The sequence below is a fragment of the Rhododendron vialii genome, chromosome 10a, assembly GCF_030253575.1.
Source record: "Rhododendron vialii isolate Sample 1 chromosome 10a, ASM3025357v1".
NCBI classification, from domain to species: Eukaryota; Viridiplantae; Streptophyta; class Magnoliopsida; order Ericales; family Ericaceae; genus Rhododendron; species Rhododendron vialii.
This window is the reverse complement of record NC_080566.1, coordinates 3,550,375-3,622,142: the sequence shown is the minus strand read 5'-3', so window position 1 is coordinate 3,622,142 and position 71,768 is coordinate 3,550,375. Positions and strand designations below refer to the sequence as shown.

General features: G+C 42.7%; 4 protein-coding genes across 4 annotated transcripts; 3 read left to right on the top strand and 1 right to left on the bottom strand.

Moving 5' to 3' along the window:
- Positions 1-23,371: 23,371 nt before the first annotated feature.
- Positions 23,372-24,482, bottom strand: LOC131302749 (protein MAINTENANCE OF MERISTEMS-like). The gene is made up of 3 exons (XM_058329558.1): positions 24,413-24,482; positions 23,522-24,165; positions 23,372-23,401 (listed from the first exon to the last, which is right to left on the bottom strand). The coding sequence occupies exons 1-3, from the start codon at positions 24,480-24,482 to the stop codon at positions 23,372-23,374; spliced, it is 744 nt and encodes a 247-aa protein (XP_058185541.1).
- Positions 24,483-40,834: 16,352 nt separating this feature from the next.
- LOC131303874 (MDIS1-interacting receptor like kinase 2-like) lies at positions 40,835-44,151 on the top strand. The gene is made up of 2 exons (XM_058330936.1): positions 40,835-43,488; positions 43,565-44,151. Exons 1-2 carry the CDS (start codon positions 40,986-40,988, stop codon positions 43,966-43,968), a joined length of 2,907 nt encoding a protein of 968 aa, XP_058186919.1. The 5' UTR covers positions 40,835-40,985; the 3' UTR covers positions 43,969-44,151.
- A 2,030-nt stretch (positions 44,152-46,181) lies between these two features.
- Positions 46,182-67,612, top strand: LOC131304699 (uncharacterized). The gene is made up of 6 exons (XM_058332030.1): positions 46,182-46,267; positions 46,353-46,415; positions 49,305-49,362; positions 66,776-67,066; positions 67,218-67,401; positions 67,497-67,612. Exons 4-6 carry the CDS (start codon positions 66,845-66,847, stop codon positions 67,610-67,612), a joined length of 522 nt encoding a protein of 173 aa, XP_058188013.1. The 5' UTR covers positions 46,182-46,267; positions 46,353-46,415; positions 49,305-49,362; positions 66,776-66,844.
- On the top strand, positions 51,976-53,727 carry LOC131304700 (uncharacterized). Its single transcript, XM_058332031.1, has 2 exons — positions 51,976-52,905; positions 53,122-53,727. Exons 1-2 carry the CDS (start codon positions 51,976-51,978, stop codon positions 53,725-53,727), a joined length of 1,536 nt encoding a protein of 511 aa, XP_058188014.1.
- Positions 67,613-71,768: the final 4,156 nt, after the last annotated feature.

The window sequence follows — 71,768 nt, the reverse complement described above, 5'->3', positions numbered from 1 at the left end:
CTCTACCCAAAAATCCGTCACCCAATTTCAAAGCCAATCTCTACTGCGCCTATCACCAAGGGGCTGGTCATCTTACAGATTCCTACTTCCGTCTCTGTCATGCAATTCAGGATCTTATAGATGAAGGGACCCTTCAGGCTCCACCTCCACCATCTCAAAAACCAAACATCCTCTCTAACTCTATGCCAAAGCACAATGCTGCTCCACATATCAACCATATATCCTCTAACTCCACTCAAATCGACCTTTGCTCCAACATATTCAACCCCACTTACCATATAATCCCAGTGAACCAGTCTAAACCGGTTGTACCCATGCCTTTGGAGTCGGAAGCAGAACTCATGTACATTGAAGAACCTTCTCGTTCTAATCCAAGCCTTCAACTTCTCCAGACAAGCTTCAATCTCTTCAACGAAATCATGGGTGATCTCCATGATGGCCTTATTCAGCCTATACGACTTGGTCTGACCTCGACTCATCGTGATCCTATCCCGGTCATAACAGATCCAAGTTCTTCTCGAAATTTTGAAAGCCAATTCAGGGCTGCACTACCGTCATACTTTGAGCAAGAGCCTGAGCTCAACATGTAGGCTGTGGGTTGGTCCATAGCCGACAGTGGTGATTATGCTGCTCCTATAATCCAAGAATGGAACCAGCTCGAGTTAGAAGGCTTCCCGTTACACCCCGAGTATCTTCCACTCCCTCAGCATGACCAGGCTTGGGATGAAGAATGGCAAATCGGACACGACCAGGCGATCCTCGATCCTTTGGACTGTATTTCTCTATACAGACTGTTCCAACAACATGAACCTATGCTTCCCGAAGAGGAATACTATTGGGATCCCAAGCCTGCTTGGCAATTTCCGTTGGATTTCGACACTAATCCTCTTCAAGGCTATGCTTTACCAGATTACATGACTCACTTTGTGGAGGACGATTTCGTTCAAGAAGAACCTCGGGTCTTGGGGGAATGTTTCCGCCCTTCTACCCTCGACAGGCTCAGCAGTTTGATATCTGACGTCGAGCATGACCCTACTTTCTACATTGTTGATGAAGGATTGCCACGTCTTATAGTTCCTTCTCCAGCTAAGGAAGACTGTAGTATCATGGTGACGGGCCTTATCCCGCCAGCCGATCTTTGGGATGTCGATGACATAGTTAACGTTCAAGTTGGGGCAGAAGTTTGGACGGTCAATCGCTCTTTGGCCGATAGTGGACTTTGGGATGTTCCTTTCATCGCCAACGCAGAACCTATTGCAAAAGTTGCAGCAGTCAAGGACCTGGACTTTTGGGATACACTTTTAGTGAAGGACTTGACTGAAGATTTAGGTTTAGACTTGGAAGTTCCTACGATGGCAACACCGCCCAACAAATGGAAGCGCAAGCTAGGTGAAGTCCCTGCTGATCTTTGGGATATTGATCAAGACCCTCAGGTCATGCCCTCTTTGGGAAGCGTTCACAACGTTACGAGGAGTGGACAGATTTTTCAGCCGGCTAATCTGCAGGCTGGAAGCTGGTCCAACCCTTCTAACCAAAGGAACTAGCCCTCTACCTTCCCAAGGTCTGCACCACTCGGGGTACCTGCCGGCACCTTTGATGCAAACATGATTCAGAAACAACTTGAGCGGATTCCCGCTGCTATGTCTATCTGGGCACTGATTTGTTCTTCCCGTGAGCACCGACAGAAACTTTGCCACGCTCTTGCCCGTCTTGAAATCCCGGCTAATATCACTCCCGAAGCAATGATATCTCTCATCCTCCCACCTACCTCCAAGCACACCGTGATCTTCACCGATAAGGACCTGTCAGTTGAAGGGGTCGATTACAATCGCCCTTTACACATCATCGTCAAATGCCGAGGGCTCTGGGTTCCGACTGTCTTTATTGACAATGGTTCAGCAATCAATGTCTGCCTTTTGAGGGTGGCTTACCGTCTGGGTTTGACCAAAAAGGACTTTGTGGCTTCCAATATGGCTGTTAAGGCATACGACAGCACTCGTCGCGTGGTTAAAGGTACATTGATGCTCAAGCTCGATGCTGAGGGTTTTGAAATGGATGTTGAATTCCATGTTGTTGACATCCTTGCCACTTTCAATCTTCTGCTTGGTAGACCATGGCTCCACAGATCTGACATCATGGCTGTGCTGTCTACTCTCCATCAAAAGGTCATGCTGGGACTTTCTACTGGCACGTTAACAATTTGCAGGGACTCAGGCATTCGCCCACTCAAGGAGGATGGTACCCCGATTTTGGGAATCATGCATGGCGAAGAAGATGTGGATCTTGGAGGCTTCTCCTTTGATATGTCCGGCTCCGTTTTGGCCATTAACGTGGACGGGGACTTTATCATAAGCTCTGTTGCTTTAGATATTATGAGGGGGATGTCCTATCTACCTGGTTTGGGCTTAGGGATTCACCAGCAAGGGATCTCGGAGTTCCCTACCTTTCCTTCTTGCGAGGGCCGCTTTGGTTTGGGGTATATCGCCTCAGCCAACGATGCCAAAAGAAGGAAATGTATGGGAAAATCTCAAACTCTCTATGGAGATCTCGGTAGCTACTTCGTCTGCGAGAAGGGAAACATTGTTTACACAGGGCAGACTGAGCCCTTTATTGACTCGAAGATGGGGGAATTGCTCCCAGGTTTGAGATTTTCGCTAACGACACCTAGTCGGATAGTGATGAGAAGCCAGCAAGGGTGGAATTCAAGAAGAAGCTCAATCAGCCTAAGATCAAGACTGACTGGCTGGGATCTTTCAATCAGGGAAGCTTGGAGTAGCTGTTCCACGAGTTCTCCCAAGTGGGTTTGGCCGAGGAAGCTAGAGAAGCTGAAGTGCTCATGCTCGAGCCGGATGCCTTTGAGGATCCCATCTCTCTTATTACAGAAGCCAAGGGTAACCTTAAAATTTGCATTTTCAAGCCACGCTTAACTTGCATTGATAATGTGTCTGAGTCTGAGTTTGACACGGAGTCTTCTGAGTTTAGCTTTGAGTTGGAGTTTGTGCCTCTTGGCCCTCCACATCATAGCTTTTATTTCGAGTTTGATTCTGCTGTACTTGGTTGCCCCGAAAGGCCTTTTGGAATGAAAGAATCCACTTCTGACTACTTTGATGATTTATACATAAACTGTGTCGACCCTGACGATGAAGGGATAGATTTCGATGGGGATATTCCCAAGGAAGTCTGTGCCTTCATTGAAAGGGAAGATCAAAGGCATGCTCAGCCGTTAAAAGAAGAAGTAGTTTCTTTAAATTTGAAAGATGAAAATGATCCCCGAATGGTTCAAGTGGGCTCCACTTTGTCTCCCGAGGAAAATATCATGATTTCAAAGAACTGCTCACAGAGTTCAGTGACATTTTTGCATGGTCTCATCAAGACATGCCCGGCATTGACTCAGAGATAGTGGAGCATCGAATTTCCCTACTACCGAATGCCAAACCTGTAAAGCAGAAACTAAGGCGAATGAGGCCGGATTGGGTACAAAAGTTCAAGGATGAGGTCATTAAGCAGATCGACGCCGGTTTTCTTATGGTTTCTCAATACCCCACCTGGGTTGCTAACATTGTGTCGGTTCTTAAGAAGAATGGGCAAATTCAGGTGTGTGTCGATTTCAGGGATTTGAACAGAGCAAGCCCTAAGGACGATTTTCAGGTGCCGCATATTGATGTACTTGTTGACAATACGGCGGGCCATGCCATGCTCTCATTTATGGATGGTTTTTCGGGTTATAATCAAATTCTCATGGCACCGGAAGATCATGAGAAGACAACACTCATCACTAAATGGGGGACTTACTGCTATTTGGTCATGCCGTTTGGTTTAAAGAATGCCGGTCCTACTTATTAGCGTGCTACTACGACCATTCTGCACGACATGATGCACAAAGAAGTTGAGGTCTACGTGGATGACATGATTGCCAAGTCGAAAACTCGTGAGGGGCACGTCCTTGTTCTTAAAAAGTTCTTCGAACGACTCCGTAAGTACAGAATGCGATTCAATCCGCAGAAGTGCACTTTTGGGGTTACGACAGATAAGATGCTTGGTTTTCTGATTACTACTCGTGGGATTGAAGTTGACCCGTCAAAGATTGAGGCTATACTTGAAATGAAGCCACTAGAATCTGAAAAGGGAGTGCGGAGCTTTTTGGGGAAGGTTCAGTTTATCAGCAGATTCATCGCCAAGTTAACTTCGACTTGCGAGCCGATGTTTCATATTCTAAAGAAGAATACTCCGTTTGTATGGACAGACAGGTGCCAAGCGTCTTTCACATCCATTCAGAAATACTTACAGAATCCTCTGGTCCTTACGCCGCCGATTCCTGGGAAGCCATTGATACTTTATTTATCTGTGAATCTTTCGTCTATGGGGTGTTTACTAGCTCAAGAAGGAGATAAGGGTGTCGAGAAGGCCATTTATTACTTAAGTAAGAAGATGGTAGGGTGTGAAGAACGCTACACAACTTTGGAGAAGACATGTTGGGCTGTTGTTTGGGCTTCTAAGAAGTTAAGACACTACATGCTGGCTTATCCAGTGAAGTTGATTTCTCGAATGGATCCTCTCAAGTATCTGTTTGAGAAACCAGCACTTACTGGTAAGTTAGCACGTTGGTTGCTCTTGTTGGCAGAATTTGATTTTGAGTACATTATGAGGAAATCTGTCAAGGGATGAGCAGTTGCGGAATTCTTAGCCGATCATCCTGTTGATGGACCGGAGGACTCAGATTTTGTGTTCCCAGATGAGGAAGTGCTAACAGTTGTCGAAGACGTGTGGACACTTTACTTTGATGGAGCAGCCAACCAGAAGGGATATGGGGTCGGAGTAATGTTGATTACACCTGATGGTTCTCACATTCCGCTTGCATTCAAACTCAATTTCGATGTCATAAACAACCAAGTTGAGTATGAGGCCTGTATTATTGGCATGGAGGCCGCTCTTACCCTCGGTGTGGAAAAACTCGAGGTCATTGGTGATTCTAACCTCGTCGTATCTCAAGCCAATGGGGACTGGAAGGTTCGCGAAGAAAGGTTGAAACTGTATCATAGGGACTTGGAAGATCTCATTCCTCGTTTCAATAAGGTTACTTTCACTCATATTCCTCGCTTGAAGAATCAATTCGCTGATGCCTTGGCAACCTTGGCTTCCATGGTCGAACTTCCTTTGGGTGTTAAACTCCGCCCTATTCTGATCGAACAATGGGACTATCCTGCCTATCAGTATGTCTATGCCATCGATGATGTAGATGATAGCCTACCCTGGTACCACGACATATGGAATTTTGTTGAAAATAGAGAGTATCCGCCTGAAGCTTTTAAGAAGGATCAACTTGCGTTACGAAGAATAGCGGCCCAATACATCCACGGTGGAGGGAAGTTGTACAAGAGATCCCATTGTGGGATGCACAAACTTTGTGTCAATGGTTTTGAGGCCACAAGAATTATGAAAGAAGTGCATGAAGGAGTCTATGGTCCTCATATGAGTGGTGTCATGCTTGCTAGGAAAATCCTACGGCAGGGTTACTTCTGGTCCACGATGGAGTCTCAGTGTGTAAATTATGTACGACGTTGTCATAAGTGCCAAATCCATGCCAACTTAATGCATGTTCCCCCTTCTAACCTATTTGGCATGACTTTTCCTTGGCCTTTCTCTCTTTGTGTGGGGCATTGATGTCATCGGCATGATCAGACCATTTGCTTCAAATGGTCACCGGTTCATTTTGGTGGCGATAGATTACTTTACCAAGTGGGTGGAAGCCAAGTCTTATAAAACCCTAACTGCAATTCAGGTTGCCCATTTTATAAGGAAGAACATCATCTATTGATACGGTGTACCTCAAGCGTTCGTGTCAGATAATGGGACTCATTTCAAAGGCAAGGTTTTGGAGTTATTCGAAGAATTCAGGATCCAAGTCCATCATTCGACTATTTACCGCCCGTAAACGAATGGAGCTGTTGAAGCGGCAAACAAGAATATTGAGATGATCATTAAAAAGTCTGCTGAGTCCGCCTGGGACTGGCATGAGCAACTACCTCTAGCACTTTGGGGGTATCGGACGTCGATTCGAACATCAACAGGAGCGACACCCTATTCCTTAGTTTACGGGATGGAGGCAGTACTCCCTATTGAACCTGAGGTGCCATCATTGAGAATCATGGCGGAGTGTGGGCTCACGAAATCTGAATGGCTCAGCGGGAGGTTTGTTGAACCCATGCTTTTCGATGAAAGGAGGCTCCGTGCCTTATACCATGTTCAGGGATATCAGTGAAAGATAGCACGAGCTTTCAACAAGAAGGTGAAATCTAGGGACTTGGTTGAAGGAGACATGGTTACAAAGGAGATTCGGGCACCTGTGTTCGATCCCCGTGGCAAGTTCCGTCCGAAGCGTTTAGGGCCTTACATCATCAAGACCATCCTTTCTGGGGGAGCAGCTCAGCTTATAGATCTCGACGGCAATGAATTTTCCACTTTGGTGAACCTGGATCAGCTCAAGCGTTACTACCCCTGAGAGAAGCTCGTTGGGCCGAAAACCACAAGGGTGGGCGGTTCCAAGCAAAAGTTAGAGCAAGCCTACTAGATCGAAAACCTGAGAAGGCGATTCAGGCAAAAATAAATAGGCGATATCCAGAAGCTTGCTAGGCCGAAAACCCGATGTGGCAGTACTAGGCAAAAGTTAGAGCGTAAAAGGAGAGTCAAAAATACTCGAGCGAACCTAAGCTTGAACTACGTTCTGACCTGATTCCTTGAAAGAGGATACGTAGGCAATCTCTTTGTGAGATTCGGTCACATTCCATCAACATGATCCGTGGTTTACCATTTTGGAATCATCTTCAATGTTCAAAGCTGCGTGGTGTTCAACACTTAGATCAAGAGGAGAAAGTTTTAAATCTTTCGACTTTATTCAAACTACTACTTCTATTACACAGCTGAGCAAAGTCTTTAAAACAGTTAAGCATAAAAACAGAATAAAATGCTAGAGGCCTTAACAGGCTCACAGTTTATTCTAGATCATCAGAGTCTGTCAGGAGTCAGTTGTCGCTTTGTCTTCTTGCGATTTCCCTTCTTAGCCACGCTTTGTATCGATGCATGAGCTCTATGCTGAAGTCTGGTTCTGCTCCACCAAGTTGCCGCAGGCCCCAATTGCGCTCGTATCCAGCCAAGTTCTGTGCAGTGAATGCGGGGATATTGAAAGTTTTAATTCCGGCTCGGTGCAATCCTTGACTTATACCTAGCTGACGGAGGATGCAACCCGGAATGTAGAATGTGAAAGTAGTCAGCCCAACTATCACCATCCTTTCAAAACCTACAGAATTAAGGGCCATGTCTGGTATGTCCAGGGCCTCGTGCCTCCAGATGATTTCGTTCAGGAGCATTTCCTTCATGAACGTGTACCACTGGTTTGTGGACATATCTGGGTAGATCATCCCGCGTTGATACATCCGACTAGGCAGATGAGGCCAGTTTGCCTCAGGTGCCGTGAGCTATCCCAATTTGTCAGATAACCATAGCTGTAGGTGAGAGTAAAAGACAAGTAAGGAACCATATAAAGCTTAAGTGAGAAAACAAATGAGGAGGCCCGATATGGCCTAAACCAAGAGATGAGGGAAAAGGAAAGTGTGTGAAACCTCGGAAAAGATGAGCTGAGTGAGAATTTACCTGCAGTAGGAGTGGACTACCGCTGAATATGTTTGTTTGGCCAGTAGAAACCAAATCCAAACCCATGAGCGTCCCTGCTAAAACCAACGGCACCACATTCCTTCAAGTACCCATTTGAGCGGCAACGCTCACCAGCGAAGGGTTCACTTGCCCATTCGGTGATACTAGCAGGTAAGCGGCCAGTACAATGATCGTCAGGGCAAATCGACGTCGGGCCTGCAAGGCGGTGTCCTTTGTGTTTCCTTCAGGCCCGTACCACTCCATCAGACACATGATGTTGATTTGCCCCTCGGTTAACATACTTTCGGCTGTTGTAGACACCCCATTCTGGACTGTCCAGATAACGTTATTTGTCGATCCTTTATTGCCCCAATGATGATTTTAGTCGAGAACAGTCTGAGGATAATGGTGTGTTTGAGCTTTGAGCGTCCCGAACCTCTTTCAAACCCCTTTCAAACCCTTCAAACCAAAGCCAAACAGCCCCAGCAAAACCCAACCGGCTTACGCCAGTACGTTTATGACGTACGCCGGTTATCTGCCACGTGTCGGTCATCGACCGTTGACCCAGTTATAATTGGCGCACGCAGGTCCATATATGGCGCACGCCAGTCTAGCCCAGTCAAATCAACTTTATTCAGCCACTTGGGCGGGACTTTTGTGCCACCCTGACGTGGGCTACAGCTCCCTGATGATTGCATTCGGCCAGGGATGTTCCCCCACTCTCCTACATTTACCCCATCACCCTTCCTTCCCTCTCAAGTTTTCCCTCCAAAAACCAACCAATCCAACCAGCCATTACTTGGCTGGTTACACCCCTCTCTCCTCTATATATACTCCCCTCTCACACTCTTGCAAAGGGTTACCAAGTTCACAAAGGGGTTAGCCTCATTAAGAAGAAAAAGCTCTCTTCTTCCCTCTTTCTTGCTCTCCATCTCTTTTCTTCCATTGAAAGAGAAAAGAAAACAACCCACTTCCACACACCCTACTGATATCCAGTCACCATCTAAGCTTCCATCTCCAAGTTTTAAGTTCAATACCACCTTCAATCCTCAAACAAAAAGGTATACCACCTTTGTGTCCCTTTCTGTTTTTTGCCCCTGAGGGGAACCAGTAAGGCCCAGGCTAGTAAGTAATACTAGTCCTGGCCTCAAACTGGTAAAATACGACAAACGTATGAGATGGACCTTGGCGCACGCCAGTATATATATGCCGTACGCCAGTCATGGCAGTACGAGCACTACTGGCGTGGGGATCATGGATCCTCATTTCTGTTATCTCTCATTTCAGTCGATCACCTTAGCATGCTAAATAACCAGTTTACTGCTTTCTGTATATTTAGAACTGTTTAGATGTGGTAGTTATTGCCTACTCTTTGTCTATTCAAAAGGCCTCTGGGATCCTTCTGGTCATGTTCCAGAGCCCAGATGATGCAAAAGCCAAGCACTGGATTATGGTCAAACGTGCGTACGGCAGTCCATGACTGGCGTACGGCAGTTAAAACTAGGATCCAGTGACTGGCCCTTGCATCTTAGTTTAATCTTGGCCCCTTTTATATCCCCACACTGTTTTTGGGGTATTATGCTACTTTTCTTGGCTTGAAGCCATCTCTCTTGTCTGTAAATGTATATGTTATGTTCTATTAAACTGCATGGTTTGTCCTGGGTGTGCGCTGGTCCTTTTCCAGAGCCCAGAGGGTTGCAAACAAAGATTGTGAAACCAGATAAGTGGAGTACGCCAGTCTTGCTGTGGCGTGCGCAAGTCTAACCAACATGCAATGGCTCGACCAGTGCATGCTGGTAGAACTTGCTCATGCCCCTGCGGGGCAGCGTACTGCAATTTGTCCAGTTTGCTCAGTGCTTGTTCTCAATCTATATTTAGCATTGTAATCAAGTCATCCATAAACATTTTGCCACATAAATCACAACTTGTTATAGTTTTTAACCCTCGTTAACTATTCCCCCGCCCTAACTGGCTAAAAAATGATCAAATGAGAGAAAAATGCAAACGTTTTATAAAATGCCCGAGTAGAGACCGATCTCCGGATTGGGCGAGAGGGGTGCCATAAAACCCTTCCCCTCTTGTAATCTGGCTCCCGAACTTCAGATATTCGAAGGTGACGGCGGACCAGTCTACAAGCATTTTTCAAAATCAAACAAACGTGGCAAACGTTCTCGAGTTCGGTTCCTTGGGTGTTTTTCACCGCTAAAACCCGAGTGGCGACTCTGAATCGAAGCGTTTCGCCGCGCTCTTCCAACGAAAAGGGCCGCACCCAATTTCACTAATCGAGCATTTCCGGGTAGCGTGCCCACAGTGGCGACTCTGCTGGGGACCATTGCGTTGGTTGATATTTGGCGATTAATACATAATTGAACAATTTTCAAAAGCTTGTCAAAACAGTACGCTTCGCGCTGCTGAAGAACGGAATGGTAACGTAACAGGATCTCAGCATCCGACCAATCCGAACTGGGGCTTTTACTATTGTTCTCTTGTGTAGTTTTCTCCAAGTATCAATTAACAAAAGTGAGCCAAACTTCAAAGGGCATTTGTTTTCAAAAAGTTGCATTTCTCTCTCATCAAATCATTCTTCGGCATTCTCCGTTCGCATCGATGGTTGGTCAACCTCATTGAGGTGTTTTGGGTAACCGACACAATTTATTGGAGCCCGGGGTCCTCGAACACCCAACAACCTTGGACGATGATGAGTCGTACTACCGTTCGACCATTGCTTTGCTCCACGCGTTGCAATGGGAGGTATATCGCGGCTGTAGTCAGAGGAACCCCTTAAGCCAAAACCGGCCTCTATAGCGCTTACAAAGCACTAGAACCTTTCAACCTAAGACAGGAACCCACAGGGTAGGATTATTTGCATCTAACCCCTATATCCTGTCTACGTGTTACTGCTTTCCTTATCGCATGCCTGTACATACATTCATAACCGAATTGCGTAGGAGCATGCTAGGGCGGCTTCTAGGATGTCTTTCGCCGAGTCTGTCTTGCGTCCCTTCGATGTTGCCTTGGCCCGATGACGAGTCATGCATCTCGATGGTGCATGTTTTCAATTTTCAAAGTCCTTGGATCAACAAGACTTTGGGAAATCAAGACTTTCTAAGTCCTTGTCTAACGCCCGATCGAGGTTTCAAACAGAAAACTCCGAAGTTGAAACTTCGAGAAGGGAAAAGTCAAAGGCTTAGGCTGTTTTGGCATCTCTTAGTGACAGTCGATTCAATCAAGGATACACCCTTGAAAAGAATATCCGAGGATTCATGGCAACGTCCAAATGTCATAAGATAGACACTCTTTAGTCATAGAGTCTAGGAGGACACCGACGACGATGACATGCGCTTTGCATTCCTTCAAAATTCTTTCAAAAGCTTGCTGCAGGAACACCACTGAGTTCTCATTTACTTTGCTGTCAAAGCTCTAGGCCGTTTCACCGAAAGAAAGAGCCAAGCCTACTCGAGAGGGTCTGCCAGGGCCATTTCACGGTCACTTCCAAAGCCATATCACCCTCCTCAACCATTAATCCAAAATGGCAGCACAAACAGAGCTGGCTGAGCTAAAGAGGGTTGTTCAAGAAATGAACCAGAAAATGGACAAACAAATGGCTATGGTCCAGGGACTGGTTGACCTTTTTACCTCTGTCATTTCAAAGACAGATCTGGGGCTAGTCAAAGAACCTCTTCAGGCCCACCACACTCCTGCGATTGGAACCAAGCTGTGCTCGAAAGACGTGTTCAAAGACCTGGCTGAGTTTCATGAAGCCAGAACTCACCCGAAGGAAGATGCTGGATCCCTGTTCAAAGCCAACGCTAATAGGGAGGATATTCACGGCAAAGAAATCAATCCCAAAGGCAAAAGAGTGCATCATGTTCCTCAATCTGGTCGTCGGAACCCACCAAGGACCTTCTCCCGCTTCTCCACACCTTTGTCATCGATTTATGAGAAGCTCCTCGAAGCTGGCTTCCTCAAGCCACTCCTTCCAACTCCTTCACCTCGAACATTCCCGGCATCCTACAACCCAAACGCCTATTGTGCTTTCCATCAAATGCCTGGCCATCTCACCGATGCCTGCTTCCACCTTAGACATGAAATTCAAAATCTCATTGACAATGGCACCATTCAAGCTCCACTCCCATCAAAGCCCAGCGTCATATCCAACTTCATGCTCCAACACGGTTCCAACCCATGTGTTAACCAGATATCCATCAACTCTACTCAAATCAACTCAAGCTCCACTCAAATCAAACCTAGCTCCACCATATTCAACCCAACCCTTTTCATTAGCCCAGAAAATCAAACCAAGCCAATTTTGTCTCTCCCATCCGAACCCGAGGTTAACCTGATGGCCATAGGTGCAATCGAGGTCCTTACCGCCGATACCTAGGTTGACAGTGATGAGCAGTCTACAAAAGAGGAACTCAAGAGGAAGCTTAATCAATCAAAGGAGAAAATAGACTGGCTTGGATCCTTCAATCATGAGAATTTGGGGCTGCTGTTCAAGGAGTTCTCTCAAGTGGGTTTGGACGAAGAAGCTGAAGAAGCCGAAGTGCTATCGCTTGAGCCTGTTGTCCTCTAGCTCCCACCTCTCTGCGAGGAAGTCAAGGGTAACTATAAAAGCTGCATTTTCAAATCGCGTCTCTTTTGCATTGACACTTTCGAGTCTGAGTCTGACGCAGTGTCTTTCAATTCGTCTAAGTCTAGCTCTGAGTCGGAGCTTGTGCCTCTTGGCCCTCCATGTCGTAGCTTCTATTCTCAATTTGAGTCTTTTTGCTGTACTTGGCAACCCCGAGGGTTCTTATGATATGTATCATCCTGCTTTTAAGTACTTTGCTGGCTTTTGAATAAACCGTGTCGACCCCGACGACGAAGGGATAGATTTCGATGGGATCATCCCCAAGGAAATGTGTTCCCTCGCCGAAAGGGAAGACGAAAGGCATGCTCAGCCCCTAAAAGAAATAATAATTTCAAATAAAATTGAAAGATGGGGCAGACCCCCGGATGGTTCAAATTGGTTCAGCGCTGTCCCCATAAGAGTATTGCGCCCGTTCAGACTTGTTTAAAGAATTCAACAAATATCTTGGCATGGTCTCACAAAGACACGCTTGGCGTTGATCATGGGATAAAGAAGTATCAAATCCCCTGCCGCCGGATGCCAAGCCAGAAAGCAAAAGCTCAGAAGACTCCAGGCCTCGTACCATGTTCGAAATAGTAACAACAGTGTTCCATCAAGCGCACATTACAAGGGTGCAAAAGTGGCCTGGAACGAGGCATTTCCAATTGTAGCAGTCAGGACCCTTTCACTATCAAAGCCGTTCTATCTGGGGCTACAATCAAAGATCATCGACCTCGGCGGCAACAAATTCAACACCTTGGTCAACCCAGATCAACTCAAGCGTTATTATCCCTGAGAGATGCTCGTTGGATCGAAAATCACAAGGGTGGGCGATTCCAAGCAAAAGTTAGAGCAGCCTGCTAGACCGAAACCTATGAAGGTGGTCTAGGCAAAAATGAATTGGCAAAAAGTCGAAAGCTCGCTAGACCGAAAACCTGAAAAGGCGGTACTAGGCAAAAGTTAGAGCATAAAAAGAGAGGTAGAACACACGAGTGAACCTTTGCATGAACTACGTTTTGACCTGATTCCCAGAAAGGGATACGTAGGCAGTCTCTCTTCGAGGCTCGGTCATACTTTATCAATTGGATCCATGATTGACGTTTTGGTGCACATCAAGGGTCAAGAAAGGTCGAGAACAAGACAAGTCGGAGTGTTGACTGGCAGGCTGAAGACCATTAATTCATTGGAGAATCAGAAGGGGGAAACCATTCGTCTTTCAAATTTAATCCAAACTGCTATTTCAATTTTAAAACTGAGCAAAAGCCTTAAAATATTTTGAAGCATCAAAAACAGAACGAAATGCTTATGAGGCCTAACGGCTCACGGTTTATTCTAGGTTCAGCAATGTTTATTTTAAGCGGCTGCAGCAGCTTTGCATTCTCGCGCGTTAGTTTGAGGCTCACACGCACTTGTACATAAATGATGCGCGTTGATCTCAAGCCTGCGCTCGCTTCTTCAATTCCTGCATCAGACAGCAGTAGGCAGCCATCACGCCTAACAGAGATTTTTGGACCCTCGGGGGCACATTTCAAATTCAAAGCACCTCGAATCTTGTCCAAGGAGCTTTTGCCAAGTCTTGTCATGCTATGCAAGTCATATGGTCCAAATGTGACTACATGGGGGTGTCGGTTTCAGTCCGGGCCTATATGAGTCATCATTTGCGTCTTTTATCCATCTTTGCGACACTTTTCAAGTTTTTCAATCCATTGTCATGTCGAGATGCTTTTCCTAATTTTACCGATTTGTACAGGTCAATGTACATTTATTGGACCTTATGCAAGTGTCAGTTTCACCTGTCTAAGGGATATTGTGAATTTTGGCACATTAATGTCCAAAATTTCATTGTTTTCCATATGTCTTGGAGTCTGTGACATATTCGGGGTTCTTCTTCCTTTCTCATTTGAGCTAGGCGAGTCTTTACATATATGTGTATGTTTGTCGATTCAGTTCGCTTGTCAATGCAAATTAGATATTAGTGATTGGTTTATGCATTCTTTTAGACATTCTCAAAAGAGAGTCAAATAAACTGAAAAATGCAATTTACATTGCTACCCTACCATCTGTAATCCGCAAGTAGTGGAATCTTGTGAGCAGCGAGGGCATGTCGGCTCAGGGCCAAGCAAAGCTTATCTATGGGGCTCATCCGCCCAAGCATCAAAGGAAAAGGGCACGTCGACCCAATGCCACTCCTAAATGTCAACTGGGGCAGGCCAGCCCGCTCAATGTCTATCCATCTGGGAGTGCATCTAAGAAGCGAAGGACAGTAAAGTAAAGAGGCTCAGTGGTAGTCCTCAGTGGTAGAGCTCAGCCTCGTTCTCGTCGTTGTTGTCACTCTTGATCTCTTTAAAGTACCTGGGGCTCCTATCCCATCCGCCTCTTCTGAGGACGCTTTCGCTGATGGACTCTTTCTCTCTCACTCTCTCTTAATCTCTCAGACTACTATCTCTGAACCTCTGAAAACTCTTTGGTGCGAGCCACCCTTTCTATGGGCCTTTCTTTCAACTGCGCACCTCTAGCCGCTGGTTGTCTATTACTCTCGTATCTCTGAGCTGTGGCTAAAATGACAGTACCGCTTTGTGTAACTCTTGTTTATGTGGCCATCCTAGGCCATCATCCTCTGGAAGCCGCCCTAGTCTACCCTTGCATTTTCAATTTATGCATTCAATTTAGTACATATCATTGCATACTGTATATCAATTGTTGAAAACAGGAAAAGCCAATCAAGTGCCAAAACATGCTTATCCAGTATCGAAAATAGCAAGTAGTTTGGATTTTGGGGGTTCGTGCCTGGGATCTAGTCACTACTGGAACTGGAGCCGGAGCCGCTGATCTGGGAAAGTGCAATTGTAAAGGCGGGTGCCACATGTTCTCCCTATCCATTTTCCCATGGCAAGTGTCAAGCACACAGCCTCACTGTCCCACTCCACTAGCACCTGGAGCACACTTTGGCAGTCCGAATACAATTCAAAGCAGCAATGGCTTGTGCTACCCATTTCAATCAATCAACAACGATCACCCATGTCGTCCTTTCAATCAATCAACGACGGTCTACCTGTCCTTCAAATCAACTCAATCAACGACGATCAGCCATGTCATCCCTTCTCAAATCAAATCAACGATGATCAGCCATGTCGTCCTTCTCAAATCAAATCAACGACGATCAGCCATGTCTCCCCTTCTCAAATCAAATCAACGATGATCAGCCATGTCGTCCTTCTCGAATCAAATCAACGACGATCAGCCATGTCGCCCCTTCTCAAATCAAATCAACGACGATCAGCCATGTCGTCCTTCAAATCAATTCAATCAACGACAATCAGTCGTGCCATCCTTTTCAATCAATCAACGACAATCAGCCATGTCGTCCATTCAAATCAATCAACGACGATCAGCCGTGTCGTCCCTTTCAATCCATCAACAATGATCAGCCATGTCGTCCTTTTTTAGTCTTTCAACAACGATCAGAATATCGACCTTTTCAATCTCTCAACTCAACGATGGTTCAACGAGTCGTCCTTCAGTGATGGCCCACCGTCTCGAATCAACGATGGTTCAACGAGTCGTCCTCAACGATGACCCACCGTCTCAAATCAACGATGGTTCAATGAGTCGTCCTTCAGCGATGACCCACCGTCTCAAATCAACGATGGTTCAACGAGTCGTCCTCACCGATGACCCATCGTCTCAAATCAACGATGGTTCAACGAGTCATCCTTCAGCGATGACCCACCGTCTCAAATCAACGATGGTTCAACGAGTCATCCTCAACGATGACCCACCGTTTCAAATCAACGATGGTTCAACGAGTCGTCCTTCAGGGATGACCCACCGTCTCAAATCAACGATGGTTCAACGAGTCGTCCTTCAGCGATGACCCACCGTCTCAAATCAACGATGGTTCAGCGAGTCGTCCTTCAGTGATGACCCACCGTCTCAAATCAACGATGGTTCAACGAGTCGTCCTTCAGTGATGACCCACCGTCTTAAATCAACGATGGTTCAACGAGTCGTCTTTCAGTGATGACCCACCGTCTCAAATCAACGATGGTTCCCAAGTCGTCCTAAACGATGACCCACCGTCTGAAATCAACGATGGTTCCCGAGTCATCCTCAACGATGATCCATCATCCATGTTCAACGATGGTCCGTCCATTCTGAATGACTACCTCTACTTCAGTCCAGCTTAGAGCACATTTTCCAGCAGTCCTATTGCTCTGTCTCGGATGGTCCTTGATAAGGAGATTGGCTCTGATTCCCAACAGATGGAATTTAACCTCCCTGACGCGACCTACCCGTGATTGTTGGAACTAATCATGCCAAGGATAGCTTGATCCCCTCAACGACGGTTTGCCCGTCCCTTACCAAATCAATGACGGTTTGCCCGTCCAACTTCAAATCAACGGCGGTTCGCCCGTCATATTTCAAATCAATGATGGTTCAATGAGTCGTCCTTCAGCGATGACCCACCGTCTCAAATCAACGATGGTTCAACGAGTCGTCCTCAACGATGACCCACCGTCTCAAATCAACGATGGTTCAACGAGTCGTCCTTCAGCGATGACCCACCGTCTCGAATCAACGATGGTTCAACGAGTCGTCCTCACCGATGACCCACCGTCTCGAATCAACGATGGTTCAACGAGTCGTCCTCAACGATGACCCACCGTCTCAAATCAACGATGGTTCAACGAGTCGTCCTTCAGCGATGACCCACCGTCTCAAATCAACGATGGTTCAACGAGTCGTCCTTCAGGGATGACCCACCGTCTCAAATCAACGATGGTTCAACGAGTCGTCCTTCAGCGATGACCCACCGTCTCAAATCAACGATGGTTCAACAAGTCGTCCTTCAGTGATGACCCACCGTCTCAAATCAACGATGGTTCAACAAGTCGTCCTTCAGTGATGACCCACTGTCTCAAATCAACGATGGTTCCCAAGTCGTCCTCAACGATGACCGACCGTCTCAAATCAACGATGGTTCCCGAGTCATCCTCAACGATGATCCATCATCCATGTTCAATGATGGTCCATCCATTCTGAATGACTACCTCTATTTCAGACCAGCTTAGAGCACATTTTCCAGCAGTCCTATTGCTTTGTCTCGGATGGTCCTTGATAAGGAGATTGGCTCTGATTCCCAACAGATGGAATTTAACCTCCCTGACGCGACCTACCCGTGATTGTTGGAGTTCTTTGTGTGCTGGATAAGGTTTGGTCCCCAACAACGTTCATCGTTCCGCGATTAAACCATTTCCCCAAGCAGAGTTAAATCAACGACGGTCTGCCCGTCCAACTCTCAACTCAACGACGGTTCGCCCGTCCACTTTCAAATCAAACGAGCGACGGTTTGCCCGTCCAACTCCAAATCAACGACGGTTTGCCCGTCCAACTTCAAATCAACGACGGTTTGCCCGTCCAAATTCAAATCAACGACGATCCACTCGTCAAAATTCAAATCAACGATGATCCACTCGTCCAAATTCAGATCAACGACGGTCCACCCGTCCAATTTCAAATCAACGACGATCAATCTGTCTAATTTCAAATCAACGACGGTCCACCCGTCCAATTTCAAATCAACGACGATCTATCCGTCTAGTTTCAAGTCAACGACGGTCCACCCGTCCAGTTTCTAAATCAATGACGATCTATCCGTCCCACAGTCTTTTTCCCCAACAGAGTCGATGCTGTTGCAAAAAGGATCGTTCCCCAGGAGAGTCCACATTGCGTGATTCGCCCGTCAAAGACAACAAAGCAGCGGTCTATCCGCCCCAACTTCAAATCAAACAGGTCCTTTAAAGTTCACGTATTCTGAATAGCCTCGAAGAGGGTGTCTAGAAAACCTTTGACGTTACTTGTCTCCAGTCAATGGTTCTTCAAGTGCCGTCAAAGGGGGGCTTCTGTAGACACCCCATTCTGGACTGTCCAGATAACGTTATTTGTCGATCCTTTATTACCCCAATGATGATTTTAGTCGAGAACAGTCTGAGGATAATGGTGTGTTTGAGTTTTGAGCGTCCCGAACCTCTTTCAAACCCCTTTCAAACCCTTCAAACCAAAGCCAAACAGCCCCAACAAAACCCAACCGGCTTACGCCAGTACGTTTATGACGTACGCCGGTTATCTGCCACGTGTCGGTCATCGACCGTTGACCCAGTTATAATTGGCGCACGCAGGTCCATATATGGCGCACGCCAGTCTAGCCCAGTCAAATCAACTTTATTCAGCCACTTGGGCGGGACTTTTGTGCCACCCTGACGTGGGCTACAGCTCCCTGATGATTGCATTCGGCCAGGGATGTTCCCCCACTCTCCTACATTTACCCCATCACCCTTCCTTCCCTCTCAAGTTTTCCCTCCAAAAACCAACCAATCCAACCAGCCATTACTTGGCTGGTTACACCCCTCTCTCCTCTATATATACTCCCCTCTCACACTCTTGCAAAGGGTTACCAAGTTCACAAAGGGGTTAGCCTCATTAAGAAGAAAAAGCTCTCTTCTTCCCTCTTTCTTGCTCTCCATCTCTTTTCTTCCATTGAAAGAGAAAGGAAAACAACCCACTTCCACACACCCTACTGATATCCAGTCACCATCTAAGCTTCCATCTCCAAGTTTTAAGTTCAATACCACCTTCAATCCTCAAACAAAAAGGTATACCACCTTTGTGTCCCTTTCTGTCTTTGGCCCTTGAGGGGAACCAGTAAGGCCCAGGCTAGTAAGTAATACTAGTCCTGGCCTCAAACTGGTAAAATACGACAAACGTATGAGATGGACCTTGGCGCACGCCAGTATATATATGCCGTACGCCAGTCATGGCAGTACGAGCACTACTGGCGTGGGGATCATGGATCCTCATTTCTGTTATCTCTCGTTTCAGTCGATCACCTTAGCATGCTAAATAACCAGTTTACTGCTTTCTGTATATTTAGAACTGTTTAGATGTGGTAGTTATTGCCTACTTTTTGTTTATTCAAAAGGCCTCTGGGATCCTTCTGGTCATGTTCCAGAGCCCAGATGATGCAAAAGCCAAGCACTGGATTAGGGTCAAACGTGCGTACGGCAGTCCATGACTGGCGTACGGCAGTTAAAACTAGGATCCAGTGACTGGCCCTTGCATCTTAGTTTAATCTTGGCCCCTTTTATATCCCCACACTGTTTTTGGGGTATTATGCTACTTTTCTTGGCTTGAAGCCATCTCTCTTGTCTGTAAATGTATATGTTATGTTCTATTAAATTGCATGGTTTGTCGTGGGTGTGCGCTAGTCCTTTTCCAGAGCCCAGAGGGTTGCAAACAAAGACTGTGAAACCAGATAAGTGGAGTATGCCAGTCTTGCTGTGGCGTGCGCAAGTCTAACCAACATGCAGTGGCTCGACCAGTGCATGCTGGTAGAACTTGCTCATGCCCCTGCGGGGCAGCGTACTGCAATTTGTCCAGTTTGCTCAGTGCTTGTTCTCAATCTATATTTAGCATTGTAATCAAGTCATCCATAAACATTTTGCCACATAAATCACAACTTGTTATAGTTTTTAACCCTCGTTAACTGTTCCCCCGCCTTAACTCGCTAAAAAATGATCAAATGAGAGAAAAATGCAAACGTTTTATAAAATGCCCGAGTAGAGACCGATCTCCGGATTGGGCGAGAGGGGTGCCATAAAACCCTTCCTCTCTCATAATCTGGCTCCCGAACTTCAAATATTCGAAGGTGACGGCGGACCAGTCTACAAGCCTTTTTCAAAATCAAACAAACGTGGCAAACGTTCTCGAGTTCGGTTCCTTGGGTGGTTTTCACCGCTAAAACCCGAGTGGCGACTCTGAATCGAAGCGTTTCGCCGCGCTCTTCCAACGAAAAGGGCCGCACCCAATTTCACTAATCGAGAATTTCCGGGTAGCGTGCCCACAGCTGCTCCTCTCGAAATATCGAGACATGATTGCAGAAGTTTTGGCATGCTCTTCCTATAAGGTGGTATGACAATCACGCTCAAACCAAACCCCTAGAGATATGCTTGGAATTCTTCCACCGTTGGGCACAACTGGTTGTCCCCGAACCTAAAAACATGAACCTCTGGGTCCCAGAACTGTAGTGCTGCCATCAGAAATTCAGGCCGGACCCTCACGTTGCGAAGAAAACGAAAAGTGGCCAGCCCATGAGAGCGAAAGGATAGCCAATCTCCGGCTACAAAAGCCGTTAGCCACGGGCTGATCAAGACTGGAAGGTTATTTGCCATTATAAGGGAGTTGGGAGTGCTTGCTCTGAGGGGGTGTGCCTCACATTTCCAGGGACATATCTTTTTATAGCCAAGGCATCATGAAATATCTCCTTTTATCAAGGCAAATATCCAAGCAAGGTGGCATTGCCCCCTTCAATGCAAGGGCACACCTGTGAACTGCCCGGGTGTATTCTGGACGGCCAAGGACAGTGATAAGGCATTCAACGTCTCAGATTCAAGTTTTCTCAAACAAAGGTGGCCTAGAAGGGATTGTCCATCGCGCGATGGTCTCGCTTAATCGCGCGATGGTTCTTACATCGCGCGACCTTTCCAGTCCATCGCGCGATGGTTCAGTCTGCAATTTGACAGTTTGTAGCAGCTACTGACCAACTTTGGTCATTTTTCGCTCCAATGGTTGTTTTGCAGTTTTGACGGTTCCAGTAAGTCACTATTGTTATGCGAGACTGTGTTCAAGTGTCGGATTCGGTATATTGCATTTAACGAAGATTTTGGACCTTCAGTGGCCCATTTCAAGTTCAAATTGGGACTTCGGGTGGTCGAAATGTGTTTTAGTGGTTCTCATCCCATTCTCTCATACTGTGCTGGTCATGTAAGCCTAAAGTGACTGTACGGAGGTGTCGGTTTCAGTCCGAGACATAATTGAGTCATGTTTTGCATTTCGTGTCCATTTTTGTGTCTTTTAGCACTTTCGGGTCTAAATTTTGCTCTGGAATGTGTTTTTCAGTTCCGTCGATTTGTACCAGGCATGTTGTACATATTTGACCTCATAGGAGCGTTGGTTTCATCAAGATTCGAGTATTTGGAGTTTTGGATACTTATTACCCCAAAATTTCATTATATTTCCTGTATCCTCGTATCCTAGTCGCGTCCTAGGTCGTATCCTTGATTTCTCTTGGACTTGGTCATATTTATACATGTTTTTGTGTCTGTATACAGTCTCAGCATGTCATCAATCCAAGTTTGGTATTAGTGGTGAGTTTTAATTGCTCTAATCTAGTGCAAGAGTAAATAAACCATGAAAATGCAAATTTTATAGCTAAACTATGATCTATCCATGTTAAGCAAAGAAAACTACTGCATGTTTGGCACTTCAGCCAATCAAAATCATCTTGTCTGCCCGGGCACATCCGCCCGTAAATAAGAAAGGCACGCAGGCCTCAAAACAGCAATCAAATGTCAGCTGGGGCCTATTCGCCCACCATCTACCTATCTACTTGGGCACGCAGGCCCGAAAGCAAAAATCAAAAGTGTAGGAAGTAAATGAGGCTTCGCAGTAGCTCTCAATCCTCTCCTAGCCAATCACCGTCGCCATCGTCGTCGTCCATCTCCCTACGGTCTAGCTTGAATCCGGGATCATCCGGGGTGTCGTCAGAGCCGCTGTCGTCGGATGACCCCTCTTCTCCCTCTTCTCCCTCTTCCTCTTCCTCTCCTTCTTCTTCTTCCTCCTCGTCATCCTTCTCCTCAGAGACCTCAGGCAAAATTAGTCGCTTTTTACGAACCGGCTCGTCTTGCAAGGGCCTTTGGCACATCCTAATTTGGTACCGTTCCTCTGCGTGTGCCACAGCCGCTCGTGGGTGCCTCCTCACTCGTGGTGGTTGGCTGTGGACCTCTCGTCTGTCGTCCGGTAGTGACCAGAGGAGTTGGAGTCCTCTCTGCCAATTTCCTCTGTGGAGGATCTCTAGCGCTCTTCCTCCTAGGAGCCGCCTGCCTTTGTGCCTACATTGTAAATTTCGTGCATTAGTATATATTGTGCATATTGTATGATTGAAAGTAGGTATGATCAATTCCAAATCAATGGTTATCAAAACATGATATGCACTAATCAAGGAAGCATACATCGAGTATCGAAAGCAGGAATGTATCGAGATCTCTGAGCCGCTTGTGATGGAGTTGGCGCTGGATAGCGCAAGTCCAATGGCAAACCACTTATTGCTCTTCTTACTGCGTTCTCCAGTGCAAGCATGCGACGAACAACTTCGTTCGCCCATTCAATTGGTACCTGCAATAGTGAATTGGGAGTTATCAGGGCAATTCAGCGATAATTCAATTCTAAGTGATATGCAATGAAAGGAAACAATGATGTCTTACTGGAACGATAATTGGCGTAGGCTCAACCCTGGCAGGGGCTAGGTGTAGCTCAGTTGGATTGCCCTGAGAGTCTACCACTGCTATCTTCCACAACAATTCTGGGGGCCCGCCCCTCACTGGTCCATTCAGGCCTCATCTCACACGGCCTTCGCCACCGCTCTATCTCTCTCCTGCAGCCCTCCTCTCCTCAGCAGCTCCATGAGCCTGACTCCAGAACTCTCTGAACTCCCGGACTCTTAGTGGCCCTGCCAAATGCTCCTCTGGTATGTCGTGTAATCCATATCAGGACGCAAGTGGCATGTCAGGTCGGTGTCAGGCTGCGTGAATGTCTCCAGCTCTGCCTGCGTGTACTCTCCTGTGTGTGAGGCCCGTGGTGGAAGTGGCCCAGGCACCTGGAACTCAGCAAGGCCAAGTGACTGGCGTGTCACCCGATCTCCTAAGTACCACTGCCAACCAAAGGCAGACTCCAGCAACACTCTGCTCGCCGTCACAACCCTGCTCCTAGCCAAGTACTCGGGCTCTGGCCCTGCCACCCTCCACGGATCCCACTCGACCTGCACACGTGATAGGGAAACATTGCAAGTATTGATCAACGACAGTATTAAAGCAATACAAAGGGTTGTGTACCTTGTTCGGTCAAAGTTTCATGTCATACCTGTGAGGGTCGGAGCTCGTCAAGGTATATCCGAAAGCCGTTCAGGTCACCCCTTCCTTTCTTCTCCCCCATGTTCTTCTTGCTCCAAATGTGCGCGCGCGGAAGAATCCCCAAGTCCAAGCTTTTGGATACTGGACGTCACATGTTCAAAACCTCGTACGCCCAAAGCTGCATGGTTCACAAGCAAAGCAAGTCATCAGTGTATGTGAACATACGATCTAGCAGGCCATGCAATCAAATGGATATAAGTATAATATGAAATTGTGCTTTACTCTATTGAAATCATACCTCCCAGATCTTCCAATATCCAGCCGTGCTCATCTCTGTCCTCGATGAGTCGCCCAAGAAACCATAGGCCGCGCCTAGTGCCGCTCCACCCCAGTCGAAGCATGAGGCTGTCCTCAATTCCCTCAGTGCGGGCAAGTATGACAGGTGGACCTTACTGCACCTGTTTGGGTATAGGGTTGCGCCGAAGAGATACAACAGGTACGCCCGAGCCATCTGCTCCGCTTCTTGCTCAGTCGTTACCTTTTTCTTGAGGTACTTGGTGAACTGCCTGTACCATGCCATCCCTTCCTCAATCTTGAGCACCTCTCCCAAGAACCACTTTAGAGCCACAGGATCGTCTTGAATGCCCGAATCAAACGGGATAGGCTCGCCTCTGACTCTCAGGCCGGTGATCACCGTAAAGTCAGTCGGTGTCACTGTCAACTCCCCTATGGGTAAGTGAAAGGTGTTGGTAGTGTCCCTCCACCTCTCTGCGAGCACCACTAGAACGGCATGGTCATTTCTGGCCGGTGTAAGCGCCTGGATGAACTCCCCAAAGCCGGCCTCGTCCACTAACTGCCTCACCCTGGCAGGCAAACTCGGGTAAAGTGCCAAAGAGCTACACGCACCTCCAAAGCCGCGGATGTCCCTCTGCCTCGCTCTCTCTTGTGTCAAACATAATACGAGCAACAAGAGGGTATGTTAGCATGCAAGGCTTTCATTCTCAAGTTCTAGGTAATCAATGTAACTTGGCAACGGATGGTTGGTTCAAGTTATTATGTTCCATGCATGGCATTCAATGACAAGATCGTGGTATTGCAATTTGGTCTTTGCTTTCGAGTGTCTCAACATTTAAAGTACAAGCAGGTAAATTCAAATTTTAAACTATAAAGGGGGATTTTGGAAGGTTACCTCTGTCCAGTTGCTCAAAATACGAGTCTCGGGATCTCTCAAGATGAGCTCGGAGTTGCACTCTATTCATCGTGGCTTGTACGCCGCAAAGCCCGACAGCACAAACAAGTGTGGTATGGGTGGCATGTACCCCTTTGCTGTAAAAGGAACCCGGGTCAGTCCCTCTGCCTCTGTCACTGCCATCACTCTGGGCCCGTAAACCCTCGCTCCGGTCCTCTCTTCGGCCTTCATACCTCTCAGGATCTCCTCCTCCTCGGCTCTTTCCCTCTCGGCCCTCGCTGCAACCTTTGAAGCTGCTATCACTCTCTCAAGCTCCTCCCGAGCCTCCAAAATGGCAGCCCCTATCGCAGGGTTATCCTCTAAAAATCGGTCTAGTTGCTCATCGCTCAGGAGCTCTATAACATCCTGCTTCGTGATCGGCCTGTGACCCGACGATGTTGTCGTAGGTCAGAAGAGCACATTCTCTTCCCTGTATACGAACGGAACCCCTGTGGTCTCTACCTCCTCGGATGCCACACCCTTGCCTCTTGCCGGATCCCTTGACGGAGACTCACTCAGCTCGACGCCGTCACTGCCAACACCACTGCTATCGGCGCCTCCAGGATCACCACCAGTCACTACCGAGCCACTCACGGCTAGGCTCGGGTCTAATGGCTCAATCTTAGGCACGACGGTCCCAGCCGCCTCCGTCGCGCGACGATCTGGCTCTGTCGCGCGATGCTCCTTGTCACCACCAACCTTTTGCTCGCGGCCTTGATTGCCATCGCCACCGCCTGCTCTCACTGCACCTACGTCTGTGACAACCCCCATCGGCTGTTGCTCTGCTATTTCGACCTCCATGGGTCCTTCCTCATCCTTCGGACGATCAACTACCTCTCCACCGCCATTGCCCTATTCTGCCATGTTTGCTACTGTGCGTGGGTTCCTTGATTGTGTGAAGAAATCGAGGGTTTGTGGGATTGGGAGAGTTTGAGAGGAGTTTGAAGTTTGAGAGAGGTTTTGAACCGACTGAAACTATTTCTGTAACGTCCCTGAGAAGTTTAAAGGTGTGGAACAGGTTTGGGCCGGGTCTGGGCTCTTTCCAGATCCAAGCCCTAACAGACAACCCTCGCGCGACGGAGTGGATCTGTCGCGCGATGGTTTATTTGGGCCTCCAGGCCCAACCCAGCTTCTAGGCAGGCCCGATCATGTTACGAAGGCCCATTGTCTCTAGGTGTGACACAACAGCAATTTTGATTATCGTCATGAATCAAATGACTTTCAAATTGAGCACTTTTGAATCCCCAGCAGTAGTCTGCCTGCGCACACGTCCAATTTCAATCAACGACGATCTATCCGTCCGATTTCAATCAGCAACGATCCATCTGTTCACTATCAATGAGGACGATCTATCCGTTCGATTTCAATCAGCAACGATCTATCTGTTCACTATCAATGAGGACGATCCATCCGTTCGATTTTTAATCAACGACGATCTATTCGTCCAACTATCAAATCAGCGACGATCCATCCGTCCATCTCTTTTGTTTCCCAAGGAGAGTTTGTTCAAATGACTGATCCACTCTTCGATCCTTTGGTGCACCGTATTTGTATATACTTGTCTGCATTTTCTATTTTATTGACTTTTTTGGGTAAATTGGAGGGGTATCTAGAAGTCTTTGCCGTTACCCGTACCAGTCAATGGTGCTCCACGTGACGTTACCCGTACTGTAGACACCCCAATCTGGTTTCCCAATTGTTTTACTTTGTTTTTCGATTTCTTGTTTCCCCGATGATGAATCAGATCAAAAACAGTCTTGAGAGTGAAATGGTTTGAGCTTGGAGTGAGTGGAGCCCATCCTAAATCCCAAAACCCTAAATCAAAACACTGACCTCAGGTTTGACCATTGTGCGACCTATTGAGACCCTCGCGCGATGCTTCATCTACCAGGTGTTGGTCAAAGTCACAGCCTTAACTGTTGACCATCGCGGGGTAGTTTTGACTGTCGCACGATGGAGTCACTCCCTCGCACAATGGTCAACACCTGTCATTTTCACCTTTTTCCAACTGAATTTTGTGATGATCAGGGGGCTACTGTCCTGAAGAACCTCGTTTTCAACGACTAAACAGTGTTTTGCAGGTGCATAGGTTGCACCACCCTCACAACCACTCCCCACCCTCACAACCACTCCCATCACCTTGTTGGCCTCTTTCTCCACCAAGGGAGGCTGACCAGCCTTGTTGGTTGGTTGCTAGGCCAAGCCTTCCACCCACCATGCACCTCCCTTCTATATATACCCCATTAGTCTTTCAAGTCTAAGGTTACCAATTCTCAAGCAAGAAAATTCTACAAACACTAACACACTTGATATCTTCTCACTCTAACCACATCCATACACTCATTTTCCAAGCTACACTACCTTGTTCAATCCATTTTCGAAACACTCAAACAAAGGTATAATTCCTACTATTTACTATCTTGATCCCTGAGGGGGGCTGGCAGAGCCAAGACTGGTAATCAATACCAGTTCTGGCTCTAAAGTCAGCAGAGTTACAAGAATCATACACCAATCCTCCTGCGCGCGATGGACTCACTCAATCACGCGATGCTTCTAGCTGTCGCGCGACAGTCCTCGCTGGGATAGGGTTTTGGTTCCTTTCTGTTTAAGCATAACGAGTTATGTCGAAGCATGATTAGAATTAACTCCACTATTTTACATGTTAAAAACCCATGGCTTAGCTTAATTTGCTTAGTTAGTTACTTTGGGATGCCCTGGGTTGCTCTTGAACATGTCTCAGAGCCCCGGCATGCAAAGCAATTCCTGAAAGTCCAGTCATGACACTCGCGCGATGGTTTGTCTATTTCCAGTGGTTGCCCATGCATGGGCAGCTTGGTCCATGACCATTGTTTAAATGCCTCCACTGTTTAAGGGTTTGTATTTATTCTCTGTTCATTATGTTTGTAATAATTATTTACTTCCAGTACATATAAACTGCTTGGTTTGAATCCTGGGTGTGCACTGGTCCTTCCAGAGCCCAGAAGGAGATAAAATTAAACCTGTTGGAAGGGCATAACTATCGCGCGATGGTATGAGTTGGTCGCGCGATTGTTGACTTGCATGCTGGCAGAGCCATGCATGCAAGTTGGCTGCTGCCTGTGCTTTATTCATATCAAGACACTGTTTAAATGCTCGGTAACAGTGTTGGGTTTTATCTCATTTATTTTTCGAGCATGCAATCCATTCATATTATCTTTGATCACATGTTGCAAAGTGTTACAGTTTTAACCCCTGATTAACTGTTCCCCGCCTTAATTGGCTAAAAATTGATTAGTAAGAGAAGAATCGCAAACTTTTTCACAAAATGCTTAAGGAGAGACCGATCTCCGGATTGGGCGAAAGGGGTGCCTTAAAACCATTCCCCTCTCGTAACCTGGCTCCCGAACCCAGATATGGTTATGACGGACTGGTTCCTTAAACTTTTTCAAATCAAATTAGCGCGGCAAGTGCTTCGAAATATGGTTCCTTAGGTGTCGGACCTTCAAAACCCGAGTGGCGACTCTATATTTTGCGAGCACTTGTCGTCCAGCTAAAAGCGCTCCCTCGATTCCGGGCTCTCGTGTTTGGAAATCCGGAAATTTCCAGAGGGCATGCTGCCCACAGGTTCTGATAAAAAAAATTGCAAACCTGAAAAACTGGTGCACATATTGATCGATTGCACCCCAAAACCTTGATCTTCTTTTCGAGACGATCTCGAGCGAGCCAAAACGATTGCAAATTGACACCCCATCATAGCGCAGGCGCGGCCGTCTCTGAAGTCGTCATTGTGGTGGATCGATTTGGGTGGAAGAAAATGGGGGGTACTACTGAGAGAGAGAGAGAGAGAGAGAGAGAGAGAGAGATATTAATAACGTACCCCATGGGGGGGAGTGAGGCCGAGTCCATTGGCCAAAAGGTGTCGCCGACTCAGTTCCCCACCCCTACTATTACTACCGGACTCGATCGTCCTCTGAAGCTGAGCCACCGCAAAATGGCCAACGAGCACGTTGAAGAAGCACACCAGCAACAGTGCCATTACCACTACTTTCTTCCACTGATGATCAAAACTCCCAACCATAACAACCGCCAGGAGATTCATACTCTACCAAATCAAGTGGGTAAATGGCAAATTGTTGGGGTTTGTTCGGTTGGAACAGAGGGAGGGAGACAGAGACAGGATTGTTTGTTGACCCGTATAATAATAGAAAGGGAATATTTGCCAATTCATCCATTCCGTTAACGGAGTTTGTCTTTTTTTCATTTCTAGTAGTTGAGGAGGTCTCCATGGGCGCTTTTAAATGTGAGGCGCTTTTAAATGTGAGGGGTTGTTTACGAGAAAAAAGTGATAGTTGAGGGGGTGTTCATGTACTTTCACCTTAAGATAACACATTGATTAATGTTGCAACCACGAGTTTCTTTTTTTCTTATTCTTATTCTCTCTTTTTTACCTATTACTACTTGATAAAACTGTAGTTCGCTTCAAATTGATCCGGAAAAAATGATCGCCAAATTGTTGTGATTAATCCGTAGTGTATATTATGATTAAGAATCTGATCACTCTTAAACTCTTAGTTGTATATGCATGTTGTGTCGAAGGAACGTTTTTGAATGATTGTTGATCGATCATCATTGCGTGAGTTCTCTTAAAGGTGTGTGGACCCAATAATATCTGGAAAGTTATAGGGGTTTACAAATTATTTAAACAGAAAGAATTTAAAACATGAAAAGTCTTAGGTCATTTAATTAATGATAACTGCATTGAAGGGTAGAAGGAAAATGGCCCTGGGTGGACTTTTTTGGCTGTGAATCAGTGGCCAATATTCTGCAAGCCTTTTCATCTCTAATTCCAGAGTTTTTACATTAATTTTTTTTAAAACATGACACCCATGCTTGAGAGTAATGTTTTACGTTTAGTGAATGAGGCTCTGTTCCGCTTTCTTTTTAAACATTTTCTTTCAAAAGGAAGGCAATTTCAAACTCAAATGTAATGAAAATGAAAAATATATTTTTAATTTTTTTTACACCCTTTAAAATATCTTAATGAGATCTATCAAACAAGATTCATGTTAGTAGGAATTTTTTTTGCGTAAACACATAATTTTTGAATTTAAAATTACATTCTTTTTCTAAAAGTTCATTTTTGGAGAAACCGAAACGGCACTTGAATTCTACTAACACATAATCTGTTTTTCTAGACCGGCAGTAAAAATATGAAGTTGGATTAACAGTTTCAATGATTGCAAGTCTTGATTTTCCGCTTGACCAAAAAAAAAATGATTGCAAGTCATCAGTCTCTCTCTCTCTCTCTCACATCTATGCCTTACCAGCTCCACATTTAGGAAGTGAATAGTCAGAGAGGAAGTTAGACTTGTTAGATTTCTTGGAGGGTTTCAACCTAAAATTAATTGGCATTGTTGTATACTTTTTAAAAAATATGAAGAGAAAGGTGAAATGTAAAGTCAAGCTTTCTCCTGGACTTTTTTTTATTAAAAACACAAAAACAAAAGTTTGATTCAGTTCTCCAGTGGTCTTTAGATGAAAGTCATTGAGATATTTTTTTTATGATCCAAACCATTCATCTTTTAAATCGCTATTCCTAACTAAGTAGATGTAGTTTGACTTTCGGGTTCTTTGGTTTTGTTATCATCAATCCTTTAATTTAATTTAAGGAATAACCTGGTGGATCTCAAAATCTGTCGACTCAAGGCAACCAAGTAAATAAAGGGAAAGGAGCTATTGTTTTTCTATTCTCTGCTGTCTAAATTGACATTTTGGTATTCCTCATGAAGTGCTTATTTGTTTTGTTTGTTATATCTGCAGTGTTCTTTCAAGATACGGAATTCATAGCGTGTCCTCCATATTGGTTGTGAATCGGATGGTAAAGACTCGATATCATGGTTCAAAGAATCTTTCGTCCATTGTGCAGCCCCTATTTTCCCCCTTTTCCTGCGGCTGTTTTGAAGTCCAGAGAGACCCTTCTCTGATCCCCTGTTTCGGTTCCCAGCTGCTGTATTGAGCAGCCCCCAATTCTCCAATTTTCTTAGTTATTCTCTCCACCGAAAGTCAAAGTTTGGCTAGGGTAAAGCCAACAAAAAGAGATATCTGTCATGAAAGTCTGATTTTCTGTCTAAAATCCTAAAAGCAATTTCATATGCAAATATAGTCTAAATGGGTAAAAGAGAGGCAGGTTGGATGTTCATTTTCTTCTCATCATATATTTTCCTCCTCTAAATGCACTATGCATGTACCCCATGTCTTTATTCATGTTCAGGTCTTGACCCAATATTGGATTTGACTGAAGATCAAGGGAGCTATTCCGAAAGAGGTCTGAAGTTTCTGTACCGTTGGAAAGGCAACTATGCGAAGGAGATCTTGATGATGGAACCTTATCTAGTTTTCTCCGCGCAATTCCTCTTCTTAAGGGTGTACCTATATCTCTTCCCAAGGATGATATCTAACTTAATTGCTTTATGGTTTGCTTTTGTCCCACACCTAAATATGGGATTCCTCGGAGAGTTGAGCCATCTTTTGGGGCAAATTAATTTTCCATGTGATTGATTTTCAGAAGGTTTGGAGCAAGCTGAGGCCCAGAAACTTGCGTAACGGAGCTAGGAGTGCTAGGGTTTGGGCCCCATCCTTGGCATCTGTGTCCTTGGGAGAGACTTCCTCGGGAAGATTGGTTCCCCCTGGGGATTCGTAAAAGGAGGCATGGTTTCGTTGAACAAATGGTCCGAACGAGGAGACTTATTGAGGAGCGTACTTTTGTGACACAATCACGGAGGGTTTTCACTTTTGATAGTCGTTCTTTTCTTACGTTTTTGCTTTCTTGTCCTTTCATAAATGTATCAGCAGAACTGAAGGAGTTTCCTTCGGTTATGTGGGATTCCCAAGATAGCAAAGATGTATATTCGAAAAGTGAGAACACTCGTCTCGTCTTTTTATGTATACTAGTAGAGTAGCACGTGCGTTACACGTGGAAGTTACCAGGTACTCTTCATTGAAGTCTTGGGACTACATTGTCTAGCGGCAACAAATCAGGTAGCACAATAACAAGGATAAGGCATTCATTCCCAATATGACAAAAGTCAAGATTATTATTATTTTCTTGTAAAAAATATGAACATCCCATTAGACCTAAAATTTACATAAGACAACAATGTTGCTCTATCAACATTGTGAACACCCTTAAAATCATGTCTTGACACTTTAACACCTTTAACAAAATCCATCAAAGCCATTTGACTATTTAAGTTAGCTATGATTGGGTTCTAAGCCGTTGCACAAAACTGCACAACCCAAACACATGTTCAATTGTCTTTGGCATCTCTATACATGGTGGACAACTCGGATTGATATCAATCTTCCTTCTCAACAGAGCATCCTTAACCACCAAAATGTGATGTATCACCTTCCAAATGAACAGCTGAAACTTCGGACGAAGACCTAAACCCCAACCTTTACCCCACAAATTAAAGCAAAACTTCTCATTCCTAAAAATCTCTCCACTCCTCTTCCACCATACGGGTTATCCACATTGGGAATCCATTTATCCTTAAAAACACTAATCTTAGTTACATCCCCAATCCACCATATCAGACATTTTTCCAGCAGCTCCTTTCCCTACATAATGCTTCTCCAGATGCATTAGAAGGTGCAATTGCATCAAGAAACTATGGTCTCCAACAATATTTCCCTAGAAAAATAGAAGAAAGCAATGAACCAAGATTTTTGAGAATTCGCCAAGCTACTTTGGCCAGAAGGGCCTGATTTAAGCAAGCCACATCTCTCAAAGACCTCTTTGCTCTTTGGTGAACAGCAGATGCTCCAATTCCGTTGAACCAATCCATTATCCTTCTCTCAAAATCATAAAAACTCTGTTAGCCTTTCTCCACGATCTCACATGCATCACAGATGTCCCAACTATTATCTCTTGTTGCTGCCTTGAGGCCCCTCACGGTTTAAGTTCATTCTGATCTCTTTCCAAAAACTTAGTTAGCAACTCATCCAGTGAAAAGAGGGTCCTAACCCTGCAACATGGCAATGAGGACAATGTACAAGAAGACAAATAGTATAGAAAACCTTTATCAAACTATACTATTAGCCTCTAACACTCTCTTAACTGTCGAAGGAAAAGAATTGAGTATGAAACATTGAAAGTGGAGTGTCAAATCTTATACTGAACTCCTTCCATTAATGTCCAAACAGACAGTAATAAAATTAAACAGTAGTAAAACTTTCCATCCTAATCAACCAAATTCTAGAGATAGAAAATATTTGAATGATGCTTATTGATCCTTGCTTGGTCTTTCTAGTTTTTATAATAAACAATTGCGAAATATTAGGACAATATATAAAAGATGCTAGTGACTCTCAAGATTAATGGGAAATGGCCATAAAGCAACCTCTCTTTTATTAGTTACTGTTTATTCTTGCTAAAAGAAACTGAAACTGATCTATGGTTCCTGCACTCTCTTAGACATATACCTCTACTGGAATAATCTACCACCAACATGGACAATTTACCTAGAAAGTGCAACCCTGAGGGGGCATCCATGCTTCAATCTCTTGATCCTAAATCCAGTATATATGTCTTCTCCTTGAATAAGATTTAAACAATGACTTCAACAAGAATACCAACAAACCATTACAACATTATATCCTCTTCAAAGGCCATGTAAACTTTCGATAACTGGGTCTTTCTGGCTAAATAAGCCAATTGGCTTATTTTTTTGTCCTCATTTTTTTTTCCGCATTTGTTAGTTATATGTCATTTTTTTGTGTATTATTGTTTCGTCATGACAAGAGAAATCTAAAAGTAAAAAATCACAATCGGAACCCAATTTTTTGAATAAAGACAAAAATAAGCCATTTTTTCGTCTTTATTCCAAAAAAAAGGTTTGGACTTTTACTTTTTTGATTCCTCTCGTTGAGTCGAACCAATAATCCACAAAAATTTGACGCGAAACTAACAAATGTAAAATTTTTTTGAGTACCAAAAAAAAAAGCTAGTTGGCTTATTTAGCCAAAAAAGGCCAAGTCACCACCATCTGTAGGTCTACAAGTTTTTAGTACTGGTATATTTGAAGAAATGCAGTTCACAACAGACATAGAATTGTTGAACCCCATTCATGCGTTATCTCCACAATTTATCCACATTTGTATAAACAACACATCCCCACTCCCAATAAACTCAAGTATTCAAATAAGATTAAACCGTTGCAAAAATAACAAAGATCCCCCATTTGGCACATCAAAACACCATTTCTTCTCCAAAAATCCTGTGTATGACAGAGACTCAGAGAGAGGATTCTTAGCGTCACAATTTTGTACTGTACCAGTGAGTGTAATACAATGATCTTAGCAATTTTCTTTACAAATAAGGATTGCGAAATTGTGTCGAACAATTTGCGCACACAATGTTTCCCTGAAGGCGCTAAACCCAAGCCCTAAACTCCTTGATCTTAAACCCTGAGCCATAGGTAAGTAGATCTTAGCAGGCAGTGCGACCCATATCTAAAGCTACGGAATGAGTTCGTGTTCTGGCTGATAAGGATTCATACTGTAGTACGTGTATGTTTTGTAGAGGAATATACTCAGCAACTGGCGTATTAAATAGTTGCATTGTACAGGCAGGAACCATAAACAGTTTCGATTAAGTTGTAGACTTGTAGTACACATATAACTCATATATGGACGAGGACGAAGCCAACGGAAGTAGTGAACATGCTAGTGAGAAGTGAGAACATAAAAATGAAAAAAAAAAACTGGTAAAAATGCTCCATAAGTTCTAGTATCATTTTAATCCATAGATGATGCTATCAAAATCCACCACGATTGATCATGTAACTTTTGAAATGTGTCAATATGACTACACGTAGAACATAAGACTTATAAAGAGGAAAAAGAATAGGAGAACCATGTTTCCTACAAAGCCACTGACATTCAATATGGAAAAGGCATTTTGTCGAACACGTTAGAAGCATTTCCACCAATACAAAACATGGGTGCGGCTGGAATATTTTGTGGGTTTTCGCACTCGGAAAAGATCCGCAATGTGGGAATATGAATACAGTATGATGAAAAATGTTCATCATGATTGGTATTAGTATTATCTATGTTTTCTTCCAGGGAGAGAGAGAGAAGGTTGACTCACCTTCGCGGCCCTGCAAGGAAAAGTGTCACTCTTGTCATCCATCCTACCCTTTTCCGTCTCAAATTCTACGTTGAGTCACCTACACGAGAATGCCTTTGATTGGGTGCATACTGCGTGAATAGAGTGCAGAGGGAACTCATATTCAAGAGAGAGTGTGGAGAAGAAGACAATTCCCAATCCTGTTGGGCAAATATGTTTTGCCATTGTATGTGGTTCAAACCGAAGGGACCTCAGGGACATACCGGCAGTTGTGATAGATAACCAAAGGGTGCCACCACGATTGGAAGATGGTTAAGATGGGGCAGGTATTAAGGGCATTTTTGGGAAGCAAAAAGTAGAAAACACGTTCGTACATTCAGCAGAATGGTGTGGCTGAACGAATGAACAGGACTCTTTTGGAGAAGGCACGTTGTATGTTGTCCAATTCCGGACCACAGAATAGAACAACAACAAATACAACAAGACAGATGAGAACAATTGCCTTTCTGGGCACATTCAAGCAAACAGTTGGTGTGCGTTATAAAGGTATAATATAGAATTGTTGGCATTGGTGCAACTCAAGGCAGGGGGTGCAACTCAAGGCAGGGGGAAAGTGGAATACATGCTTTAAAAAGAACTCAAAGGTGCATTTTGTCAAACAGTTTGCGTGTGGAATTTTTTTCTACAGAGTTGTGGACATTGGTGGAAGATGTCTTTGAAGGGGGGGAAGGAGAGAGTGTTTGCAATCAAAGGCAGGGGGAAAGTTGAATGCATGGGTTACCTGTGTTGGACTTAGGCCTGTCAATGGGCCGGATCCGATCCGGATCCGACAGATCCGGATCCGGATCCGAATCCGATAAGACACAATCCGATCCGGATCCGATAAGACTCAAATCCGATAGTGAGAATCCGGATCCGAATCCGAAAAATCCGGATCCGATCCGAAAATCCGAATCCGATCCGGAAACTTTTTTTACTTCAAAAATTTTAGCCAAAAAAAAATATTTTTTTCAAAAAAATACAATTTTTTTTTCAAAAAAAAATTATTTTCAGAAAAAAAAATTAAAAAAATTAAAATAAAAAATAAAAATAAAAATACAACTTCTTAAACATTTTTTTTTTCAAAATAAAAATTTTACTATTTTTTTTAAAAAAATTAAAATTTAAAAAAAAAATAAAGTTCGGATTCGGATTGATAACGGATTTAATCCGATCCGATCCGGATCCGACCCGGATCCGTATTGAATTACCGGATCCGGATTATCGGATTATCGGATCGATGTTATCGGATTCGGATCCGGATCCGGATCGGATTTTTGGGATCGGATCCGGATCGAATCCGGTCCATTGACAGGCCTAGTTGGACTGCTGCTGGAATGGTCTTCAGTTCAGTCCGGTATGTTGTTGGAGTTGGAGGCTTGGTCGTCGGCGGTGGAGCCAAGTGATTGAGCAATATGGGCAGACGGAGTGAGGTGTTGAAGGCCTGGACGTTGCCAGTGGAGTCAAGCGGTTGAGGAGTATGGGCAAACGGAAGGAGGCGGTAAAGCTGGTTTGCGAGACCGTTGTTTGTTTGTATCATGATTTCGTTGGAGTGTTGCATCGGATCGGTTGGGAACAGGTGTGGGGAAGAGAAGTGGGGTGGGGTGGGGCAGTGATTTGTGGCAATTGATAGGGGTATTTGTGGGAAAGTAAAAGTAGAAAACACCCTCGTACATTTAAAAGAGTATATAGTATAGATTACTAGTATTTTTGCACTTTGGGGGCATGTCCTCTTCTAAAATAAACGAGGATTACCCTGTATAACTACCTACTGTTCAGCCCGCGTTCCATTTCATCCTTTTAGGGAAAGGAGCAATGGTGTATTAATTTGCTGTTCCGTAACAGGGCTAGTATTGAAGTGGCAGTACTTTTCTGTCTTCTAGTTTGTGTTCTATCGTATTGACGAGGTAATGTGAAAATGTGTTCAAGATGTGGAAATCTTGAGGCATTACTCGACGGATAGGAACATATAAACACAGGGGTACTTAGGACCTGGAGCTAGTCGCGGCAAATGCGTAAGCTAGTAGCGGCAAATGCGTGGAAGCTTGAGAAACCGCACTTGTGCCTACAAGAACACCACACTTTACAAAAGAACAATAAGCAGTATCATAGATTCTATAACGAGGCATTCAATTCGTGAATTCATTACCTCTGTATACTTGAAACAAGCCTTCGGAATTGCAGAAGAAAACGATCTCCGCATTGTTGTGATTTTAATTTTTGTATTATGATTCAGAATTGAAGAAGAATTCAATTCTCAAAACTTTCCAAAGTCGTATAGGCATGCCATAGGTGCGTTTTTTAATAATTGTGGATTGATCAGCATTGAGTGTGTTCTCTTAAGGGCGTGTGAATTACTAATATTGAAAGAGAAAGACTTCCAAAATTGAAAAGTCTTAGGTCATTTGACGACGGAGGATACTTACTGTTTTTCAGTAAAGAATAAGTGGCCAATATATGTTAAATTTTTTGTTTTTGAAACATATGACACCCATGTTTGAGACTAGACTAATGTTTTACATTTAGTGAATGAATAGTTACGCAGAATTCCATGACAATGTTTACACATAATCTGTTTTTCTAGATTGATGCTTAAATATTTTTTACGGTGACTGTTGAATTTCCAGCAAAATATGAAGTTGGATTAACAACTTTTTTTAACACGATTAACAGAATCGCTGATAGCAATTAGCAAGTCTTCACTCTCTCTATCTCTCTCTCTCTCTCTCATCTGTGCCTTCGCAAGTCATCGCTCAAATCAATGACTACAACCTTTTGAAAGTGAAGAATATGCAGAGGAAGAAAGACCGGAAAAGTCATTAGTCTCTCTCTCTCATATGTGCCTTGGCAATTCAATGACTACAACATTTTGGAAGTGAAGAATACTCAGAGAGGAAGACTAAAGACTGGAAACGTGAGAGACACTCTTGGCTTGCTTGACCCCTAGTGCCGGGGTCAACAAGTCGACCAAAAAATATTTTTAAAACCCCTATTGAGCTTTGTTCTCTGCATCCATTTGTCAATATTTTGCTGCTACAAAAGTCACACATACTTTAAAGGATGATGCTATGGTGTCTCCGGTCATTTTGGGGACACCGTAATTTTTGACATAATTTTACCATTAGGAACATGACTAAAATCAATTACAAGCATAACAGAATCCAAACAAAGCATAACCAAGGAATATTCTAAAAATCAACCGAGGCGTAATTAAACCCAACCAAGGCATAACAAATAAGTTATGCCTTGTTATGGTTTTGGTTATGTTTTTCTATGGTTTTGTTATGCTTGTAATGGATTTTGGTTATACTTATAATGGTTTTGTTATGCCAAAAGTTACGGTGTCCCCAAAATGACCGGGGACACCGAAGTCATTCCCTACTTTAAATAATGGGCAACAATACCATATCCTCTTCTGTTTATTCTGTTATGCTCCTAGCAATTAGCATGGCAGCTTGTGTTAGCACATTTGCAGTTCCATCATCTGCAAAATCATCGTCGTCGTCATTTCCATTTTCAGTAGAGGACCACAATACATATTTACTAGAAGAGAAAGACATTTAAACTTGAAAAGTCGAGGGTCATTTGAGGAAAACGATATTGAAGGATAGAAGGAAAATTCGTACCCTGGTTGGCTTGACTCACCCGAATAGTACAAGCCATGGGTGGCAGTCAGATAGTACAAGCCAAGGGTTGCAGTCGAAGGGGGCGTTTTATTTAAAATTTGTCGACCCATTGGGCGGTTTTGGTTTTAAAATCACGACAACAACCCAGATTCAGTTTAGGTTTGGTATAAGCAAGTATCCTGGCCGAACCGATCCATATAATATTATTAATAGGTATGTATAATATAATCTATATGTATAGTATAATATAACCTGAAGTGGTCCTAACCGGATCCAGATTATGTGTGTGTGTGTGTGTATATATATATATATATATATATATATATATAGAGAGAGAGAGAGAGAGAGAGAGAGAGAGAGAGATAGATAGATAGATATAGGGCGCTTCTGCTAAGGTTGCCCTTATCCCACAAAAATGAGGACGTAGCTCAACTGTCGTTGGATTGTGTTTTTGATGGTCCAGATCCGCGGATGTATTCTTAGAGCATCAACACCAGCAGAGGCAAAATGCAAAATTAGCTACTTTGACTAGGAAAAAGTCTAAAAGGTCCAAATCGTCGGTACCTTTACTGTAGCACTGTTTATCAGCTTTCGAATTTTCTATTCTTTTTCCTCCCCTTTCTCTCTCTCTCTCTCCCAATTTGCAATTTGGGTTTTGGTGAAAGAGGGGAAAAAATATATATTTTAATTGGTGTTAGGTAAAATAAATAGTATTGGTGTAGTTGTGAAAGAAAAAGTTGATAGGTAAAATAGAATTGTGAACTGTTCACGAGGTAGAATAGATACCGACTGATAAACTTACTCTTACCGGTACCATCGAAAACACACTTTTTAAGTTTTTCCCGAAATTTTTTTATTAAAATCTAAACCATTAAAAACACGATCCAACAGCAGTTGAGTGGTCCGCATTTTAGGCTAAAATACGGGGTCCTTACCTGAAACACACACACATATACACATATATATTATTTTAAGTTTTTACCGACTCTTCATTTCTTCTCCTCTCCTCATTCTCTCATACTCCTAAAAAATCTCAAAAGTCTTCCATAGAAGCTTGTAAATCATTTATTGATTGGTATACCGATATACCACAGAAGCTTGCACCAACAACCATGTCCTTCTTAAAGTCTCAAACCCCAATTTGTGAGATGATGTCTTATAAATAACAAATTTTTATCAAGATCAAGAAAAAACCCTACTTTTTTCACAAATTAAAAGTATAATAAGTTGTTGAAAAAAAAATGAAATTTTTCTAGCAAAAATTGTCTATTACTTTTAAGACCCCATTTTGAGAACCGGACAAACATTTAGGGATAGAGGGAGTAGCCGACTTTTAATAGGGTATGCACAATAGCTTCCCGCTTATCGGTTGTTTGATCAAATTTTAACAAAAAATATGCAAATTTTTGACTTGCGCAGCGTGTGCCCCGGCCTCTAATTAACATTACTTCTGCACAGGTAAATGAAAAGCAGATGATTCTAATTCAAAAAGTTCTGTAATTTTAGATCAAAAGGCTTCCAAAATGTAGGCCACTGAGATTCTTTACTCCAAAAACAGGGAGCTGTCAAGCCAAAGTCATCGGCTCTGTTTCAACGAATTTAGCCTTCTTTGTTATAGTGATCAATTAACCCCAGTCATCTCAAGTTAGTTAACTCTCTCTCTCTCTCTCTCTCTCTCTCTCTCTCTCTCTCTCTCTCTCTCTCTCTCTCACTTAAATACCGCGTATATATGTGTGGTCCTATATGTAAAGCTCACTTTCCCTGTTAACTTTCTGCACACATTCGCAGTCCACACACACGACATCAAGAGAGCGCAATATCAATGGTGGTACTCAAGCACTCATTCGAAACGCGCCTACCAAGTGCGACTTGTTCGCACCTGTCTCGATCAAACTAATTTTTGACGACATATTCTTCTTTGCATGTTCTACGAGACTGAGGATTCGAGGATCATGATTGTGGACTCAGAGTTACCCAATTGTTGATCATAGTAATTAGTACACTATCAGACAAATAATAACATGATGATCATTTTTCCAGATGACTTTGAAGTGAACTAGTGTTTTAGACTCAAGAATACAGCATTATTTGTTCGATTCCATCATCTAGCTGTTACATTCTTTTTGAATTCCATTAACGATTTTCAGTGTTTTCAAAGGTTTCGAGAGTAATAGTTCGAACTGTTAAAAAGCAAAAAATTCTAGACATGAATTACATATGCCAGAACAGCAATACCTATATTGATTTGATATTAGACCTATTTTCCTAAGCGTTTCCAACGTTCAATATGGGCACACAATGCTTATCGTTATGGAAAGATCCAGGTGGAAATTCATTTCCAGCTACAAAATAGAAAGATTCTTCAATTGGAGCAGAATGGTGATTTTAAAGTCAAAATGACTTATTTTTGTCTTTATTCAACAACTTATAAGTTTCGATAATTTCTTTTCATTTTCCCGATTTTTTTCAATGTGATGAATCAATAAATCCCAAAAGCCTGATGCAAAATTAATAAATACAAAAGAAAAGTTGAATGGAAACAAATTTTTTTTTTTTTGACTTATTAAGCCAAAACTAGCCTAGAGAGGTAGACTAAAGACTAGAAAAGTGAGAGAGACTCTGGCGTGCTTGACTCCTAGTGCCCGGGTCAACAAGTCGATTGACCCAAAAACTATTTTATAAAAGCCTCTTCAGCATTGTTCTCTGCATCCAATGCTCAATATTTTTGCTGCTACAAAAACAACACTTACTTCAAAATATGTGGAATAATACCATAACCTCTTCTGTTTATTCTGTTATGCTCCTAGCAATAAGCATGGCAGCTCTATTTTTAGATCCGTCATCCGCAGAATCATCATCGTCATCATTTTCATCTTCAGTAGAGGCGAAAGCTATGCTTAATAGCGGTTGGTGGGGAAACTTTTCTTCAAGAAATCATTGCAACTTGGAGGGCATCACTTGCAATGGCGCAGGAAGTGTCATTCAGATGCGAGGTCATTATTTTTATTATGGAAATAATCTTGCAGACATGAATTGGTCTTCCTTGCCAAATCTTGAATATCTTGATCTCCGTCAGTCTTATTACTCCTTAACTGGGGGAATTCCGGGCGAAATTGCTTATCTCTCAAAGCTCACCCACCTTGACCTTTCTTTCAACTTTGATCTTCAAGGTGTTCTGCCTCCTACCTTGGGAAACCTCACCCAATTAGTCCACCTCGACTTATCTGAGACTAATATCGCAGGTCCAATTCCTTCATCTATTGGAAATTTGAGAACTCTGACCCATTTGTATCTCAATTCAATACACCTCAACGGCTCCATCCCTCTAGAAATAGGGAACCTAAAGAATTTGGTCCAGATGGATTTGAGTTTCAACAACCTTCGAGGTCCAATCCCTTCATCTATTTGTAATTTGTCTAGTCTGGCCAAGTTGTTTATCCATTCAAATCAACTCAAGGGTCCCATCCCTTGGGAAATAGGTAAGCTAAAGAATTTGATTGAGTTGAATCTATTTCTTAACAACTTTCATGGTCCAATCCCTCCATCTATTGGAAATTTAAGTTCTCTTACCTATTTGTCTCTCCATTCAAATCAACTCAGCGGCTGCATCCCTCCAGAAATAGGGAACCTAAAGAGTCTGGTAGATATGGATATCAGTTTCAACATCCTAAATGGTCCCCTCCCTTCATCTATTGGAAATGTGAGTTCTCTATCCTTTTTGTCTCTCCGTTCAAATAAACTTGGCGGCTGCATCCCTTCAGAAATAGGGAACCTAAAGAGTTTGAGGGTGATGGATATGAGTTCCAACATCCTTAATGGTTCAATCCCTCATGAAATTGGTAAGCTGGAGTATTTGGTTAACCTGAATATTTCTCTTAACAAACTTGATGGTCCAATCCTTCCATCTATTGGAAATTTAAGTGCTCTTACCTATTTGTCTCTCCGTTCAAATCAACTCAGCGGCTGCATCCCTCCAGAAATAGGGAACCTAAAGAGTTTGAGGGTGATGGATATGAGTTCCAACATCCTTAATGGTTCAATCCCTTCATCTATTGGCTATTTATCTAGTCATTTCTATTCAATGAAAAACGGTCCAATACCTGATGAAATAGGGAATTTGACAAGTTTGTCTGACTTGGATCTCCGGATTTACCTCCTCACAGGTCCTGTCCCGGATATTATTTGTGAATTGAAGAACCTGAAGGTTTTGCAGGTCTCTGATAATTTGCTTTGTGGAAATATACCAAGGCAGGTAGGAGGACTCTGTAGTTTGGAGTATTCGGAGTTGGGTAGAAATAACTTAATTGGAGCCATACCCAGCGGACTTACATATTTGCCACAACTGCAGTACTTGGATCTCTCCCACAATAACCTCTCTGGAAAAATTCCCGCTTGTCTTTGTTTATTAACAACTCTCAACTTGTCATACGACCATCTCAAGGGTCAAATCCCAAATAGATCTCGAAATGATTGTTGTGAGGTTTGCTATCATCGAAAATATTCCTCCCCTTGTTTAACCCCCAGGGTCAACAAAGAAAAGAGAACAATGACACTTACTCTTGTCGTTCCTCTCCTTAGCACGATTTTCCTTTCCTTGCTGGGGATTTTTGCGTGCTTTTGTTTTTGTAAGACCCAAAAAACCCAAAGTGACGCAAGAGCAACCAAACATGGGAATATTTGCTCCATATGGAATTACGATGGAGGAATTGCATATGAAGATATCATCAAAGCAACAAATGATTTTGACCTCAGATATTGCATTGGAACAGGTGGATATGGAAGCGTGTATAGAGCTCAGTTGCCAAGTGGAAAAGTAGTTGCCTTGAAGAAACTTCATCGGTTGGAAGCAGAAGACCCTGCGTTCGACCATTCTTTCAGAAACGAGGTCCAAATGTTGACAAATGTACGACACAAAAACATTGTGAAGCTTTACGGATTTTGTTTGCACAAGAGATGCATGTTCTTGGTGTACGAGTGCATGGAAAAAGGAAGCTTATTTTGTGCCTTGAGATTTGATGTCGAAGCTTGTGAAATTGGATGGATCCAAAGAGTAAACATCGTTGAGGGAATGGCACATGCTTTATCCTACTTGCATCACGATTGCACTCCTCCAATTGTTCATCGAGACATATCGAGCAACAACATTCTTTTGAACTCTCAACAGGAGGCTTTTATTGCTGACTTCGGAACTGCAAGACTACTGAGTCCTGATTCATCCAACCAAACTGTAATTGCTGGCACTTATGGATATATTGCACCAGGTACGAATATCACCTTTATCACCTTCCAAGCAAATGTCTCTGGTTATTTTTAAAATCGATCTTTGTGTCTGTGCAGAACTCGCATATACCATGGTTGTGACTGAAAAGTGTGATGTTTATAGTTTTGGAGTCGTGGCACTAGAAACAATCATGGGGAGGCATCCTGGAGAGCTCCTATCGTCCTTGACGTCGCCTCCTAGCGAAAACGTGATGATAATTGATGTCCTAGATTCACGCCTTTTGCCTCCAACTAATCCAATAGTTGCGGGGGACATCGTTCTAGTTGCTACAATGGCATTTGCATGTTTAGATCCTAAGCCCAAGTTGCGACCATCGATGCTAAGCCTATCTCAAGAGCTTCTTTCTCATCGGAAGGCTCTAGCTGTACCCCTTTGTACAGTATCGTTGCGGAATCTGTGGAATCAGAAAATGGACTTTGTTCACCAATCAAATGAACAAGTGATCAGTGCCCAAGTTTGACCAAAAGCATATCACATCCTTTTCTGGCCCTTAGTTGTTATGATTATTGTGAATTTATTTTAAGAAAAGCTATAAGGACTAGACCATTCCTGGTTTGTGTCAGTGAATTAACCAAACACCTTATGGTTTATGGTTCATGCTTTGTTGTAGGTGTGTTTTTAAATGATTGTTGATTGATCATCATAGAGTGTGTTCTCTTAATTAAGAGCGTGTGACATGGGTCCTTCTACAGGGACCAACGGGGTACCGATCAATTGTGGGTTCTAGTTTGGGGTCACACACAATTGATCCAAACCGTTGATTATTTTTTAAATATTTTTTAGTATTCTAGGAAAATTTTAGATCCATTGTGTAAGTGTGAGTGCATGATCCACAACTCGAATGTTTCATTCAGAATTCAGGATCCTAAACTGTGAAACAAAAATAGAACCTTGGATCAAACAGTTATACTTATCCGACTGACGTAAATTTTGCAGGCTTATTCAAAGAAATATTTAAAAATAATCAACGGTTTAGATCATTTGCAAGTGGGCCCCGAAAATGGTCAGTCCCCCATATAAGACTACTCTACCCATTATTGAAAGAGAGAGACAAAACTTGAAAAGTCTTTGTTTGGAAGTTAAGGAACTTGAGAGAAAAGAAGAAAAATGAAAATTGGAGAAAAATTGTACTATTTACAAGTCTATATTTTTATTTTCTCTTCTCTTTCTCTCCAAACCAAACAATGGGAGAGATATTTTTTTAATTTTCCCTTCCTTTCTCTTGACGTACATTAGAAGGAAGGAAAATTTGTACCATGCATGACAATTATTTCTTAGGAAAGAGCCAATTACTTCATGTGTGTTACCCGTTAATTTTTACAGGAAATCATGCAGAGGAGGGCCGGTTTCAATTTATATAAGAATTGTAGTAGTTTTTATATAAGTTCGTCCGCCCAATATCGTTTTGATTATTCTAATGCCCGCCAAACCTAAGAGATTGCAAAAAGTGAAGCTATTTTTAGCGAAACTTAGATTGATTGTAATATTATTTTGCTTTTTAAAATGGATAGGGATGCACATGTTTGAATTCATAATTATATATTATATAGATATGACCGGATTTTAGTAATTGAATAAGTTGATTAAAAATATATGTGATAGTTTTTTTAAACTTATTTTCACAATTTTTATTGGAAAATTTGATATTGCATTTCATATATATGCTGCAATACTTTTTTCAACATATGTCCACCCAATTTTGAAATCCTACATCCGTCCTGAGAAATATTCCAAAGTTTACTCTCAATAACATTCGAGCACTGACGATCGACGATGGAAATTCAAATGTACAAATGTTGCAAAAGATTATGGAATTGAGCGATGCTGAATTAATTTGTGATTCTGTAACAGGGCTAATTTTGAAGGGGCAACACCTTCTAGTTTGTTTCCCAATTCAAAAGGCCATGGGCTGAATTTAAAGTTGTCGTACCGGCACCATATACTCTTTCGTGTTCATATTCCCTATCCTTTCAAGTATTTCTCTAGCCCTTGAATCTCGTGAAAATACTAAGATATTGAAATCTCGAGGCATGTCTAGACGGCTAAAAACACATAAAAAGGGGGTACAGAGGACCTGGTGCCTCTCACACTTGTGCCTAAGAAGACCACACTTTACAAGCGTTGTTTTTTTTTTTTTCTTCACTAATTGATCTTTCTTCTCCAAGCACTACAACAAATACCACTTTTTATAGCATAAATTGATAGCGTTTTTTTTAAAAATGCTATTGTAGAGGAGTCATGAGACACGGACAAAAGGGGAAAGAAAACTATAGCGTTTTCATTTATTCTACTACAGCGTTCTATCAATTTTTTCGCGCGCACATCTCTTTTCACCTTTTCCCTCTGCGATTTCCCTCCCTAATTTAGGGCGCCGACCTCTAAAAGATTTCAATCTCTTCCAGATCCTCACAAAACACCGCACCCCGACGCTCACCCTCACCCTCCCCCTCCGCCTATCCTCCACCAGCCTGCAGTAGCTCTCCTGCTACAGTCGTTGGTCGACGCCCTCATCTCGAAAACCGCCTCCCCCCGATCAACGCCGCTCATCCCGAAAACCGCCTCCCCCTTGGTCGACGCCCTAAGCTCTCGGCGTCCGCCGCGTCCTCGTACACAACCACCCCCTCCAGCTGCTCGAAGAACACATGCATATCAGATAAAAGTGTGAGTTCTATCCAACGTGAGTTCTGTTCAGCGTGGTCTTCCTCTCTAATCACTCCGTATCAGATATCAGCGTGGTTCGGATCTTCTGGGTTTCAATAGTGAGTTGTTCTTCCATCAATTGTTTTCTTGTGTGATTTCCCTCTTTTTCTCTCTTTTTATGCTCAATCCCTAATTCGTATACAGAAAGAAGCAAACCTGTTGCGCCAACGGAGGCAAAGAGTCATCTAACAGAGAAGCCCTAAACAGGTTTAGTTTGATTTTCCTTGATTAATTCTTGCCCAAATACAGACTAGGGCTTAACATTGAGTACACTTTTGCCTAGAAAACACAAGAAGATCATTGGGGTTTTAACATGTTTCATTCATACGATTAATGTCATGTTAGCCAGGGCTTTGCATGCTATGCCTCAGTACAAGAAACTTTATATTGTATTTTAATTTTTTCTTGGACTCTGATTCAAGTTAGGATTTCCTCTTCTTTTTTTTTTTTTTTTTGTCTTGTTTGACTTGATTATTTATATTTTACACTTACCCATGTGACTAAACTTCATAATGTAGTTTAAGTTTGTTTGGGAGTGTGGACTTTTTTGTTTTTTTCAATCGGCTTTGTTGTGTTTAGGAATTTGGGCTTTGCTTTGTTTTGTCTTTTTTGTGAAATGGTTGCATGTTCGATTAGAGTAATGAATAGCTCAAAAAAGGGCCCCTAATTTATTTATTCCAATAACAAGCAAGAGTGATTATTTGTTAATTTATATAGGCATGCTTTTGAGATTCCAAGCAAAAGTAATAATCTTTTAATCGATATAGACATGCCTTGGTTCATTATGTGGGCTCCTACCCTACCTTTTGTGAAACAACTATAAAGAAAATCTTTGAAGTGGTCCACTACTTGTGTTTTAATGTCTGATTCTAGTGTCCCTAAATTATTTGAGTGAATGTAAGAGAACTATATAGATGTTCCATCCGTTTGGCATTAAATATTAAGTTATTGTCATAAATTTTAGAAAAAGAACTAGCACTTTTCAGTTTAATACTAAGAGCAGAAGAACTTTACTATTGTATCTTATTACGATGCTAAAAGCATTTTGCTTTTAAAATTCACCACTAAGTTCCAATGAATTTCACTAACTCATAAACTACTATTTTAGGCCAGAATCTAGTTTCCACTTTCGCTCTTGAGGTCATTCTTGATGGGAAGTGGCAACCAATAACCTTAAAGGGTTTTCTCCATTTTCCAGCCATTATGTCTTTCTTCCACTTCCCGAATTTCTCCCTTTTGAGACTGCTATATAGGTGCTGCCTGACAAACCAAAAGTCATGATATAGCTTTATGGGCATAGTCATCAAAATGGTTTTGTTTTAGTCACATTTTCAACTCGTCCAGATAACAAGACATATAGGAGTCTTAAAATCTGTATATCATCTAGGTTAATCAAATATTGGATATCGGAAAGTGTCTCTGCTCTAATCATTTTTTTCTCAATAGAAATGGGATTGTCAAAATTGAAATGGACTTCTCAGACAAAATCCAACTTGTTTTGACGGCTACCAATGTTTGATTAACCAAATTCCACCATGGATAGTTTGCATAATGAGACCTACAAATAGAAGTCAGAGATAATCAAAATGGGACTGTCGTGAGCTCCATTTCTCCTCACATGAGGATCACACGACGGGAACAAAGGGGGGAATCACATGAGATGAGGGCATCATGTAGCAACATGTTCTGATAGAAAATCCATAAAAAGTTAGGGATCTACACCCTATGTCCACATAGTTTGTTCATTTTCACTATTTTGGCCATCAAACAACATATTCTATATTTTCCGTTCACAATTATTTATTTTTTCTTTTGATGACTTTGAAAACATGGTCATCGAAAGACAATTTATATCGTTTTACGTACTCTCCCAGGGGTTTGGGGTAGGGGCTACTAGTTGCATGGGTGGAGCACTTGCAAAAGGTGGCACAAGTTTAGAACATTCTAGCCCCCACAAAGCCATCCTAGCCTATGGGAGCTTAATTTGAACCCTCAACACCAACGTGGATAGCATGGACTTGCGTCAAACTCACAAATTAAAAGACAAATTAGATATCAGCAAATAAACTCCTGCTACATAAGCGACAAACTTACAAATGGCTTATGCACCTTGGTCCTTACATCCAGCGCACAATAGATTTTATTATTTTTCAAAAAGAAAAAATGTTTGGACAGTTGCAGATCTGAATGAGATGTCAATACTACGCTATTCTGAACCTTGATGAGGGAAGCCTTTGATAGAATGCAGTCTATCCATTATAATTCATGCACAAGTAACAAGAAAATCACAAACACAGAGTTTTCATATATGAATAACATGCTTTGGCACATATATTCTTGCTCCCACTGCTCATTTCCGTGACATAGGTATGAACCACAAACCATTGGCAAGTAACCAATAGTTGAGTAGTCATCCCTATAAATTTATATTTCATTTATTCTTGATGTGAAGAGACTACTTGCCACCTATTTAAACTAGACTAGAAAAATTATGCAACCGAACACTTCTTCAGTCATGAGTCCACAGACCCACTCACAAAGACACAAAATAGGAAAAAGATGGGTGTGCGAAAAATACAAACAGCATATACCATAAGAAAATAAAACTTAGGTGCGGGTGAAAAAGATTACCTTCTCGTCATTGTATGACTTGTTTTGGATGACCATGACACCACTATCAAACTTCCGGAGCATTACTGGACTGTTCAACAAAGTGGAGTATAATAAACAACTTGCATATCTTAAGGCCTGAGCTTAGGATTAAGAAAATGCATTAGCCAAAGGGTGGCAATACTTGATAATATAGAATCCCAGTTTCTCCTTAAAGACGCTCCATACACAACACTAACACATCAGCATTCTTCCAAAGAGAACACGCTTGCAATAAATCCTCAGGTGAGATCAGTTCTGCACCAAAGGACACCACAAATGAAATGAAGGACTTCCAAATCGAAACCTAATGGACATTGAAAGCTCATTGTTCTGATTCATTCATCTTGCATAAATATTGGTGTATTATTTTCAGTGCATGGATTTACCTTTGTTTCCTTATTAATATCCTGACCTTCATCGTTCTTTTGCTTCTTGATTCTGCAGTCATAGAAGAATACTGCACCGGTAGAAGTAAACAACCAGTTCAAAGAGGGCTCAACAGGTGTGATTTGATTTTTGCTAGGATTGGCTGAGTGTTTGATTTTTCGTACATGCCTTAGTTGCCTACATTATCTTGACATAGTGCCCAAGAGTGGATAGGTTAGAGTGTGTGTTTATGTAGTATGTGTTTTGTACAATAGTGCAACTTCAAAAGTCCACTAGAGTATATGTAGTGTGTGTTTTTCCGAAGTTAATTAACTAACTGATTGCTTGTTGGCTTTGTTACAAAGGGCTGCATAATTGGTCTTGTTATAAACTGGAAGGTATGAGTGGTCTTTGTAGAAAAACAAGACCTGGGTGGCTACTTGCGAAGCTGATAGGTTTTAAAAGGGTAAAATATGTACTTACCCCTGAACTATTCCAAAAATTTTTACTTCCCCCTCCAACTACCAATTGAACACCTTTGCCCCTTCAACTATAAATCGCTACCTAGTCAGGACAATGTCTCCCTTCCGTCCAAACCATGGACGGAAAACTTAACAAAACACCCTACCCTACCTATTTTGGCGCCATCAGAAGGGTACTTTAGACATTCACTCCCAAACCTTACTCAATCCCTCTTTCATCTTTCAGCATCAAACCATAATTTCTCAAATCGAACCATACTCAATCAGAGAGAGAGAGAGAGAAAGAGACCCATTGCTTCATGACTGGACTGCTCACGGTTGGATTGCTCACCACTGGATGGCATGGACCTTGAGAGCCTTTTATGGAAGCAGATTTTGCAATGGCATTCTACTAGACATTTTGGACTCATTCATAATGGTAGGAATATAAAATATATGCTAGTAATTTGGACAGGACAGGACAGGATAAGAATTTGTCCAATTATAGATCCCACATTTTCTGTCCTTGGAATGCTAGCATCTACCAGATATTTTGGCTTTCTATTTCAGTTTTGATGCATATGTAATGCATAGAACTCTCTCTTTTGGGGCAAGAAAGTAGGGTACTTAAGTGTTTACCAATGAGAGAGAGAGAGAGAGAGAGACGCAAACACAGTGATAACTGGTAGGTTAAAAGAAGAAGAGATAGGGATGAAGAAGAGAACAGATACATATACATATATGGACAGTTAAAAGACATTAATACCCTTACAGTAACCTAGTTATGGTGTTTCATTAAGTTTTTCATCCAAATAGGAGGAATTTTCCTAACTAGGTAACAGTTTTATAGTGGAAGGGGTAAGGGTGTTCAATTGGTAGTTGAAGGGGGAAGTAAAAAATTTCAATATAGTTCGAGGGGCAAGCACATATTTTACCCGTTTTAGAACGTAAATATGTTTGAAACCGTCTTGTGGGAAATTAGGCAATAACTTGTTAATGTTGCTACCTATCTAAGTTTCCACACCTAGCTTCCACTTCTTTTAGTGATGGTTGTGGAATTGAAAAAACTAAGAAAAGATGAGGAAAAAGAGGGTATTCTGCATTCATTTGTTCATGAAGATGTATCTTGCTATTTTGGTATGCTGCATTTTCTTATGGGCGTGTCCTAAGGGTATGGCTTGGAGTGGGTTAGTTCCTACTACAAACCACTTCAGTCTTGATTGTATTTTCAACAGGAGTCATGTTTTTTTCTGCTGCTAAACCATACTGTTTGCTGCTGTGACGAATCTGTAAGCTACATTCTTTTGTATATATGCTGTTGTGTTTCTATTGCTGCCGTGTCTGCTAGTGCTGCTATGTTTTTGCTACTGTGTCTGCCATATCATAGAGCATCATAGAGTAGTGTAATTGCTGCTGCTGTTGTTTTTCTTTGGCTACTGCTATTTTTCTATGGCTGCTGCTGTTGCTGTTTTGCTGCTAATTTTCTGTTATGGCAACTGTTTTTCATGTCAAGATGGTGTATCTTGCTGCTTTTTCCTATGGTGTATAGTCTACTGCTTTTTCCTAGGATTTTTGCTGGCATCCTTAGCGGTTATTGTTCCAAGACGAGTGGACTTACCTTATGTATTACATGTACGATTGTATGATATCAAGAAACAAGCTTGGTGTTGTTAAGATGGTGGACAAAGATTGGGTGCGTTTGAATAGGTAATAGAAAAACTTTTTTAGACAACTATAGATAAACTAGTTACATATTCTTAAAACATTTAACACACTTGGCTTGTACATTTGTAGATGCACTGACAAGTATATAAACGCAACATTGAACTATGTGGAGATGGCTAATCAAAACGCAAGATATTTAGGAAAGATTCTATGCCCTTGCAAACATTGTCGGAATTTGAGTCACCATTCTGTTGATGATGTTTATGAACACTTGGTCATAAATGGAACGGATCCTACATACACAACTTGGTTTCACAATGGGGAGGAACCAAATGTTGCACAAAAACCTAAAGAAGTGAAAATGTCAAATGCGCATAACTTATACAGTGCGACTTATGCACGAGATGCAGACCATCTTGAACCACTTGACGAAGCTAGAGATGAGGTCTTTGCAAAAGCATTAGAGGATGCAGAAACTCCATTATACCCTTGTTGTGAAAAATATACGAAGTTGTCAGCAATTGTTACTTTGTACAAAGATCAAAGCTGAAAATGAATGGACAGATGAGAGTTTCACTATTCTTTTGGGGAAGCTTCAGGATATGTTCCCCATGGATAATACAATGCTATGTTCTGTTCGTGCAGTTAGAAAGTTCCTTAAAAAATTTGAATTGGGTTATAAGAAATTTCATGCTTGTGTGAAGGATTGTTGCTTATTCAGGAAAGAGAACGCAGAATTAGAGAACTGTCCAAAATGTGGTCATTCAAGATGGAAGGTAGGCGTACGCACAAAGCAAATAAAAAAAGGGGTTCCTGCCAAAGTGTTGAGATATTTTCCGATAATTCCAAGGTTTCGGAACATGTATAGGTCATTTGAAGTAGCTAAAGATTTGGCATGGCACTATACTCATAGAAGCAGTGATGCCAAGATGCGACACCCGGTAGATTCACCAACTTGGAAAACAATCGATGATAAGTGGCCATCTTTTTCAGCAGACCCACGGAATCTAAGACTTGGTCTTGCTACCGATGGTTTCAATCCATTCCGGAATTTGAGTTCGACGTATAGTTGTTGGCCCGTTATGCTGGTTATGTACAACTTGCCACCTTGGTTATGGATGAAAAAGGAAAATGTTTTGTTGACACTATTGATCCCAGGACCTAAGCAACCGGGTAATGATATTGATGTATATCTACGACCTCTTATCGAAGACCTACAGATTTTGTGGACCAACGGAGCACCTGTTTATGACAGGTTCACTAACTCTACATTCAATCTGAGGGCCATTTTGATGTGGACAATTCATGATTTTCCAGCATATGGAAATGTTGCCGGGTGTACGACTAAGGGTAAATTTGCATGTCCTATTTGTGGTGAAAATACACATTTTCTATGGCTGAAATTTAGTAGGAAAACTATATATTTGTGCCATAGGTGCTTTCTTCCACCATCTCACTCCTTTCGGAAGAAAAAATCATGGTTTGATGGAAAGGAAGAAAAGGGAAAAAAACCTAGAATCATGACTGGAAAACAAATTTCGGAAACTCTGAAAGTTATGAAGAATGATTGGGGGAAAGGTGGAAAAGGAAATAAAAAATGAAAGCGGGACAATGAAGATAAACAAAGGTGGAAAAAGAGGTCAATCTTATTTGATTTATCATATTGGGAGGTAAGTTTTATCAATCAACATTTTGATCAATTTATATCTTATATTTATATATATTGATCTTAGTATAGTTTATGATTGTTTCTATACTATTCTATGTAGGAATTGCTGGTGCGTAATAACTTAGATGTCATGCATATCATTAAAAATATTATTGAGAGCCTTATTGGCACGCTGTTGGATAGTAACGGAAAATCCAAGGATGGTTTAAATGCTCGCAAGGATATGCAAGATTTGGAAATAAAGCACGACTTGCATCCAGAAGATCGAGGGTCGAGGACATATCTTCCTCCAGCTTCCTATACACTTTCCAAGGATGAAAAGCGAATATTTTGCAAGACGTTGTTTGACTTAAAAGTACCTGATGGGTATAGTTCAAATATTGGGAATTGTGTATCAATGGATGAATTGAAGGTCACAGGTCTCAAATCTCATGATTGCCATGTGCTAATGCTTCAGTTGTTTCCTGTAGCCTTAAAGGGGTTACTACCAACTGGACCCAGAAATGCGATACTTCGCCTTTGTGCATTCTTCAATAAATTGTGTCAAAGAGTTATTGATCAAGAAGAAATGGCATCCCTTGAGGATGAGGTGGTTGAAACGTTATGCATGTTTGAGAGGTTCTTTCCACCTTCATTCTTTGATATCATGGTGCACTTAACAATTCACTTAGGACGAGAAGCACGACTTTGTGGGCCAGTCCAATAACGTTGGATGTACCTTTTTGAGAGGTGAACCCTTTTTGTTTTTTTTTAATGAGTAATCATCTATGGTTTTGTTCATCATCTATGATTGTATAATGTGAATGTACTTTTCTTCACGATTAGACATATGAAGATATACAAACGAAGTGTTGGGAATCATGCACGACCTGAAGGTTGAATAGCAGAACGCTACCTTGTAGAAGAGTGTATAACATTTTGCAGCTGACACATGAAATCTGTGGAAACAACCAATAGGGGACCTCGCAATCAAGATTTTGAGAACTATGTAATTCTCGAAGGTCGTCCAATATCAGCTGCCACATCCATCACATTGACTGATGAAGTTTTAGAAAGTGCACATCGTTACGTTTTATTCAATACAGCCATAGTGGAACCTTATTTGGAGTAATTTTGATGAAATTCTGCTTGCAGAATTCATAAATTTTTATATACATGTGAATCACTTACTCATTCTTTCTTTTTCTATTAGGATGCATATAGAGGAGTTAAAGAACTCAGATGGCAGCCTTGGTCTTCAAAAAAATAAAAGTTTACTTTTGAAAAGGCATGCTAACAACTTTTCAAAATGGTTGAGGGAAAAGGTTACCACTTATTTTGCTTGAGGTTTATCAAGTTTAATATTGTAGTTAGTATAGTATTAATTGGGTTGCATATACTTGAACAGATTCAGGTAAAAGCATGCACAAATAATGAATTGGAGATACTATAATGGCTTGCTAATGGTCCTAGAAAGCATGCCATGAGTTATACGGGTTATATCATCAATGGGCAGCGGTTTCACACAAAGGAAGCTGAGAAATCAACCCAAAATAGTGGTGTTTCCATTGACGCGGCAACTCTGTGTAGATCAAGTGTGAAGGACAATGCACAAGTTATTGATGTAGTTTCATACTACGGGGTGATTAAAGATATAATTTTGTTAGATTATCACACATTTCAACTACCGATGTTCAAGTGTGATTGGGCAAACATTGGTCATGGTGTTAGGATGGAAGATGGTTTTACACTTGTTAAGCTACATCAAAGTCAGACCCAATATGACAAAGATCCATTTATCCTTGCATCCCAAGCAAAGCAAGTTTATTCAAGGGAAACCGAATCTTCGAATTGGTATGTTGTGCTAAAGGCACCTCCTAGGGGATTTTATGACTTGGAAATGTACGAAGAAACTATGGATACATCTTCTAGGCCGTAAGATGTTTCAGCCCTTGGTATGAACGATGACGATGATGATGAAAGGATAACTAATGTTAGAGGAGATGTAGGGAGGTATTCCCGAACAGATACATCTAGTTGCCGAACACGTGGTGTATAAGAACACGTGGGAAATTGAACATGACTGATAGCCGGTCAGTGCATTAAAACAGCGGTAAGGGCCAATGACATGAGAAGTCAAAGGTAAAACTGACTGTTCGGCAGATAAAGACATTTCGATCACATTGGACCAAGTTACATGTGAAGTAGCTGGTCCAAGCAGACTGTTCGGTTATAATACAGCCGAACAGATGAAGCAAGAACCAAGCACGTGATACGAGGGATCACGTGTTAGAAGCAATGCAAATGGTACGTGGGACCATAGTTTGAATATAGACAGGACAGTCATCGTGCTAAACAAGTGTTCGGCAATATGGACCAGTGACATGAGAAGTCAATGGTCCAGGAAGGTTGTACGGGCTCAAGGACCAGTTACATGTGAAGTAACTGGTCCAAGCCGTCTGTTCGGCCATGTGATGGTCGAATAAAGAAAGAGCTCCAATCGAGAGTAGGAGCAGAGGGAATACTCTGGAAGATTCCAGAGTAGTCATGTCCCATAAAGGAATAAAATCCCAAGAATATAGGATCTGAGAAAGATACCCAACGAGTATGGGATGTTCGGCTCTTTATGGAAAAGAATCCTAAAAGGACTCTTTTCCATAAACTGATAAAGAAAACGAGAATCCTTGATATCCTGGGTTTCCTATACGGGTTAGGAATCCTATGGCAACAGGAATGCTTGGGCAACAAGCATACGCATATCTATAAATATGAGGTAAACCTAGAGGCAAAAAGTATGCAGTACATTGCTTTCATATTGCTTTCCTACTGATAATTAGGGTTTGATTGCTAGTACGTGATACTAACAAAGGCATCGGAGGGCCTTTGCCACGAAAGGCAAAGGTGCGCTCACCCCCTGTCTATTTTGCAGATTAGGGTTCCGACGACGAATTAGGGTTCCGGTGAAGAGGCATGAATAAGCCGTTGCAATCCAGTTGATCGAAGGCATCAATTGTTTTCATCCCCCTACAATTGGCGCCGTCTGTGGGAAACGAAAGAGTTCCCTTTTGAAATACGACCATGGTGGAGGTAAATCCAGCAACACCGCGCGACCCAAAAGATGTGTTAGATGAAGGAAGGGATAAATCACCACCTGGGGCTCCGAGAAAGCCCTAGGGTGGGCACAGGAGGACCACGAGTAAGGACCGCCCCCTTACCGTCCATCACAACTCCAAAAATAGAGATGGAGAGACGGCTTCGAGATCCACGAGAAGGAGTAAATCCCATCGAAGGGATGGATCGGTCGCACACTCCAGGAGTGAGCACCGTAGCAATGACGTTCTTGATAAAAAGAGGCAAGAAGTCGAGGAGTATGCTCGTCTGATTAAAAAATGAGAGCATGAGATCAGAGAATTAGAAAGAATCAGGGAACATCCGAAGGATTCCGGACTATCTCGAAGAAATTCTAGAGGCAGCGGGTATGCTGTGGTACAATACAGAAAAGCTCCTTCACGAGGAAGAAGGAGCAGAAGCAGAAGTCCAACCCTAAAGCGACATAGAGCTTCTCCACGAAAAGAGAGGAGCAAGACCCGAACACCGGAGAGAAGGGCTTCTTCACGAAAAAGGAGAAGCAGAGACCGAAGTTCCACCCCTGAAGAGGAGGAAACAAGGAAACATCATCGTGATAGGTACGAGAGACCTGATGCTGATTGGGCCAAAGCTACGGCTCATAGATCTAAGGAGATCGAGGAGGGGACAGTGACTGCACGAGAAGCAGCACGCAAGGCCCTAAGTAACATTGCAGCCTCCCCTTTTGCAAAGAGGCTACAAGAGGCTAGGTTGTCGAGCAGAGTGAAGCACGGTACGTTCGTACTTTACGAGACAAATACAGATCCCGTAGCTCACATCCAGCATTACCAGCAGGCTATGTTCATGCACGAGGGAGATGATGCCATCTTATGCAAGATGTTCCCCTCCAGCCTTGGTAAAGTGGCTTTAGCCTGGTTTCATAAACTGGGCCCGCAATCCATACGAGGATGGAGGCAGTTGGCCGAGGAATTCACTGCTCGGTTCCTGACGAGCAGAAAGGCCCTAAAGACCTTTGAGAGTCTATCCACCATGAAACAGGAGGAGAACGAGCAGATAAGGGATTATGCAAAGAAGTACTGGGAAACTTTCAACGAGATTGAAAGCTGCAGTGAAGAGTACGCAATTGCCACCTTCAAGACTGGTTTGCCTGTTCGGGGGGAGCTATGCCGGTCATTGAATAAACATCCGGTAGCCACTTTGGCTAAATTGATGGAACGGATAAAGCAACATGCCAGAATGGAGGATGACATACTCCGTGAGGATGGCAGGACGGTTGCCGAACAGCCGAAGGCACCTGCCAAAAAGGTGGATAAGCCAGAGCCCAAGACTTATAGAGAGAGAAGGGAATATGGGTAGGCTAAGAAAGAGCCGTACAAAGATAAGCAAGCTCCTGACCCAAAATCTTTCTTTTCTATCGCAACGGTTTGGAAGGAACCAATATACAGGATTCTTTATCGAATAAAGAATCAGCCATATTTTAAGTGGCCCCCGAGTCTAGGCGGAGACAAGGATGCAAAACGTGCTACGAATCAGCACTGCAGTTACCACAAAGATTGGGGTCACATGACTGAGGATTGCGAGATGTACAAGAGGCACCTTGATGATTTGGTCTCTCGAGGCTACCTCAAGGAATTTATCCAGGAGGATCCAAAGGAGAAAGGGAAAGCTATGGAGCTGGGTTACGAACAAAACCCTAAAGGAATAATCCATATGATACATGGGTTGGCCACACCTTATACGGGAAATGAGGTTAGGCTGTTACAAAGGCAAGTCAAGCACGATCAGCACGTGATGCGATTGGGAAACAAGAGAGGGCGAGAGGCTGATGTATGCAATGAGAGCTTGGCATTCAGTGATGATGACCTGGGAGAGGTCTAAATACCCCACAACGATGCTTTGGTCGTAACCCTACGAGTTGGAGAATATGACATTGAAAGGATTTTAGTGGACTCAGGAAGTTGTACAGAGGTAATGTACTACGATGCCTTCAAGAAGCTGGGATTGGCCCAAACAGACTTAGAACCATCCTCAACACCTTTGATCGGGTTCAGTGCAGGAGCAGTTTGGCCCCTGGGAAAGGTAACTCTATCTGTTCGGGCTGGAACCGTGGTGTTAAGAACAGATTTTTTAGTTGTCGATGTTCCCTCTTCCTATAACGCGATTATAGGAAGGACATGGTTGCACAAGATGAAGGCAGTCTCCTCGACTTATCACCAGATGGTGAAATTCCCAGGATCAAATAGGGTTGAAGTGCTCAGAGGTAATCAGAAAGTTGCTCAACAATGTTTGATCTCCATTATTAAAAGAGCCCCAAAGGTCCACCATGTCCATACATTAAAAGTACTAGACCAACCAACTATCGAGGATGTTGGAAGAAGTCCGGCTGAAAAAGTGGTAGAAGGCTTGGAGAAGATTCAGATCAACGAGACTGATCCTGAGAAATATTTTTTAATTGGGGAATCATTACCAGCGGAGGAAAAGGCTGAATTAGTAAGATTTCTGAAGGAATATGTTGATGTATTTGCATGGATACCAAAGGAGATGCCCGGAGTGGATGCAGATGTGATCTGTCACCATTTAAACATTGATCCTCAACATAGGCCGATCATTCAGAGAAAGAGGAGGGCAGCCGTGCAGCATGTGGATGCAGTAATAGAAGAGGTCGATCGTTTACTGGAGGCTAAAGCGATACGCGAGGTTTACTACCCAGAATGGCTATCCAACACGGTTGTGGTGAAGAAAAAGAATGGGAAGTGGCATGTCTGCGTAGATTTCACAGACCTAAACAAAGCGTGCCCAAAGGATAGTTTTCCTCTTCCAAGAATTGACTAGTTGGTTGACGCAACTGCTGGTTATGAGCGAATGAGTTTTCTTGATGCATATCGAGGGTATCATCAAATTGCTATGTTCGGCCCTGATCAAGAGAAGACTTCGTTTATCACACCACGAGGGTTGTACTGCTATAGTGTTATGCCGTTTGGGCTAAAAAATGCTGGGGCAACATACCAAAGACTTGCAACCATCATGTTCAAGAAATTGCTTGGAAAGACTATGGAAGTTTACATAGATGATATGGTGGTAAAAAGTCGAGATAAACAGGGGCATATAGCTGATTTGAAAGAGGTTTTCGAAATCCTGAGGAAGTACAAATTGAAACTCAACGCCTCGAAATGTGTGTTTGGAGTTGGTTCAGGAAAGTTTCTCGGCCATTTGGTAACCATGAGAGGGTTTGAGGCTAACCCCGAGCAAATTGCTGCCCTACAGAGGCTACAAAGTCCTAAAACCACTAAGGAAGTCCAGAGACTGACTGGAATGGCTGCAGCACTTAACAGATTCATAAGCAGGTCAAGTGACAAGTGCAGACCCTTTTTTCAATTGCTGAAAAAAAGGAAGGGATTTGAATGGGGAGCAGAGTGTGAACAAGCCTTCCAGAACCTTAAGAAGTATCTGGCCGAGCCCCCACTTTTGTCAACACCACAACAAGGTGAGTCTTTAATTTTGTACTTAGCTGTTTTCGAGCATGCAGTAAGTGCAGTCCTGTTGAGGGACTTAGGGATAGAGCAAATCCCTATTTATTATGTTAGTAAGACATTGCTAGAAGCAGAAACGAGATATCTGCCATTAGAAAAGCTTGTCCTGGCACTTAGGACAGCCACAAGGAAACTGCCACACTACTTCCAAAGTCACAAAGTTGTGATTTACACAGAGTTTCCATTAAAATCACTGCTACGAAAAGCGGACTTCTCGGGAAGGATCTCGACATGGTCTGTCGAATTGAACCAGTATGATATCGATTATCAGCCACGGACGGCAATCAAAGGCCAAGTATTGGCTGATTTTATGGCAGAATTTTCTCCCACGGTGGCTCTCCTGCCTCCTACGAGAAAGGAGCAGGCAACAAAGACATCACCCATGAAGAATCAACACTTAGCCGAACAGGATCCTATGGAATGGAAGCTATTCGTCGACGGATCAGCGTGTAATTCTGGTTCTGGAATTGGTGTTGTTATTTTCCTCCTGAAGGAGTGCTAATTGAACTATCTGTTCGGCTTGGATTCAGTGCATCGAATAATGTAGCAGAGTATGAGGCACTCTTGGCTGGTTTGAGATGTGCAAAGACCCTAAAAGCAAAACGGGTTAGGGTGTATTGTGATTCACAGCTTGTGGTCAATCAGCTGTCCGGCGAATATGAAACTCGAAATGAAAAGATGGTGGCCTACGTGCAGGCAGCTAAAGACTTACTTGATACCTTCGAAAGGGTGTACATTGAACAGATAAGTTCTGGACAGAATGCACATGCAGATTCATTAGCTCGGTTGGCTGCAGCTGTATCAGCTGAGTTCAAAAGGAAGGTAGCAGTCGATTATCTAAGCGAGCCGAGCATTGGAAGAAGTGTGGACTTGGTCTTGGACGTGAACCAAGGCCCAAGTTGGATGGATCCAATCATGGAGTTCTTACGAGATGAGATACTCCCTTCTGATAAAAAGGAGGCTCATAAAATTAGGGTCAAATCTGCTAGGTTTTGGTTGTCCCCAGAGGGTAAGTTATTCAAAAAATCTTTTACAGGCCCGTATTTGCTATGCGTGCATCCTAAAATGGTGCAAAAATTCCTTCATGAAATCCACGAAGGAACATGTGGGAGCCATGCTGGAGGCAGATCCATTGCCCACCGAGCAATTACCCAAGGCTATTGGTGGCCACACATGCAGGAAGATGCAAAGGTGTATGTAAAGATTTGTGAGAAGTGTCAAAAATTCTCACCAATGATTCGAACACCCGCTGAGGATCTGCTGCCTTTAACAAGTCCCTGGCCGTTTGCTCAATGGGGGATGGATATCGTAGGTCCACTACACAAAGCAACTGGGAATCGAAAGTTCCTGCTTGGGGCAACTGACTATTTTACTAAGTGGATTGAGGCAGAACCATTGGCCAAAATCACTGAACCCATGATAGAAAGGTTCGTGTAGAAGAGCATTATCACTCGCTTTGGGGTCCCTTACTCTTTGATCACAGACAATGGATCACAATTTCAGAAGAAGTTTAAGGCTTTTTGTGCCCAGTATGGAATACGAAATTATTATTCCACCCCAGCCTACCCTCAGAGTAATGGGCAAGCAGAGGCGTCTAATAGACGGGATCAAGAAACGGCTGGACAAAGCTAAAGGGAAGTGGCATGACGAGATACCATTGGTTTTATGGGCACACCGAACAACGCCTAGGAGGTCTACGGGAGAGACCCCCTATTCATTAGCTTATGGAACAGAGGCTGTCATACCTTTGGAAGTCGGTTTGCCGACCAACAGGACCGTTTTGGTTGAAAGTGGCGGCAATGACAGAGCCCTTGAAATTGAGCTTGATCTCGCCGAGGAGAGGAGAGAAAGGGCATTGGTCCATCTGGCATCCTACCAGGAGCAGCTAATGAAGAGCTATAACAAGCATGTTCACCCTCGAGAGTTTGGTGTTGGGGACCTCGTACTACGAAAAGTGCTCGGCAACACCAAGGTGGCCAATGAAGGCAAGTTGGGGGCCAATTGGGAAGGCCCTTATCGCGTAATCGAGATTGTGGGTATTGGGGCCTACAAATTGACAGATTTGGATGGTAATCCACTTCCGAGGCCTTAGAATGTCCATAATCTACGGAAATTCTTTGTTTAAAGAAGCATTAAGTTCTGTTTTAGAGTTGCACTACGTACTTGTGCGGGAATTACGAATATAATTCCCTTGTTCTAGTTTTGATTATTCTAGTTGCAAGGGGTACGAATAACGCCCTCTTGAGTTTTACAGATTATGAATAAAGTCACTTTTTAGTATAACTGTTGTGTTCTTGGTATTTGTTTGAAAAATACGAACTACGAGATTAGTTTTCCTCATTCGTATCGTGGAGCAGGGTATACATTTAAGTACGTGATACTTAAACGTTAACGTTATCCAAAACAAGTATTTTTGAGTACGTGAAACTTAAAACACAAGTACGTAAGTATTTTTGAGTACGTGAAACTTAAAACACAAGTACGTAAGTATTTTTGAGTACGTGAAACTTAAAAACTTGTACGTACATGACACTTAGAAGATATACGGTATGAGAACACTTGTATGTCTGTTCTTAAGTACGTGACACTTAAGAAACACTTGTATGATTGTTCTTAAGTACGTGAAGCTTAACATATTTTTAAGTACGAGACACTTAAACCAAACGAGTATATGTTAGCCATAACTATTTAAGTACGAGCCACTTAAATAGGGATTAAGTACGAGAAACTTAGACAAGTCTTTACGTACGTGAAACTTAAAGACAGTACACGAAATCATGTTTGCTAAAAGTATGAAATACTTATGCAAACAAGCAAAACAAATGATGATCAACAGTACAAAATACTTGAACATTATGCCACGAAGGGCCGAATACCTGTGTTAACAAAGTACTATTGCCTCACAGGGCCAAAATAAGTTTATGGTCACGAGGGACCAGCAACCAAACTCAAACAGTTCATATACTTACCACATCAGTCCACATTCTGGACCTCTGGAACGTTAGTGTTGATCTCAGTATTGGCACCATCTTCAACTGGATTCTCCTCCAGGTTTATGGGTTCATTCGCTGGGTCCTGGACAGGTGGGCGTTCCGTCGAAGCATCACAGGTATGTGTTGGGGTCTCTCCTCCAACGTTGGCAAATTCTTCGATTTGTTGCTCAATGTCATCTTCAAGATGCTCCGCTTGATCCTGAATGTTTTGAGCACTGGTGCTCGGCAGATCATTGTCAGACCAGAAGGGAGCGTCCTCGGCAACCCCTAATTTAGTAAGACATGCTTCCCAGCAGGATGCCCAAATTTGATCCTGAATTCCTGGCATCTGTTCCACGTAACTTGCTGTAGCTGTGTCAAAACCTTTTTGGTAGCCTTCTTCAAAAGCTATCTTCTTAGTACCATCGATTTCAGCTAAAGCCTGGCTGAGGTTGCCCTTAGCAGTTTCAAGCTTGCTTTTTGCCCCCACAAGTTTAGCTTTAGCTTTATCTCTCTCTCTCAAGCCTGGTAATTGTCTGCAGTTGCCTGGTGTTGTCTCTTAAGAGCCTATTGCGTTCTGATTCAATCTCTTGTAGTTTTTGACCCAGCATCATCATTTTCTGAACAAACTGGAAAGCAACTAGTGGTTATTAGAAATCAAGAGCCTACCAGAAACACAGACTACGAGAGCAGCTTGTATAGAAAGACCTATTACCTTGATTCCACTGACGAGACCAGTGGACACCAATCGATCTGGAAAAGATGAAGCCTCTTTCTGGATGTCTACAGGTAGTAGCAAGCCTTGTGCAAGCGCAAGTGCAGTCTCAGAGGAACTAGCACTGTCCCCAATATGGACGGGTCGATCTCCCCTTATGAGTTGAGGGGCCCATATTTGAGGAAGCATTTGGGAGTTTGGAGATGGAAGCTGGTTGCCAGTTATGTCAGCATGTTCAGCTAGAGTACTCTGGTCCTCGTTCCTAGGACGTTTGTTCCGATTGGCATCTGTAGCCTCCTGGGAACTATCATGTTCCCAAGGAGAGGTGGAGGATCGTGTCAAAGACCCTCTAGTTCGGCGAGGTGGTGGGTGAGCATGCCCAGTTGCCCCCCCCCCCCCCCCCCCCCCCCCCCCCTGACCTCGACCTCGTGCGGACGCAGTAAGTAACGAGCTCAGGTTAAGAGGTTGACGGGTCATTGTACCTGGATTACGAGGGGATCGAGAATAACCAGAAGAAGAAGATTGGCTGGTATCACGATTTGAAACCAGCTGTACAGGCTGTTGTTGTTCAGAAACTAGTCCACGTGTAGATCTTCTAAGTCTTAAACGAGGGAGCGGCACGCCTTCTGAAATGGGAACTTCACCAGGTAGACCAGCAACAGTAACCCCAGCACAGGATCTCGAACTTCGTGGTTGGGGAGCAGTCGACGTTGAGGCAGCACTAGTACTTGGGTTGGCGAGTCTCCTGTCTATAACCCTTCTGTACGAAGGGTCGTATCCCAGCAGTATATCAGCATCACGACCACGACCTGCTGTTCAGGTACCAGGTACGCCTATGTATTTTAAAATTTTATTGATGTCCTCTGTTCGGACGTAGCTCGGCTCTCGTCTTGGACGCCTGTTAGCGTTTTCAGCTGCAAGAGCAAATGATCAAAGTTATAATTGGACATATCGAAAAGCTATGAAAAGAAAGTAAACGAAGATTACAAAGTGAAATTAGGAGCGTACGTGGGTAACCCCATATGTGGGGGCAATGCAAACCCACCACCTGGCCGTCCTCCCCTATTGGCTCGAACGCTCCCGTTATGTAAAGAAAATCAACTTCGTGGTCACGAGCAGAGTCTGGCAAATTGAGCACGAGACGCTTGTCTGCTTTCCTAACTTTGAAATAAAATGTGTTGTATTCGGGGTTTAGCACAATGCTATACCACCATTGGATGTCCCAGATTTCCAGTTGGGTCCCCAAAATCCTATTCAGGGCTATTACTCCCATCACTAACCTAAAGAAATTGGTCGAAACCTGCATTGGTGTGATTCGATACCAGTTTAGGATTTGACGAAGTAATGGGTGTAAGGGAAAACGAACTCCGCCTTCGACTATGGCTACAATTGGGATACACATCCTATCCCATGAACCGCCGTCCCTGTCTGCACCTAAAGGGGCGAGTTCAAGCCCCACGTTCTCAAGGATGTCATACTTAATCCTAAACGCCACCATGACAGTTGGGGTTTCACAGAGTTTCCTAAACTTATTGGGTTTTGGAGGGTTATCATGTTCATCCGCCATGGATATATTCGAAGGTAACGTAAAAATAAGAATGGGCGTGACTGAAACCCTAGAAATGACTTGAAAATCTGAGAATGAGATCTCAGATGGAAACCCAAGCAGAAGAAATCGAGTTAGAACGAGAATCTTACAAAGATACTGTGACGATTTCCTGAAATGCAATCGAGTTTGCAGATGGCGGCGATGGCGGATGACGGGATATTCTCACCTGGTTTCTAGAGAGAGAAGGAGCGAGTTTAAGTCTTGGGTAAAAAACCTAAAAGGAACCCTTTCAGGGGTTTAAGGGCAAGAAACGAAGACGAAACGTCTCCTCTTACGCCGTTACAGATTAAAGTAACGGAAAGTAAAAACCGTTCTGACGCCGTTTCATAGAACGTCAGTTCGAAATCAATGATAGGCATACGAAACGTGCCACGTGGAATCGTTACCTCGAGATGGCACGAAGGCAAAGGTGCCAAAGCATCAAATGAGTATTAGAATTATGACTGCGCGGGGTCAGAAGAGTCTAGTCTAAAATAAATTTTTGTCTCTAAGCTTCATGTATTGCCCCCGAACAGTGGTAAATAAATGAAGCAGAGGAGCAATTGTAGGGAGGTATTCCCAAACAGATACATCTAGTTGCCGAACACGTGGTGTATAAGAACACGTGGGAAATTGAACATGACTGATAGCCGGTCAGTGCATTAAAACAACGGTAAGGGCCAATGACATGAGAAGTCAAAGGTAAAACTGACTGTTCGGCAGATAGAGACATTTCGATCACATTGGACCAAGTTACATGTGAAGTAGCTGGTCCAAGCAGACTGTTCGGTTATAATACAGCCGAACAGATGAAGCAAGAACCAAGCACGTGATACGAGGGATCACGGGTTAGAAGCAATGCAAATGGTACGTGGGACCATAGTTTGAATATAGACAGGACAGTCATCGTGCTAAACAAGTGTTCGGCAATATGGACAAGTGACATGAGAAGTCAATGGTACGGTCCAGGAAGGTTGTACGGGCTCAAGGACCAGTTACATGTGAAGTAACTGGTCCAAGCCGTCTGTTCGGCCATGTGACGGCCGAACAAAGAAAGAGCTCTAATCGAGAGTAGGAGCAGAGGGAATACTCTGGAAGATTCCAGAGTAGTCATGTCCCATAAAGGAATAAGATCCCAAGAATATAGGATCTGAGAAAGATACCCAACGAGTATGGGATGTTCGGCTCTTTATGGAAAAGAATCCTAAAAGGACTCTTTTCCATAAACTGATAAAGGAAACGAGAATCCTTGATATCCTGGGTTTCCTATACGGGTTAGGAATCCTATGGCAACAGGAATGCTTGGGCAACAAGCATACGCATATCTATAAATATGAGGTAAACCTAGAGGCAAAAGGTATGCAGTACATTGCTTTCATATTGCTTTCCTACTGATAATTAGGGTTTGATTGCTAGTACGTGATACTAACAAAGGCATCGGATGGCCTTTGCCACGAGAGGCAAAGGTGCGCTCACCCCCTGTCTATTTTGCAGATTAGGGTTCCGACGACGAATTAGGGTTCCGGTGAAGTGGCACAAATAAGCCGTTGCAATCCAGTTGATCCAAGGCATCAATTGTTTTCATCCCCCTACAGGAGATTGTGAGGGTACATGGATTGAGGATTTCTAGTCATTGCGCCGTGTAACTTTTGGTTTTTCTTTTTTCGTTTGTATCTTGCTAGGATCTTTTTTGGTTTGTAACTTTTGGTATGTTGTACTAAAGGTACCTCCCAGGATCTTGTGGTTTGTATATTGCCATTGTGCCTTAATTTGGTGTTCATATTATACTTGGATATCCGTTTAGTTAATTTCTGATTGCTGCTATGTTACTGGTGCAGATTGGTTTTGTTTCTTCGGTTAACTTGTTTCTTTTATGTATTCAGTAACATGTATATCCAGCCGAGGCACTTGTCCAAAATGTTGACAAGCTATGAAAGGTTAAAGCAGAAAAAATGGATCAAAACTTAGTACAATTGAAGGCTGCTGGAGTCAAGAATGTGCCAAAGTTTTTGTTGGGCTTAAATCAAAGTGCCAACATTAAAGTTAATGATAAGGAAGAAGTTGACATTGGGCGTGCAGTTGAGGGTGATGAAGACATCGTACTATTTGATGGCGAAAAAAGTTTGTGTTCTAATAATGACAATGATGATCCTTCAGGGTCTAAAACAAATGAGGTGATGTTTCTATAGGATGTATAGTATACTCTTTGATAGGTTAATGTACTTCTACATTTATTACATATACGTGCTCTTTTTATAATTTACATGCTCATTACAATGTTGCCCATTCCCCTTCATTCATGCATTGCTTTTTTCATATTTTTAGGTGAATGGTACAGGTCCAAGAAATAAGAAGGATTGTTCTAGTGCACAACCTCTGAGAAAATCACAAAGAACTCAAGAACAGGGTGGCAGTACCCAGGGAGCAACCCAAGCTCAGCAGCTTCCCACATCACCTACTGAACAACCTGACATGTTTTGCAGCCCACATACGGTTGTTGGTTGTGTGGGTGAGAAACAATATTTTGAGTTTATTTCTTGTTTGTTTACTTTTTTTTATTTAATGTTTTAGAAGTACATTCATATCCAATGCTAAACTCTATAGAAACTCCTGCAAGCCCTTCAAGAACGTCACAAAATCTCAAGCGCAAAAGAGGCCCTACCAAGCTGAAAACCATTGCTATAGATGGAAGTAGTCGGATTGAAGTTAGGGAATGGTGAACCAATAGGTGAGGGATTAGTCAAGTTGTCTTCTTTCTTCAGACCTCCAGTTCGAGAGATTGTACCATATACACTAAAGGATTGGCGAAAGCTTCCTTCGGCAATGGCAGAAATCCTATGGCAATCTATTAAGGTATGTCATAGTGCCCAACTATTATAATGCTTTTAGTTACACAATAATAGAATTTCAACTCTCTTTTTTCATATCTTGACTGATCCAATCTTCATGAAGAAGGGCATAGAGTTACATGATAGAATCTCATGACTTCAACTCTTTTTTTTCCCTAAGTTACTTTTGTGGAAGTAAAAATTATAGAATTTCATGCAAGCTACATTCAAAATTTTAGGTAAGATTCAATCTTCATGAAGAATGGCATAGACAAATGGTTTTTCGGAGAATGAATGAAGATTGGAGAGCCTCAAAGTCGATATTAGTAAAAAAAATAAGAAACGCTTCGAATGAGGAAGAAAGGCTAAAGCTACAGCCTGATAACGTCAAATCGCTACATGATTGGAAGGATTTTGTAAAGGAAAAGACTAGTAAAGAATTCAAGGTATGTGCACCCTGTTCATCCCACTCCACCACTTGATTCCTGAAAATGCTGCTGGAATGAACTCTTGTTTTGTTCAGATGATCTCGCTAGTTTCAGCGTACAAAATATCTTGTATCTACTTTGTTTAGATGAACTACTAAAACGGTTGTAGCATTTTACTTTGTTTAGATGAACTACTAAAACGGTTGTAGCTGAAAATGCTACTTTCTTGCTTATACTTTGTATCAATCTCCACAGACGAACACTGATCAACTACTAATAAAGAGTGGTTTTGCAAATCGAGTATGGAATCTGGTTTTTTAGAAGTACTTCTTAAATAAGAATACTTAGGTCTTCTTTCCCTACCCTCTTTGATTGTCACTTCTCTTCATGTCAGCACACCACAATCACCACCTATCCTAGCTGAACTGTCACTGCTTAACGAGAATTCAAATTGAGCATTACGTAGAGTCGTAGACTCACTCAACATTTTTGAGGATGAATAAAGTGGCTCCATCCGAGATTAAAGTTTTGAGGTGGACTGTTGAAGCTCGCTTGGCCTGAAGGATTTGTGCGTATGGTCCTCACTCTACACCAGACCATTATAAGCAGTAATGTCCAAATGGGTGGGGCTGTGGTCAGATTAGAAGTTAAGCAGCCTAAGTATCTATGCACTTCATAATTAAGCTTAATCTTGTTATATACAAGGAATAACGGGAAATGTTGCATTGGGTACCTTTGGGATAAGGTGGAATCATACAACTTTACTAAAAAAAGGTGCTTTGGTGCAATAAGTCATAGCATAGCTTGCACGAGTCATGACTTGACAAAATAGAGATCATTGTAGGGGGATGAAAATAATTGATGCTTCGGATCACCTTGGATTGCAACGACTTATTTGTGTCTTTTCACCGGAACCCTAATTCGTCGTCGGAACCCTAATCTGCAAAACAGACAAGGGATGAGTGCACCTTTGCCTCTCGTGGCAAAGGCCCTCCGATGCTAAAGTTAGTGTTGCGTACTAATCAATAAACCCTAATTATCAATAGGAGAATAGGAGAATGCAACATATTGCGTACTTTTTGCCTCTAGGTTTACCTCATATTTATAGATTTGCGTATGCTTGCTGCCCAAGCATCCCTATTGCCCTAGGATTCCCATCTCGTATAGGAAACCCAGGATATCAAAGATTATCGTTTTCCTTATCAATTTATTAGAAAAGAGTCCTTTTAGGATTCTTTTCCATTATCGGCCGAACATCCCATTCTCGTTGGGTATCTATTCTAGATCCTATTTCCTCGGGATCTCATTCCTTTACGGGACATGACTACTCTGGAATCTTCTAGAGTATTCCCTCTGCTCTCACTCTTTGATTGGAACTCTTTCCTTGTTCAGCTATCTTGTAGCCGAACAGACTGCCTGGACCAGCTACTTCATGTGTAACTTGGTCCTTGTCTAACTATTTGGACCAATATAACGGTATGTCTCTTTCTGCCGAACAGTCAGTTTACGCCAATGACCTCTCATGCCATTTGTCTGTATCGCTGACCACCGCTCATGGTGGTTTGTTTTATCGTGTTTAAGCCGTGGTCTCTCGTATCACGTGCTTGGTTATTACTTTATCTGTTCGGGAATACCTCCCTACAATTGCTCCCCAGTTTTGCCATTTTGCCTCTGTTCGAGGGCAGCTGGTAAAACTAAAACTTATCCTTTGAACTAAGCTTTCAATTTCTTAGATCTCGTGCAGACATGCCATTAATTCTTTTTGGCGTTTAAATCATCATGCCGTCTCGAGGTAGGAAATCCACGTGGCGTATTTCGTACGCTTTGCATTTAACTCAGTCTGACGTTTCATAAACGGCGTCAAAACGACCATCCGTTGAGACTTCTCTTTTCCCGTTACTTCTCATGTAACGGCGCAAGAGGAGACGTTTCGTCTCCGTTGCTTTCACTTTAAACCCCTAAAAGGGATACTTTTGGGTTTTCCACCCAAAGTTTGAATCCTCCATTTCTCTCTCTAAAACCAGGGGAAAATCATCCGTCTTTCATCCGCTATTGCCGTCGTCTGCAACTTTGATTGCATCTCAGGCAACCACTGCAATAGCTTCGTAAGACTTCTTATTCTTGCTCCTTCTTGCATCTTATTCTGAGATTCGATCCAGATTTTGGTTTTTAGGGTTTCGATTGCACCTAGTTTCCGATTTTGTCCTGCTCATTTCTTTCGTATCCATGGCGGATGATAATGAAAACCTTCCAGAACCCAGCAAGTTTAAGAAACTCTATGAAACCCCAACTGCCATGGCGGCATTTAGGACTGAGTATAGCGTCCCTGATAACGTGGGGCTCGAACTCGCCCCTTTAGGTGCAGACAGGGATGGCAGTTCATGGGATAGGATGTGTATCCCAATTGTAGCTATTGTTGAAGGCGGAGTTCGTTTTTCCCTACACCCACTACTTCGCCAGGTCCTAAACTGGTACCGTCTCACTCCCATGCAAGTTTCAACAAACACTACAAGAAAAATTACATTGGGTGACGAATGAAAATCGTCACAAATTGCATGTTTTTCGTCACAAATAAAATAGGTGACGAAAAAAAAATTATTGACTAAAGGTTGTCGAGGATTCCTACCTGGTGACGAAATCTATTTTTCGTCACCTATAGTGTCTTTTGATGACGAAATATTTCATCATCAAAAAGTGAATAATTGGTGACGAAATTTTTTTCCTCGCTTATTGTGCTTTTTGACGACGAAATTTTTTGTCATAAATTATTTCTTTTGGCGACGAAAAAATTCATCACTAATGAGTCGCATCGGTGATGAAAATTTTCGTTGCAAAAGACCTTTTCATATTGGTAAAAAATCATTCTTTCTTGCACCTGCTAGGTTTCGAACCCGTGTGTCTTGAGTTTTTCGCGCAAGCTCTAACCAATAGCACCACACACAGTTTTCAATAAAAATTTGAAATATCTAATATATAACATATATGATTAATGAAAATATATTTCGAATGTAATTTTGAACCTTTAAAAATTAAAATTAGTAATTTTGATAAACATGAAAGTTGTAGGCAATTGAGTTATTGTTCAAACCCAATTAGAGTTATCTCAATCAGAGTTTGTAGTAAAGAGTTATGTCCGAAATACATTTAGTGATAAAGCGCAATGTATAAATTTCGTCACGAAAGGTACTCATTTGATGACGAAATATATTTTTCGTCACCATTTCGTCACCAAAGTTAAACGTTTGGTGACGAAAAAAATATTTCGTTACTAAATTGGTCTTATTTAGCGACGAAATATATTTTTTGTCACCAAATGATTATCTTTGGTGACAAAAAATAATTTCGTCACCTTTTTTAAGCTTTTGGTGACGAAAAATGTATTTCGTCGCTAAATGGGTACCTGTGATGACGAAAATATTTTTTTCGTCGCTAAATAGGTATAATTGGTGACAAAATTATTTCGTCACGGAAGTTGTCAAAAAGGTGACGAATTTATTTTTTCATCACCAAATATACTCATTTAGTAAGAAAATTAAATTTCGTGTAGGGAGGTATTCCCGAACAGGTACAAAATAAGCCCGAGCACGATCAAAAAAGGGGTCAACGCGCTGTGGACCAGT

Coding starts and splice junctions, on each gene's coding strand:
- LOC131302749 (XM_058329558.1), bottom strand. CDS start 24,482: ATGAATAGAGTGCAACTCCGAGCTCATCTTGAGAGATCCCGAGACTCG. Junction 24,166..24,412: donor TTTTGAGCAACTGGACAGAG/GTAACCTTCCAA, acceptor GTTTGACACAAG/AGAGAGCGAGGCAGAGGGAC. Junction 23,402..23,521: donor GATATTGGAAGATCTGGGAG/GTATGATTTCAA, acceptor TGAACCATGCAG/CTTTGGGCGTACGAGGTTTT.
- LOC131303874 (XM_058330936.1), top strand. CDS start 40,986: ATGTGGAATAATACCATAACCTCTTCTGTTTATTCTGTTATGCTCCTA. Junction 43,489..43,564: donor TTATGGATATATTGCACCAG/GTACGAATATCA, acceptor GTGTCTGTGCAG/AACTCGCATATACCATGGTT.
- LOC131304700 (XM_058332031.1), top strand. CDS start 51,976: ATGCTATGTTCTGTTCGTGCAGTTAGAAAGTTCCTTAAAAAATTTGAA. Junction 52,906..53,121: donor AAATTTCGGAAACTCTGAAA/GTTATGAAGAAT, acceptor TATTCTATGTAG/GAATTGCTGGTGCGTAATAA.
- LOC131304699 (XM_058332030.1), top strand. CDS start 66,845: ATGGATCAAAACTTAGTACAATTGAAGGCTGCTGGAGTCAAGAATGTG. Junction 67,067..67,217: donor CAGGGTCTAAAACAAATGAG/GTGATGTTTCTA, acceptor TCATATTTTTAG/GTGAATGGTACAGGTCCAAG. Junction 67,402..67,496: donor TACGGTTGTTGGTTGTGTGG/GTGAGAAACAAT, acceptor TAAACTCTATAG/AAACTCCTGCAAGCCCTTCA.